Source organism: Procambarus clarkii, chromosome 30 (assembly GCF_040958095.1).
Source record: "Procambarus clarkii isolate CNS0578487 chromosome 30, FALCON_Pclarkii_2.0, whole genome shotgun sequence".
Taxonomy (NCBI): Eukaryota; Metazoa; Arthropoda; class Malacostraca; order Decapoda; family Cambaridae; genus Procambarus; species Procambarus clarkii.
Genome location: NC_091179.1, coordinates 30,055,528 through 30,127,616, shown reverse-complemented (window position 1 = coordinate 30,127,616; position 72,089 = coordinate 30,055,528). Strand labels below are relative to the sequence as shown.

The 72,089-nt window shown below is 44.4% G+C and overlaps 3 protein-coding genes across 3 annotated transcripts; 1 reads left to right on the top strand and 2 right to left on the bottom strand.

Moving 5' to 3' along the window:
* Positions 1-16,579: 16,579 nt before the first annotated feature.
* LOC138370010 (uncharacterized) lies at positions 16,580-17,164 on the bottom strand. Its single transcript, XM_069333778.1, has one exon. It carries the CDS (start codon positions 17,162-17,164, stop codon positions 16,580-16,582), a length of 585 nt encoding a protein of 194 aa, XP_069189879.1.
* Positions 17,165-17,194: 30 nt separating this feature from the next.
* Positions 17,195-18,307, top strand: LOC123750420 (EF-hand calcium-binding domain-containing protein 5-like). Its single transcript, XM_045732535.2, has one exon. It carries the CDS (start codon positions 17,195-17,197, stop codon positions 18,305-18,307), a length of 1,113 nt encoding a protein of 370 aa, XP_045588491.2.
* An 11,846-nt stretch (positions 18,308-30,153) lies between these two features.
* On the bottom strand, positions 30,154-60,118 carry LOC138370009 (uncharacterized). The gene is made up of 2 exons (XM_069333776.1): positions 58,556-60,118; positions 30,154-30,174 (listed from the first exon to the last, which is right to left on the bottom strand). Exons 1-2 carry the CDS (start codon positions 60,116-60,118, stop codon positions 30,154-30,156), a joined length of 1,584 nt encoding a protein of 527 aa, XP_069189877.1.
* Between the last annotated feature and the right edge of the window lie 11,971 nt (positions 60,119-72,089).

Genomic DNA, 72,089 nt, shown 5'->3' with positions numbered 1-72,089 from the left:
GAACGGCGACGGCGCGAAGGCTTCACGACACCTGAGGACCTGTGGAATGTCCTGGATCGTCAAGGATCGACCCAAGGAAGCGTGGGAACCTCACACCATCGAGGGACAGGCGTCGTGAGCCAGGAGTGTAAGGTAGATCATTTTCCCTCCCATTACCCCTTGTATGAGTAGGCTAGTTAGGCCACAATATTTACTTGTGTATGTGGCAGCAAGACTTTATTACTTTAATAGTAGAATAGGCTGCAAAGCAGCTTGTGTCCAGGACTGTCAGAGAGGACAGTGTGTATGGATGGCAGGACAGTGAAGAAGAGGTGCCGACGTGGTGAAGAGGCCCTCCTGTGAGAGTGTGAGACTCCTGTCTTCCTGCCCAGTTGAAGGAGTGTTGGAGGTCGTGGAAGAAGAGGGTGACGATCTCCAGACTCATTATCCATATTCCATATTCATGTATTACTTGTGATTGTGTGTGTGTGTTCATGTAATTTGCATCAGTAAATCCACACATTTTATTACTGTGTTTGAGTGTGCCTCCATTTATGATATTTCTCTATGAGCATACATTTCTGGCTACAAACAATATATAATACACCCACTGAACTGCATTGCTGGGGTGCAGATATAATAACCCAGCTGGCGACCTTGCTAAGAGGAAGATAGAGAAGACAGGCGGGAAAGGAGTTCCTGCAACCTTTTTTTGTCTGGCAGGCAAGGCTCAGGGAGGTTATGGTTATAAGGTAAGCCTGAGTCTTCCTTCACTCCCCCACGGGTCTAGGCCGGAACTGTTAACAGCAGTTTCCCCGTGTTTGACTGAAGGGCTTCCAGGGTGAATCGGTGGCACCCCCTTTTGTGGTGGAAGCAAAGACCTGCGGAGGTGGGCATTGTTGGTCCTATCTTGTGTGACCAAGGAGACTCCAGTGAATCCCGGGAGTCGGAGGGGCTGAGTATTTGGGCCTTTTGAGCCCCTAGCAGTCGAGTGTTAGCAGAGCCCCGGACCGCCCACCCCCACGTGACAAGAGAACTGGCGACCTCACCAGGATTCGAACCCCGGTAGCCAAGAACTGGGAACTTCGCCAGGAAGCGCGGATCAAGCTACAGTGTGGCCCAAATTTCAAGACAAGTGTTGCCAGGGTACTAATACAGTGTGGCCAGTGAATTCGGTGGTACTGTTACTCAACCAGCTAAGGGACTGAAACGGTGAAATTAGTGCCTACTAACTTGTCTGTGCTGTCGTGTATGCTTGATGATATAGAGATGGAGGAGGACAAAGTAAAGAAATTTATTGACACAAGGGACGAGAGAATTTTGGAAGAGTGTACCAAGGCCCAGCTCCAACAAGTGGCAAACCACTTTGGGATCAGGTTGAGGACGACTAAGGTAGCGGAGCGAAGGATAGAGATCATGGCACAGCTCACAGCTCGAGAGGAAGCGACGGGAGAGGAGCCATCTCAAGAGGAGCCGTCCCGAGGAGAGCCGTCGCAAGGTGAACCGTCCCGACTAGGGCTTCCCCAAGCGCCTACCAGTGTGGAGAGAATTCACAGTGAACATGGGAGCAGTGGAGGGTCCAGCTGTAGTAAGAGGAGCCTGCAACTGGAAATAATGAAGATGCAACTGGAAGCCCAGCTGCGACGAGAGGAGAGAGAAGCGCAAATGCAGCGAGAGGAACGTGCGGCTGAGCTGCAGCGAGAGGAACATGCGGCTGAGCTGCAGCGAGAGGAGCGAGAAGCTCGGCTGCAGCGGGAAGAAGGAGAGAGACAACTGCGACTGGAGGAGATAAGGGCAAAGAAAGAAGTCGAATTGCGTCGCGTTGAACGTGGTCTGCCCTCACTACCTGCACGGCGGGATGACCTCAAGGTAAGGGAACTTGACTTACCTACGTTCGAACCACAAGAAGCTGAGGCGTTCTTCGAACACTTTGAACGGATAGCAACTCTGAAGGAGTGGCCGGAAGATGATTGGGCTGCTCTGGTCCAGGGCAGGTTGACTGGTGAGGCCCGGGAAGCCTATAACATGCTGGACCTAGAGGAGTGTACTAGTTATGACGCGATTAAGAATGCGGTTCTCCACTCATTCCGGCTGGCTCCGGAGATGTACCAGAAGCGGTTCAGAGAGTGTACAAGAGCGTCGGGAAAGACTTACGCCGAGACCGCCCGGGATATGGAACGGAAATTCCTACGATGGTTGAAGGCGGAGGAAGCGGAGTCGGTGGATGATGTTAAACGACTGATAGTGATGGAGAAGTTCATGTCGGTGCTCCATCCTGAGTTGCGAGTAAGGGTGAGAGAAGCAGGTATTAAGGACCTGAAGGCTGCAGCGGACCGAGCCGACATGCTGGAGGAGGCACTACATATCAGGAGGGAGGGGCCGCCCAGACACTCGCCTTACCCCAGGTCGGGAGGGAACCTTAGGAGTTCAGGAGGAGCGAGGACGAGTGGGGACTCTCCCAAGAGTAGTGTGCCCGATGAAGTAACGTGGTTCAAGAGCTCAAGAGACGCGGGGAGGAAGCCCCAAGCTGTGAGCAGTGGACCTAACTCGGGAGCAAGTGCTGCAGTCCCGGACACGACGACAGGGAGTCCAAGGAGGACCCAGGGGACGTCTGCAAGTGGTACCGCCAGAGTGACTAGCGAGTGGCCGCCCAGGGGAGGTGGCCGATGCTACAACTGTGGTGTGAGAGGACATTATGCCCGCGAGTGTGAGGAGCACCAAAGGAATGAAGGATTAATGTTGGAAGAGGAGAGAGTGTTTGTTCACACCCCATATTATAGTGGACCCAACGTGAATGGTTGGGAAATGAAGTTGGGTGAACATCCCTTCGTTTTCGGGGCCAACGTGAAGTTTGGAAAGTCAGACCCAGTGGAGGTTGCCGTGCTTCGAGATACGGGTGCTGACATAAGTATGATGACCAGGAGTATTCTCCCCAAGGAATTTAATGATTCACCTGTGGGAGTGGTGAGGATACGCAGTGTGGGGGAGGAATACAGGTTGCCACTTCACGAAGTACAGCTGATTGCCGACTGCGGAGTCGAGAAAGCTATAGTAGCTGTAGCCCCTAAGTTACCCCTAGAGCATGTACAGATGGTGCTGGGTAATGACCTCGGAGGAGGCAGGATACAACCCGATTGGGCCAGGAGTGCTTATGTTGCAAGCAGCGGTACAACCCTGCCGGGTGAGGTATCGGTCGTTCTAGATGATAGAGAGGAAGTCGACTTCGCCAGGGGAAACGTCGCCAGAGACGACGACAACGAGGGCGAGAGTGCAGAGAGGTCGTCGGAGGTAGTGGAAAACCCCGACGAAGCCCTCCGACTAAGCCTGATGATGCGTGTGGAGGAGTGGCGAGGGGCAGCTGTACAAACGCCTGGGGCGGTGAAGAGGCTGCAGACCGCACTCCCTCCATACAGAAACGTAAATAAAGTAAGCTCAGTGGATGAGCGAACGGCAGTGAGGGGCAGAGTGGAGGAGCCACGACGCAGTGCACCCTATGCCGGCCAGATGAATAGTGGTAGGTGCAAGATGAACCACCGTAGTGAGGTGAGCCACAGGGAGGTGAATGAGCCCAACCACGAACCGAAGAATACGTCTGCAGGGAAGAGAATCTCATGGAGGAGTGAAGATGTTCGTCGGGAACGAAGGAGCAAGTGGTATAGGAAAGGCAATACGAAGAAAGCAGGGAATAGGTACACCCAGGGTAGGCGCCAGCCTGACCAGAGGGGCATCGGGCCATCGCAAAAGCCTAGTGTGGAAGAGAGGAAGCTGCTGGATGGAGTACAGGTTACAAGTGCCACTGTGAGGAGACAACGCACCTATGGGAGAAGAGGAACCGAGAAGAGAGAAGATTGGCGAAGAGGAGATCATGAGAGGAAACATGGAGTACCTGTAGGACGCAGTGGAAATGCCAGACTATCTCGGAGTGCACGACGCGGTGGAGGCGCTGCATGCACTGAGTATTACAGTGGTAACGAGCCGTGGGAGTACACTCGTAGCCACGGAGAGGGGATTTCTTGTAGGTGTTCAGGGAACACCCATCACACCCTGTACTATGCGAGGTGGAGATACAATGAGGCAAGTGACTGGCAAGGTGGAACGAGCCACATCGCCAACTGGAGGAGTGACACTTCAGGAACGGAGGGAGCAAGAGTATAGGTTGCCCTCTTGAGTGCTGCTCTTCCGATATGACTCTTATTTTAAGGGGAGGGGTATGTTACGGTGCCCTCTCCTATTTCTTTCGTTTGCCGGCTTAAAGAGTCATATCAGCTCTCCCTACTGATTCTCTGAGGTTCAGGGAGTCTAATGATATATGTGGCGACCAGACCGGCTGCCAGTTAAGGGAAGGAAGTTATATTATAAGTTGTAAATAAAGGAAAATTGGCGCCCTGTTATAAAATGAAGCAGTATCCCCTACGGCAGATATGACCTTTTGGAAGGGACATTAGTCGATCGCGGATTGGTCGACGTAGGTCGCGGGCGACAAATCAGGGCCCGCCATGACGTCACCGAGTGCCCCGGGCGGCGCCAACGTCAGAGTTGTTCTGACCTTGGAAGTGACAGGACGCGCCTCGGTCTGCTCTCAAGGATTGGAGGCTCTGCAAGCCTTGTTCAGTGGATTGAGCTGGCCATCGCAGCCCATCATAGTTATTGGAGACCCTGCGCTTCTGGGAAGCAAAAGAGGAACCAAGTTCAGTGAGCAGAGAAGTGCCAAACTTGGAAAATAGTCGGCGACGACGCTGGGCGCCGCCGCTGGCTGGACGTTGAGGTCTGGAAGGTGGGCGGGCAGGCCTAGCTGTGACTGGGGTCACATCCACTGTGAATCTTGGAAGGACGACACCGTGCCTAGGACAAGGAGCAGCGCCCTGTGGGAGAGGCGAGTGTGGGGAAAAATAGTGATTAGCTCAGCGCCCATCGATGAACCAGGATTGGGGCAGCTGAATCTCAGGGATTGGAACGGCGACAGCGCGAAGGCTTCACGACACCTGAGGACCTGTGGAATGTCCTGGATCGTCAAGGATCGACCCAAGGAAGAGTGGGAACCTCACACCATCGAGGGACAGGCGAGTGAGCCAGGAGTGTAAGGTAGATCATTTTCCCTCCCATTACCCCTTGTATGAGTAGGCTAGTTAGGCCACAATATTTACTTGTGTATGTGGCAGCAAGACTTTATTACTTTAATAGTAGAGTAGGCTGCAAGGCAGCTTGTGTCCAGAACTGTCAGAGAGGACAGTGTGTATGGATGGCAGGACAGTGAAGAAGAGGTGCCGACGTGGTGAAGAGGCCCTCCTGTGAGAGTGTGAGACTCCTGTCATCCTGCCCAGTTGAAGGAGTGTTGGAGGTCGTGGAAGAAGAGGCTGACGATCTCCAGACTCATTATCCATATTCCATATTCATGTATTACTTGTGATTGTGTGTGTGTGTTCATGTAATTTTCATCAGTAAATCCACACATTTTATTACTGTGTTTGAGTGTGCCTCCATTTATGATATTTCTCTATGAGCATACATTTCTGGCTACAAACAATATATAATACACCCACTGAACTGCATTGCTGGGGTGCAGATATAATAACCCAGCTGGCAACCTTGCTAAGAGGAAGATAGAGAAGACAGGCAGGAAAGGAGTTCCTGCAACTTTTTTTTGTCTGGCAGGCAAGGCTCAGGGAGGTTATGGTTATAAGGTAAGCCTGAGTCTTCCTTCACTCCCCCACGGGTCTAGGCCGGAACTGTTAACAGCAGTTTCCCCGTGTTTGACTGAAGGGCTTCCAGGGTGAATCAGTGGCACCCCCTTTTGTGGTGGAAGCAAAGACCTGCGGAGGTGGGCATTGTTGGTCCTATCTTGTGTGACCAAGGAGACTCCGGTGAATCCCGGGAGTCGGAGGGGCTGAGTATTTGGGCCTTTTGAGCCCCTAGCAGTCGAGTGTTAGCAGAGCCCCGGACCGCCCACCCCCACGTGACACAGGTTGGTAGGAGGTGGTATATCTGGGTGGAGGGAGGTGGTATATCTGGGTGGAGGGTGGTCGTATATCAGGGTGGAGCGTGGTGGTATATCTAGGTGAAGGGTGGTGGTATATCTGGGTGGAGGGTGGTGGTATATCAGGGTGGAGGGAGGTGGTGTATCAAAGTGGAGGGAGGTGGTATATCAGGGTGGAAGGTGGTGGTATATCAGGGTGGATGGAGGTGGTATATCAGGTTGGAAGGAGGTGGTATATCTGGGTGGAGGGAGTTGGTATATCTGGGTGGAGAGTGGTCGTATATCAGAGTGGAGCGTGGTGGTATATCTAGGTGGAGGGAGGTGGTATATCTGGGTGGAGGGAGGTGGTATATCTGGGTGGAGGGAGGAGGTATATCAGGGTGGAAGGAGGTGGTATATCTGGGTGGAGGGAGGTGGTATATCTGGGTGTAGGGAGGTGGTATATCTGGGTGTAGGGAGGGCGGTAGATGGGTGGAGGGGGGCGGGAGACGAAGGTGGCTGTAAGCAGAAATAAAACACAGTGAACCACTTTACTCCTGACTTATTACGCCCTTGTTCCAGGGACATATATTATGGCTTATACTTCCCCCTATGTGTGTGTGTGTGTGTGTGTGTGTGTGTGTGTGTGTGTGTGTGAGTGTGTGTGTGTGTGTGTGTGTGTGTGTGTGTGTGTGTGTGTGTGTGTGTGTGTGTGTGTGTGTGTGTGTGTGTGTGTGTGTGTGTGGGTATGTGTGTGTGTGTATGTGTGTGTGTGTGGGTATGTGTGTGTGTGTATGTGTGTGTGTGTGTGTGTGTGTGTGTGTGTGTGTGTGTGTGTGTGTGTGTGTGTGTGGGTGTGTGTGTGTGTGTGTGTGTGTGTGTGTGTGTGTGTGTGTGTGTGTGTGTGTGTGTGTGTGTGTGTGTGTGTGTGTGTGTGCTCACCTATTTGTACTCACCTATTTGTGCTTGCGGGGGTTGAGCTTTGGCTCTTTGGTCCCGCCTCTTAACTGTCAATCAACTGGTGTACAGATTCCTGAGCCTACTGGGCTCTATCGTATCTACATTTGAGACTGTGTATGGAGTCAGCCTCCATCACATCACTACCTAATGCATTCCATCCGTTAACTACTCTGACACTGAAAAAGTTCCTTCTAACGTCTCTGTGGCTCATGTGGGTACTCAGTTTCCACCTGTGTCCCCTTGTTCGCGTCCCACCAGTGTTGAATAGTTTATCCTTGTTTACCCGGTCGATTCCTCTGAGGATTTTGTAGGTTACCTGGTTGATACCTGGCTGATGGGGTTCTGGGAGTTCTTCTACTCCCCAAGCCCGGCCCGAGGCCAGGCTTGACTTGTGAGAGTTTGGTCCACCAGGCTGATGCTTGGAGCGGCCCGCAGGCCCACATACCCACCACAGCCCGGTTGGTCCGGCACTCATTGGAGGAATAAATCTAGTTTCCTCTTGAAAATGTCCACGGTTGTTCCGGCAATATTTCTTATGCTCGCTGGGAGGACGTTGAACAACCGCGGACCTCTGATGTTTATACAGTGTTCTCTGATTATGCCTATGGCACCTCTGCTCTTCACTGGTTCTATTGTACATTTTCTTCCATGTCGTTCACTCCAGTACGTTGTTATTTTACTGTGTAGATTTGGTACTTGGCCCTCCAGTATCTTCCAGGTGTATATTATTTGATATCTCTCTCGTCTTCTTTCTAGTGAGTACATTTGGAGGGCTTTGAGACGATCCCAATTATTTAGGTGCTTTATTGCGTCTATGCGTGCCGTATATGTTCTCTGTATTCCCTCTATTTCAGCAATCTCTCCTGCTCTGAAGGGGGAAGTGAGTACTGAGCAGTACTCAAGACGGGACAACATAAGTGACTTGAAGGGTACAACCATTGTGATGGGATCCCTGGATTTGAAAGTTCTCGTAATCCATCCTATCATTTTTCTGGCTGTCGCAATAGTTGCTTGGTTATGCTCCTTAAACGTTAGGTCGTCAGACATTATTATTCCCAAATCCTTTACATGCTGTTTTCCTACTATGGGTACATTTGATTGTGTTTTGTACTCTGTATTATGTTTAAGGTCCTCATTTTTACCGTACCTGAGTACCTGGAATTTATCACTGTTAAACATCATGTTATTTTCTGATGCCCAGTCGAAAACTTTATTAATATCAGCTTGAAGTTTTTCAATGTCCTCAGCCGAGGTAACTTTCATACTGATTTTTGTGTCATCTGCAAAGGATGATACGAAGCTGTGACTTGTATTTTTGTCTATATCTGATATGAGAATAAGGAAAAGCAGCGGTGCAAGGACTGTACCCTGAGGTACAGAGCTTTTCACTGCACTTGGACTAGATTTTATATGGTTGACAGTGACTCGCTGAGTCCTGTTTGACAGAAAACTGAGTATCCAGCGTCCTACTTTACCGGTTATTCCCATTGACTTCATTTTGTGTGCTATCACGCCATGGTCACATTTATCGAAAGCCTTTGCGAAGTCCGTGTATATCACATCAGCATTCCGTTTCTCTTCTAATGCCTCAGTGACTTTGTCGTAGTGCTCAAGTAACTGTGAGAAGCACGATCTTCCCGCTCGAAATCCATGTTGGCCTGGGTTGTGAAGGTCATTGGTCTCCATGAAATTGGTGACCTGACTCCTAATCACTCTCTCAAATACTTTTATGATGTGCGATGTTAGTGCAACTGGTCTATAATTTTTTGCCAATGCTTTGCTCCCTCCCTTGTGTAGAGGGGCTATGTCTGCTACTTTAAGTGCATCTGGTATCTCCCCCGTGTCCAAGCTCTTCCTCCACACTATACTGAGTGCCTGTGCTACCGGCACTTTGCATTTCTTTATAAATATTGAATTCCATGAGTCTGGACCTGGGGCCGAGTGCATGGGCATGTTTTCAATTTCTTTTTCAAAATTTAGTGCGCTCGTGTTTATATCAGTTATATTTACAGGGGTTTGAATATCCCGCATAAAGAAATTGTCTGGATCTTCCACCTTCATGTTGTTTATTGGAGTGCTAAACATGTCCTCATACTGCTTTTTTAGGATTTCACTAATTTCTTTGTCATCCTCCGTGTATGAACCTTCACTTGTACGAATAGGTCCAATACTGGCAGTGGTTTTTGCTTTTGATTTCGCATATGAGAAGAAACATTTTGGATTTTTCTTTATTTCCTGAATTGCTTTCTGTTCTAACTGCCTTTCTTCAGTTTCATATGAGTGTTTCAATTTCCGCTCGATTTCTTCAATCTCCCTATTTAAATTATTCCTTCTTTGACGGGAAATTCGTGTCTGCATAAGCAGTTCCGTTATTTTTTTCCTGCGTTTATAGTGTCGTCTGCGTTCTCTTTCTACGTTAGATCTCTTTCTGGCTTTCCTCAAAGGAACATGTTTCAGACAGACTTGATACGCTTCTGAAGTCAGTTTTTCTATTCCTTCTGTAGGACTTGTATTATTTAGAACAGTTCCCCATGGAATGTTTGTAAGTTCCCTGTTTATTATCTCCCAGTCTATCCTTTTATTATTAAAATTGAATTTGCTGAATAGCCCCTCTCGCTTTATCAACGTTTTAGGTCTATTCTGAGCATTGATGGTCGTTTGCACTTCAATGAGTTTGTGATCTGAGTATGTGGTATCTGATATCGTAATGTCTCTGATAATGTCTTCATTGTTCGTAAAGACCAGATCTAGAATATTTTAATTTCTCGTTGGCTCCGATATCTGCTGATTGAGTGAAAATTTGTCACAGAATCTAAGTAGTTCTCTAATCTGTGGTTGGTTAGGTCGTGATAGATTTCCTGGTATAATATTATTGTTTGCTATTTTCCACCTGAGACTAGGCAAGTTGAAGTCACCTAGGAAGATAATATCAGGTATCGGGTTCTCCAAATTATCAAGGCTATTCTCAATTTTGCTTATCTGTTCTGTGAATTCCTCAGCCGTTGCATCTGGCGGTTTGTATATTAGTATAATCACTAAATTTATTTTCACTATTTTTAATCCCAGTACCTCTACCTCCTCATTTGTAACGTTTAGGAGCTCCGAGCATACAAGGTCTTCCCTAATATACAGACCCACTCCTCCATGTGACCTAATTTTCCTATCACACCTGTATAGGTTATATCCTGGAATCCAGATCTCACTGTCCAACAATTCCCCTGCATGGGTTTCTGTGAAAGCTCCAAATACTGCATTTGACTCCGTGAGGAGGCCATTTATGAACTGTACTTTGTTGTTTGTTCTTGTTTTCAGTCCTTGTATGTTGGCAAAGATGAATGAGGTTACTCTATTAGTGATAGTTTGAATGGGAGACTTTTTCGGCAAGTCCATTATTCGTGGACATAATGAGTTTGTTCTGACCAGTACTGATTGTTGTAGGGCAGTTTTCTGTCGTAGTTGTAGTTCCCTTTCGGTGGGTAATTGTATCTGTAATTCTGGAATGCAAGTGGATCTGGCATCCAGTTCCATACACTCTCCATGCTGCTCCTTTTGAATTCTCTGCCGGTCTGGTATAAAAAATTTATAGAGGTTTCCTCCAAATTCATTATCCTGCTTGCCACTCATTATGTAGCGTTCCGTGCCTTTCACGTGAATTTATGATCACGGTTGTGATCATGTCTCCCCTTACTCTTCTGTCTTCCAGTGTCGTAAGGTGCATTTCCCGCAGCCTTTCCTCGTAACTCATGCCTCTTAGTTCTGGGACTAGTCTAGTGGCATACCTTTGGACTTTTTCCAGCTTCGTCTTGTGCTTGACAAGGTACGGGCTCCATGATGGGGCCGCATACTCCAGGATTGGTCTTACATGTGTGGTGTACAAGATTCTGAATGATTCCTTACACAGGTTCCTGAACGCTGTTCTGATGTTAGCCAGCCTCGCATATGCCGCAGACGTTATTCTTTTTATGTGGGCTTCAGGAGACAGGTTTGGTGTGATATCAACTCCTAGATCTTTCTCTCTGTTCGTTTCATTAAGTACTTCATCTCCTATTCTGTATCCTGTGTTTGGCCTCCTATTTCCACTGCCAAGTTTCATCCTAGTTGTGTGTGTGTGTGTGTGTGTGTGTGTGTGTGTGTGTGTGTGTGTGTGTGTGTGTGTGTGTGTGTGTTTGTGTGTGTACTCACCTATTTGTACTCACCTATTTGTGCTTGCGGGGGTTGAGCTTTGGCTCTTTGGTCCCGCCTCTTAACTGTCAATCAACTGGTGTACAGATTCCTGAGCCTACTGGGCTCTATCATATCTACATTTGAAACTGTATATGGAGTCAGCCTCCACCACATCACTGCCTAATGCATTCCATCCGTTAACTACTCTGACACTGAAAAAGTTCCTTCTAACGTCTCTGTGGCTCATGTGGGTACTCAGTTTCCACCTGTGTCCCCTTGTTCGCGTCCCACCAGTGTTGAATAGTTTATCCTTGTTTACCCGGTCGATTCCTCTGAGGATTTTGAAGGTTGTGATCATGTCTCCCCTTACTCTTCTGTCTTCCAGTGTCGTAAGGTGCATTTCCCGCAGCCTTTCCTCGTAACTCATGCCTCTTAGTTCTGGGACTAGTCTAGTGGCATAGCTTTGGATTTTTTCCAGCTTCGTCTTGTGCTTGACAAGGTACGGGCTCCATACTGAGGCCGCATACTCCAGGATTGGTCTTACATATGTGGTGTACAAGATTCTGAATGATTCCTTACACAGATTCCTGAACGCTGTTCTGATGTTAGCCAGCCTCGCATATGCCGCAGACGTTATTCTTTTTATGTGGGCTTCAGGAGACAGGTTTGGTGTGATATCAACTCCTAGATCTTTCTCTCTGTTCGTTTCATTAAGTACTTCATCTCCTATTCTGTATCCTGTGTTTGGCCTCCTATTTCCACTACCTAGTTTCATCCTAGTTTTGTGTGTGTTTGTGTGTGTGTGTGTGTGTGTGTGTGTGTGTGTGTGTGTGTGTGTGTGTGTGTGTGTGTGTGTGTATGCATGTATGTATGTAAATGTGTATGTATGCATGTATATATGTATGTATGTATGTTCGTATGTATGTATGTATGTATGTATGTATGTATGTATGTATGTATGTATGTTTTTTTAGTGTCTTGCATTCTATACATATGATCATATATTTATATCCTTGTGAATAGTAATTTTTTCTGACAAATAAAGTGAATACAAGGAATATATACATAACCTATTGTTTTAATAAAAAAGGTCCTAATATAAATATAATGTTACGGGGAGGGAAAGAGAACGAGGGTGGAAGTTAATCAGAGGGGAAGGGGGGGGGGAAGTCAACGACAAGTTGAAAGGAATTCAATCTGGCTGTCGGACTAGCGTTGTGAGTGGACGCTTCTCGTGTTCATAGTACACGTTGGAGACCACTTTATATCGCTCGTGTACTTTATAAAGCAAAGTAACATTATTCTTGACTCTTGTGTCTTTATTTTTGTTACTTCAGATGAGATATTCTAAAGAGCATTTACTACAAACCTCTACGATACAAGTGGTTTAAGCTTTACTGAACGTTATGATACTATACAGGTGGCTTAAGCTTTACTGAACGTTATGAAACTATACAGGTGGTTTAAGCTTTACTGAACGTTATGGAACTATACAGGTGGTTTAAGCTTTACTGAACGTTATGAAACTATACAGGTGGTTTAAGCTTTACTGAACGTTATGAAGCTATACAGGTGGTTTAAGCTTTACTGAACGTTATGGAACTATACAGGTGGTTTAAGATTTACTGAACGTTATGGAACTATACAGGTGGTTTAAGCTTTACTGAACGTTATGAAGCTATACAAGTGGTTTAAGCTTTACTGAACGTTATGGAACTATACAGGTGGTTTAAGCTTTACTGAACGTTATGAAGCTATACAGGTGGTTTAAGCTTTACTGAACGTTTACAAACTTTTCATTTTGCTTAAGCTTTGCCAAATGCTCTGAAGCTGAAGAATATAAATTAATCTTTGCCAAAGACTGAAATATAAGCCGTTGTGACTTCAATGTGCGATATATATATCACACATTAACTTAATTACCCAACCATCACTGCAAGGTGCTTCGAGCAGAGTCATATTTAGAGTCCTGTCGTGTAGGCTTACATTGCTCAGCCGGAGGAGGGAAGTTTGCCCATCAAGACATCAAACAAGGTCATCAGGAACGCCATTGTTAGTGAAATGTAGCTGACTTACTCTTTACTGGATCAACCCTGGGCGCCTTCATGTGTGTATTAATGCAATATATACACTGATGAAACTTCTTAATCTTCATAATCGTGTAGAGTGAGATTCCTGGATATACTGAGATGGATATAATTTTTTTTTTCAATTTTTGCCCCGAGGGGCGAGTTTATTGGGCAGCACCACTCATCCTGTGAGTGGACATACCGCCATGACAACACACAACACTCCCCAATAGGAAGACAATCCGTTGGGTTGTTCATCCTGTCACTGTACCCAGACGTAGCTGGGACTTGCTTAACTGTCTCAAGTGAACAGCTTCTCTAACAAGAAGATGAACATTCGTCAACCCTTAAAATCTTATGTTATCTTGCGGGTGCAAAATGGAGGAATCTTTTAAGAACATTATCTATATTTGACAAATAGTGTTTTCCCAACTCAAACAATGTGGGGTTTATTATTCTACACATATTTCTAATGTCTCTCAGATATTTACAGTCTCGTAGATAATGTTTAGGCGGTGTCCGTCACTCTCATCACAGATTCTGCAACTCCGCTCTTCAACTGTTGTTTCCATTCGAAATCTCCACGGATATTTGTATTCAAGAAGGAATCTCGCTATTACTGATTCTCTCCCACGGCCACCTCCTCTTAGGTTATAATGATTGGGATTGCCAGCTGCAACCATGTTGTACCATCGTACAGATTCACTGATTTTTTGCTTCTATCCTCCTTTCCTCAGTTACCTTGCCACGGTGATATTGCCTGATGATACATCTAATTTGTAGACGAGTCTTGGGTATGAAGTATTCAATATGGTCTCCTTCAGCGCCTTCAACAGCCAGCACATCTGCTCGTTCATTTCCACATATTCCAACATGAGAGGGAATCCACAGAAATTTGACGACTCTTCCCTGATTGGTTAATATTCTCACAACTTTCTTGATTTCAGTGACTATCGCAGGATTTTCTGCCCAATTTTTAGTGAGGCTTTGTTGCCCTGCTTTTGAATCAGTGCAGATCACTGTACCGTTAGTGTTTCGTTCAAGGAATCTTAACGCCATAACAATGGCGGATAACTCCGCTTGCGTTGAAGAGGCATAGTTCTCATTACGTGCTTTCCCTTCTTTTCCACGTTGAAAGACGTTATTCCCAATTAGAGTGTATGCTGCACCAGCCCTGCTACTGATATGGTTAGATGATCCATCAGTGTATATTTCATTTTACTCATTTCCTCTGTATAGATTTCCTCGAGATAATTGTGCCTCATTTCTTGTGGTATTATGTTGAACTTTTTTGTTGCCATTTCATTGACGATAATCTTGCATGAGTCATCCTCCCAGGGAGGTAACCTCTCTACAGGCAGGAGCTCACGGGCTTGCTCAGGCAGGTGAAGTTCTTCGAGGTAGCAGACTGATCTGTGATGCCATTTTTGCTTCTCCTGTTTCCCCCTGAAAGTAGCACAGAAATCAGTTTTTTCTTAGCAATATCATTGTATTGGGGATCTCTGGGGATCATAATTGCAAGCTTAGCATTCAGTTCCATAATTCTGCTTTTAACACTTGGGAGGGACAACTCTCGTTGATTAGATGTTTTGGCAATTCTTGGGACTCAAAGAAGGATTTTCATGGCTTCATTTTCTGTGTTTCAAGTTTTTTTTTTATCGCTTTGCGAATAAGTGCACAAAACTGGTGCGGCATAGTCTATGACGGAGCGCACATTGGCTGTGTACATCATTTTGAGCACGACAATAGAGACTCCATGCCCATTCCAGTTCATAGCTCTTAGTGCCCTGAGTCGACTTCTACATGTTCCTATGAGTTGATTGAGCTCCTCTATCTTCCCCTTGTTAGAGCCGACAGTGACGCCAAGGTACCGATAGTGGTCAACCCATTTAAGTGCTACACCATTAGTTTGTAGTTCTTCATTTTCTCCCCGCTTGTGATGAGTGTATGGCTTTAGTCTTGTTTGTGGAGAAAGTGAACCCGTGAAAGTGAAAGCTTAACACGTTTCCTTCCAAGGAGTTCAATGGACTGTTTAATTTTTCCCAAGGTGGGAACTTGTATTAGAAAATTATTTGCAAATCCAACTTCTTGTGTTTCTTCTAAAAATTCAATATTTGCAATGGCGTTCATAAGTATGTTAAATAGAGTGGGGCTTAAGACCGCTCCTTGGGGGGTCCCGAGTTCCATGCTAATTGTTCTCGAGACTGCTCCGTTGAAGCAGACCTTGGCTTTCCTCCCTGTGTGGTAGTCTTCAATCCATTTCACGAGTCTCCCCTTGATACCCGTGCATGCAAGCTCGTGCAAGCACGTCCAGGCAAGTTGTACATACACATTCACAATTTTCTTAATGTCTAATCAAAATAAAAGAGTTGGTATGGCGTTGTTCTTAAGGCCATCCAGCCAGTATACCAGCAAATATACTCTAACCCTGCTCATAGTACAGGATCTAAGTAAACTCTCAGTGGATATGCACCAAGAAGCGGGGTATATCTTTCAGTGAATATATCCCTTAAGTAGAAGACCTATCAGGACAAAGCGGCAAGCCATTACGACTAATGGCTTGGTCATAACCATTAACCAAGCCAATAATAGCAAAACTAGACACAGCGAATTCGGAAGTTCTCCTCTGTGCCTGAGATAGTGATAAACATGACGGGAATTGATGATTCGCTTTTATGAGCACGTTTTATGAAGACAGACTGAGCTGGGAGGAGCCTTGTGTAACTGTACGCTGCTGGCCAGAGTCTAGTCCTTCAGGAAATAGAGTTATTTCATCCTTTTCAAATGCACGGTTGGGAAACCTTTTTCCTGAGAGCTTGTCCAGGGAGGTCTGGTGGGACTCAGAGCCAAAGTCTTCCAGGAGAAAACTTACCAAGAAAAAATCAACACGAGAGCAGTCACCAGGAGAGCAGTCACCAAGAGAGCAGTCACCAGGAGAGCAGTCTCCATGAGAGCAGTCACCAAGAGAGCAGTCACCAATAGAGCAGTCACCAGGAGAGCAGTCACCAAAAGAGCAGTCACCAAGAGAGCAGTCACCAAGAGAGCAGTCACCAGGAGAGCAGTCACCAAGAGAGCAGTCACCAGGAGAGCAGTCTCCATGAGAGCAGTCACCATGAGAGCAGTCACCATGTGAGAAGTCACCATGACAGCAGTCACCATGAGAGCAGTCATCAAGGAGCAGTCACCAAGAGAGCAGTCACCAAGAGAGCAGTCACCAGGAGAGCAGTCTCCATGAGAGCAGTCACCAAGAGAGCAGTCACCAAGAGAGCAGTCACCAGGAGAGCAATCTCCATGAGAGCAGTCACCAAGAGAGCAGTCACCAAGAGAGCAGTCACCAGGAGAGCGGTCACCAAGAGAGCAGTCACCAGGAGAGCAGTCTCCATGAGAGCAGTCACCATGAGAGCAGTCACCATGTGAGAAGTCACCATGACAGCAGTCACCATGAGAGCAGTCATCAAGGAGCAGTCACCAAGAGAGCAGTCACCAAGAGAGCAGTCACCAGGAGAGCAGTCTCCATGAGAGCAGTCACCAAGAGAGCAGTCACCAAGAGAGCAGTCACCAGGAGAGCAGTCACCAAGAGAGCAGTCACCAGGAAAGCAGTCTCCATGAGAGCAGTCACCAAGAGAGCAGTCACCAAGAGAGCAATCACCAAGAGAGCAGTCACCAAGAGAGCAGTCACCAAGAGAGCAGTCACCAAGAGAGCAGTCAGCAAGAAAGCAGTCACCAAGAGAGCAGTCACCAAGAGAGCAGTCACCAAGAGAGCAGTCACCAAGAGAGCAGTCACCAAGAGAGCAGTCACCAAGAGAGCAGTCTCCATGAGAGCAGTCACCAAGAGAGCAGTCACCAAGAGAGCAGTCACCAAGAGAGCAGTCACCAAGAGAGCAGTCACCAAGAGAGCAGTCACCAAGAGAGCAGTCACCAAGAGAGCAGTCACCAAGAGAGCAGTCACCAAGAGAGCAGTCTCCATGAGAGCAGTCACCATGAGAGCAGTCACCATGTGAGAAGTCACCATGACAGCAGTCACCAAGAGAGCAGTCATCAAGGAGCAGTCACCAAGAGAGCAGTCACCATGAGAGCAGTCACCAAGAGAGCAGTCACCAAGAGAGCAGTCACCAAGAGATTAGCCACCAAGGATCAGTCACCAAGGATCAGTCCCCAAGGATCAGCCACCAAGGATCAGTCACCAAGGACCAGTCACCAAGGATCAGTCACCAAGGATCAGTCACCAAGGATCAATCACCAAGGATCAGTCACCAAAAGATCAGCCACCAAGAGATCAGCCACCAAGGATCAGTCACCAAGGATCAGTCCCCAAGGATCAGTCACCAAGGATCAGTCCCCAAGGATCAGTCACCAAGGATCAGTCACCAAGGATCAGTCACCAAGACATCAGTCAGCAAGGATCAGTCACCAAGGATCAGTCACCAAGGATCAGTCACCAAGACATCAGTCAGCAAGGATCAGTCAGCAAGGATCAGTCAGCAAGGATCAGTCAGCAAGGATCAGTCACCAAGAGATCAGTCACCAAGACATCAGTCAGCAAGGATCAGTCAGCAAGGATCAGTCACCAAGGATCAGTCACCAAGGATCAGTCACCAAGGATCAGTCACCAAGACATCAGTCAGCAAGGATCAGTCACCAAGGATCAGTCACCAAGGATCAGTCACCAAGACATCAGTCAGCAAGGATCAGTCACCAAGGATCAGTCACCAAGAGAGCAGCCACCATGGATCAGTCAGCAAGGATCAGTCACCAAGGATCAGTCACCAAGGATCAGTCACCAAGGATCAGTCACCAAGACATCAGTCAGCAAGGATCAGTCAGCAAGGATCAGTCACCAAGAGATCAGTCACCAAGGATCAGTCACCAAGAGAGCAGCCACCATGGATCAGTCACCAAGGATCAGTCACCAAGGATCAGTCACCAAGGATCAGTCACCAAGGAAGTCACCAAGAGATCAGTCACCAAGAATCAGTCACCAAGAAAGTCACTAAGAGATCAGTCACCAAGGATCAGCCACCAAGGATCAGCCACCAAGGATCAGTCACCAAGGATCAGCCACCAAGGATCGGTCACCAAAGATCAGTCACCAAGGAAGTCACTAAGAGATCAGCCACCAAGAGATCAGCCACTAAGGATCAGTCACCAAGGATCAGTCACCAAGGAACAGTCACCACGGTAGTAAGAGATCACGGAAGTCAGTAATCTTCCGTGAAGACATCATAGTAGACAGAAGACTATTAAGGTCATCATCTTACACTCACTGGAGACTGGTTCAGTAACTGGCTGAGCGTCAGACCCCTCGACCCAAGCATGAGACCAAGTGCTGGCATCTCTCGCTAGTATTAATAAGCTTCTGCCAATTAGTAACATTAACTGTTCTCCTGAGTTCAGATCAGTTGGTGAAACATGCGACTCGTCGTGGGTGATTGTCGATTCTTTACGTCAATGATATAGAAAAGCCTTTAAAACTGTTATGTAAACAACACCTTTGTTTTATCGTGGGAGTTATGTATTGGAGAGAGAAGGGTGCTGAGAATACTGTTGGCTGATGGTCACCAAACCATCATAACTACTCCGTTCCATCCACGTGGGCTCTAGGAGACTCGAACCCTGGACCCCAAGCGTGTGTGTGTGTGTGGCCCACGCTTACATCTATATAAATAAAATGTAAATGTTCGTTTGTGCATAACCGCTAATTTCCAAAAGTTCTTCACCGATGGCTTTGAAATTTTCACACAACGTTCCATTCGCATCCGAGCGAGTTTGTATATACATGTCATATATATGGCACGTCTGTGACGGGAAAAAACATGCTTTTTTTTAAATTCATTTTTCATGAGTTTTTCATGTGTGGGAAATCTTCGAAACCTCTTTACCGATTGCTTTGAAAGTTTTAGTCAACGTTGCATTCGAATATGCGCATCTTTTTATATACCTATATACAGCCCTCAGCTGTAACAGGAAAAAACATGTTGTTTTTTCTAAACAACGCCATCTCTTGGACGTAAGAGCAACACACTCTGTAATCTCCGAAAGTTCTTCACCGATTGCTTTGAAATTTTGGCAAAACATTCCATTCAAATTGACACGTGTTTTAAATACCTACTATATAGATGCCACACCTGTGACATGTAAAAACATTTTTTTTTTAAACAGCGCCATCTGTTGCACGTAATTTCAACACACATGCTATACTAAATATGTTACGATTCCATTTCAATGTTTCTGATTACATTGATAAATTTAATTTTCATAGATTTCGATTTATTTTCATTTTGATTTAATTATTTTGTGTGATATTGCGTTGAAATTGAACTGTGTTGTTTACCATACCGTTCATTTCATGAATATAAGTATAGATGCCACACCTTTGACAAGTAAAACTATGCTTTTCTTGAAAAACAGTGCCATCTGTTGCATGTAATAGCAGCACACACTATTCTAAATATGTTACAATTCCATTTCAATGTTTCCGATTGCATTGATTAATTGAATTTTCATAGATTTCGATTTATTTTCATTGTGATTTAATTATTTTGTGTGACATTGCGTTGGAATTGAGCTGTGTTGTTTACCACACCGTTCACTTGAGTATGGTTTATTTGCTTTTTTTTCATTTCTTTTCATTTCATTTTTTAACTGTTCTTATTTTTCAGTGATGGGAATCAGATCATTTGATGTTCCCAATTTTTTAAGGGAACATCAGATCATTTGGGAATGCATTGGACAAGGGAGTGGGGAATTGTGGGGAGGACGAGGTGGCGGGAATGGGGGATGGTGGGGAGTTCGAGGGGATGGGTGAGTGGGGAATGGTTGGGAGGACGAAGGGACAGGAGAGTTTGGAATGGTACCTAAACAATAGGAAGTCCCCTCGTCCCCCACAATCCCCATGTTCCCTGCTCCCTCGTCCTCACCACCATTACCCCCTCTCCGGTCCCTTTGTTCTCCCCATGATTCCCCACTCCCGTCCCCCCTCATCCTCCCCACCAATCCCCACTCCCTCGTCTGATGCATTCCCAAATGATCTGATGTTCCCATCACTGAAATATAAGAAAAAAAGTTAAGAAAACGAAATGAAAAACAAAACAATGAAAATAATAGAAAAATAAGCTATACACACGAAATGAACGGTATGGTAAACAACACAGCTCAATTCCAATGCAATGTCATTCAAAATTTAAATAAAAATGGAAATAAACTGAAATGTATGAAAACTCAAATTATCAGTGTAATCGGAAACATTGAAATGGAATCGTAACATATTTAGTATAGAGTTTGTTGCAATTGCATGCAACAGATGTTGCTGTTTTCAAAAAAGCAGGTTTTTACCTGTCATAGGTGTGACATCTATAAAGTACATATATAAAAACACATGCGTATTTGAATGGAACGTTATGTAAAAATTTCAAAGCAATCGGTGAATAACTTTCGGAGATTACAGCGTGTGTTTCTCTTATGTCCGCCTGTTTGTCCAATGGCGCTGTTTTTCAAAATAGCATGTTTTTCCCTGTCACAGGTGAGGCATGTATATAGTAGGTATATAAAAACACGCGCCTATTCGAATGCAACGTTGTGTCAAAAATTTCAAAGTAATCGGTAAAGAGGTTTCGAAGTTTTCCCTCATATGAAAAACACTTGATAAACACAGTTTAAAAAAAAAAAACATGTATTTCCAGTCACATACGTGACTTCTATATATTATGTATATAAAAACCTGCTCGGATATGAATAGAACGTTGTGTGAAAATTTTAAAACAATCAGTGAAGAGCTTTCGGAGATTAGCGATTTTGAACAAACATTTACATTTTTATTTATATATATATATATATATATATATATATATATATATATATATATATATATATATATATATATATATATATATATATATATATATATATATATATATATATATATTATTAAATATGACCGAAAAAGTAAGATTAATAATTCTAACACGAATTTTCTCAATCTTTCTTACATTTCTTTTCACTGTTGGAGGTAAATCAAAAATCAATTCTCCAAAATTCATTTTTATTTCTAGTCTGACGCGACACGAGCGCGTTTCGTAAAACTTATTACATTTTCAAAGACTTTAGTTCACAAATACACAACTGAATAGAACTTACGCATCTCCGATTTTATATCTACATTTGAGTGAGGTGAAAGGGGTGATGTGGCATTAACACAAGACAGAACAAGATGTGGCATTAATAGGGTATTAATTTCATCAACACAAGACAGAGCAAGAGTATTAATAGGGTATTAATTTCATCAACACAAGACAGAACACGAAACAATGGATATTGAATAGAGGTGTTTGTAGAAAGCCTATTGGTCCATATTTCTTGATGCTTCTATATTGGAGCGGAGTCTTGAGGTGGGTAGAATATAGTTGTGCAATAATTGGCTGTTGATTGCTGGTGTTGACTTCTTGATGTGTAGTGCCTCGGAAACCATTGGAGAAGCCGTTATTGACTAGGACCTGCCTTACCCTACAGAGTTCTTCGTCGACTTGCTTCCATTCTGAGCTGTGGCTGAGAGCACGGTCGACATATGCGGCTTCTCCAATGGTTTCGTCGAAGACATCATAAGAAGGAAAGTGAAAAGCCATGCAACCTCTGAAGAGACAACTAACACAACACCTATACCCCCTATTAGACTATTTTACAGGAACTTCTTTTCCACAGCTCATAAAACGGAGGAAAGGGTCCTGAAAGATATTGTTAATAGAAACGTTATCCCTACAGACAAAAATCAGAGGATACAACTGACGATTTACTATAAAACCAGAAAAACGGCCAGCCTACTCATGAGAAACTCTCCAGACACAAAACAGAACGCTTTAAAAGAGACTAACGTCGTCTATGCCTTCAAATGCCCTCTTGGGGACTGTAAGCTCCAAAAAACCCAGTATATAGGCAAGACAACAACATCTCTTTCTAGGCGTTTAACGATGCATAAGCAACAGGGCTCCATTAAGGAACATATAATCTCTTCCCACAACCAAACCATCGCCAGAGAAATCCTAGTAAACAACACAGAAATCATCGATAGATACAGCGATAGCAGGCGGCTTGACGTTTGCGAGGCACTACACATCAAGAAGTCAACACCAGCAATCAACAGCCAATTATTGCACAACTATATTCTACCCACCTCAAGACTCCGCTCCAATATAGAAGCATCAAGAAATATGGACCAATAGGCTTTCTACAAACACCTCTATTCAATATCCATTGTTTCGTGTTCTGTCTTGTGTTGATGAAATTAATACCCTATTAATACTCTTGTTCTGTCTTGTGTTGATGAAATTAATACCCTATTAATGCCACATCTTGTTCTGTCTTGTGTTAATGCCACATCACCCCTTTCACCTCACTCAAATGTAGATATAAAATCGGAGATGCGTAAGTTCTATTCAGTTGTGTATTTGTGAACTAAAGTCTTTGAAAACGTAATAAGTTTTACGAAACGCGCTCGTGTCGCGTCAGACTAGAAATAAAAATGAATTTTGGAGAATTGATTTTTGATTTACCTCCAACAGTGAAAAGAAATGTACGAAAGATTGAGAAAATTCGTGTTAGAATTATTAATCTTACTTTTTCGGTCATATTTAATAATATATGTCTACAGGAAAGACTGCTACCAAAATATACTAATATATATATATATATATATATATATATATATATATATATATATATATAAACATCAGTATATATAATTATCCAGTATGATTCGTCAAATAATTAATTGAAATAACAATTAACATTAGTTTATCATATTGAATATAATATATTGTTTGCATATTTGCATATATATCATACTTGTATTATTCAAGTACCTTGTTGTGTTTATTAGTATTATTTGGTTATTGGCTGATGCAATAATTTTAGAGCTAGGCTAGACTGTGAATATCTATGAATAAAATATAATAAATAAATATATAATTTTATATATTTGAATATAATATATAATTATATGTTATATAATTGAATAAAATACAAGCTGATGTGTAGAAATGCCTGCAGGTAGATTGTGGGTCTCCAATCAAGCACTCAGTTCCCCTTTAAGAAAGCTTCCTGCCCCGCTACAGTCCACTATCCTTCCTAGGAAAAGAGGAGTAGGATTTACAACCCTAGCTAAGGACTGAAAATTTAGTTTCTTTGTTTCCCATCCTCAACTTACCCCATCTTTAGCCTTCCTCATCCCCAGCTCACCCCATCCTTAGCCTACCCCATCCCCACCCCACCCCATCCTTAGCCAACCCCATCCCCACCCCACCCCATCCTTAGCCCACCGTATCCTCCAGTCAAAACTATCATATGCAGTTATTCACATATAAATAATCCACTGACTAATCCAGCAGACAGCCAATTAGCAGCAGGAATATTTCTCAGGGAGTAATGCCAGATATTTCTCAAATGTATAATAATATTATTATATTGCGGAGTCTTGTATATTTTGGTCTACGCGGTGACCTCAATATCCCCGAGTAACGTTCATTCAACCCTGATAACGTTTTTCAACGCTGATAACGTTCATTCAACGCTGATAACGTTCATTCAACGCTGATAACGTTCATTCAACGTTAATAACGTTTTTCAACAGTGATAACGTTCATTCAATGCTGATAATGTTCATTCAACGCTGATAACGGTCATTCAATGCTGCTAACGCTCATTTAACACTGATAGCGGTCATTCAACACAGATAACGGTCCTTCAGCGCTGATAATGTTCATTCAACGCTGATAATGGTCATTCAATGCTGATAATAGTCATTCAATGCTGATAAGGGGTCATTCAACACTGATAACGGTCCTTCAATGCTGATAATGTTCATTCAACGCTGATAATGGTCATTCAATGCTGATAATGGTCATTCAATGCTGATGACGGTCATTCAACACTGATAACGGTCCTTCAATGCTGATAATGTTCATTCAACGCTGATAATGGTCATTCAATGCTGATAATGTTCATTCAACGCTGATAATGGTCATTCAATGCTGATAATGGTCATTCAATGCTGATAACGGTCATTCAACGCTGAAAATGTTTATTCATTGCTGAAAACGTTCATTCAACGGTGATAACATTCAGTCAACGTTGATAACATTCAGCCCACGCTGATAACGTTCATCCATCGCTGAAAATGTTCATTCAACGCTGAAATCGTCCATTCAACGCTGATAACTTGATTTAGCGTTGTAACGTTACTCTTGCATATTGTGCCCACCGGGATAAGGTTAGGCAAGGTGATTATGTTGATTTACTTGTATACATTACAGGCTGGCTGTGTATACATTACAGGCTGGCTGTGTATACATTACAGGCTGGCTGTGTATACATTACAGACTGGCTGTGTACACATTACAGGCTGGCTGTGTATACATTAAAGGATGGATGTGTATACATTACAGGCTGGCTGTGTATACATTACAGGCTGGCTGTGTATACATTACAGGCTGGCTGTGTATACATTACAGACTGGCTGTGTACACATTACAGGCTGGCTGTGTATACATTAAAGGATGGATGTGTATACATTACAGGCTGGCTGTGTATACATTACAGGCTGGCTGTGTATACATTACAGGATGGCTGTGTATACATTACAGGCTGGCTGTGTATACATTACAGGATGGCTGTGTATACATTACAGGATGGCTGTGTATACATTACAGGCTGGCTGTGTATACATTACAGGATGGCTGTGTATACATTACAGGATGGCTGTGTATACATTACAGGCTGGCTGTATATATATTACAGGATGGCTGTGTATACATTACAGGCTGGCTGTGTACACATTACAGGATGGCTGTATATACATTACAGGCTGGCTGTATATACATTACAGGATGGCTGTGTATACATTACAGGATGGCTGTGTACACATTACAGGCTGGCTGTGTATACATTACAGGCTGCTGTATATACATTACAGGCTGCTGTGTATACATTACAGGCTGGCTGTGTATACATTACAGGCTGGCTGTGTATACATTACAGGCTGGCTGTGTATACATTACAGGCTGGCTGTGTATACATTACAGGCTGGCTGTGTATACATTACAGGCTGGCTGTGTATACATTACAGGCTGGCTGTGTATACATTACAGGCTGCTGTATATACATTACAGGATGGCTGTGTATACATTACAGGCTGGCTGTGTATACATTACAGGCTGGCTGTGTATACATTACAGGCTGGCTGTGTATACATTACAGGCTGCTGTATATACATTACAGGATGGCTGTGTATACATTACAGGCTGGCTGTGTATACATTACAGGCTGGCTGTGTATACATTACAGGCTGCTGTGTATACATTAAAGGCTGGCTGTGTATACATTACAGGATGGCTGTGTATACATTACAGGATGGCTGTGTATACATTACAGGCTGGCTGTGTATACATTACAGGATGGCTGTGTATACATTACAGGCTGGCTGTGTATACATTACAGGCTGGGAGTAACAAGGCAGTAGCGGCGGCCAGTACCTGCAGACGTGTGCAGGGACTAGGCCTGGCACATGCTAATTTATGCAGATTTAATTATTCGATAATTGATGGTGAGAAGTCGACGGTCTTTTGTTTCAACGGGCTCCTTGGGGCTATGCTGACCTGACCTGACTTGACCTGACCTGACCTGACCTGACCTATCTCCAAAGCAGCCCGACCTCCTAAGGATTCCCAACATCAAGGGGAGAATTATCAAGGGAAAAGCGCATATGCCATTGCGATTATATAGAACTTGGAAGGGGATCAGGATAACAAGGATTTGGGATGGGACGGCGGGGAAAAGGAATGGTCCCCAACCACTTGGAAGGTCGGGGGATTACACGCGGACCTGCAGTAAGCGTGACCGTCGCTCTACCATCCAGCCCAAGTGGTTTCCTAGTCAAGAAAACGGTCAGTTTAACGTTTCCTCTCCTAACCTTCCAGAGGACCCAAAACAGAAAACGGCGACAGTACGTCACTTTCGCGAGTCGTTTCCACTTTCTAGTACGACAATTTTTAGCCTCATGTAACGCATACGTTCAAAATGCGACGTTCTTTGTAAGAGGACAGGTTATAGTCCCCAAAGTTGCTGATCTCCGACCCAACGACACATTCTTCCATATCAACATGGTTTGCAGCCCAAAAACAAATTTTTTGTCTATGAATTTAAATAGATAGTATTTTTATATTTAAATATATATTTTTTTAAATATATATCTAAAGAAATATACTATTTAAATAGATATTTTATAGTTTTGAGTAAAGGGACTGATGGAGCAAACAAGGGGGAAGAGTGGTCGAAAGAAAGGACATGTGTACATGGGGAAGATGTACATGGGTACATCCTGGTACCCAGTCCGTATATATAAATATAAATGTCTGTTCGAGGTTTAAGAGGAAAGGGAGATGGGGTGATGGGGAAGGGGGGAAAAAGGGGGAAGATGGTAAGGAGGGAAGAGGTAGGTGAGAGGGGGGAAGAGCCGTGAAATAGGTGAAAAGAGTAAGAAATGGAGAGAAGGAAGAGAGAGGAAGAGAGGTGAAGCATGAGGAAGAGAGAGGGAGGAGGGAGATACTGTCCCGGCCAACCGCCGGAATAGTCTGCCACAGACAGCTAAACTATTTCTTTGTTATCTGTCTGTGGTCAATGTTGGTGAAGATGAAAGGTAAAGGGGCGGCCTGGGCGGTGTGCTGGAACGCTCACCAACTCATCCCGCGTGGAACCTTTTGAAGGAGAAACCTAACAAGCAACTGAACTGCCTCGTTGACAGTGGAGGCAGAAATGAAAGCGACTTTGGTGACCAATAAAACCTATAACATGTGTATATATATATATCACCGCATGCGACCACGTGCGGTGTGGGACGCTGAGGGACCTCATGCGACCACGTGCGGTGTGGGACGCTGAGGGACCTCATGCGACCACTTGTGGTGTGGGACGATGCGACCACGTTCGGTGTGGGACGTTGAGGGACGCATGCAACCACGTGCAATGTGGGACGCTAAGGGACGCATGCGACCATGTGCAATGTGGGACGCTGAGGGACCTCATGCGACCACGTGCGGTGTGGGACGCATGCGACCACGTGCGTTGTGGGACGCCGAGGAACGCATGCGACCACGTGCGTTGTAGGACGCTGAGGGACACGTGCGTTGTGGGACGCATGCGACCACGTGCGTTGAGGGACGCATGCGACCACGTGCGTTGTGGGACGCTGAGAGACGCATGCGACCACGTGGGTTGTGGAATGTTGAGGGACGCATGCGACCACGTGCGTTGTGAGATGTTGATAGACGCATGCGAGCCCGTGCATTGTGGGATGTTGAGGGACGCATGCGACCCCATGCGTTGTGGGATGTTGAGGGACGCATGCGACCCCGTGCGTTGTGGGATGTTGAGGGACGCATGTGACCCCGTGCGTTGAGGGACGCATGCGACCCCGTGCGTTGTGGGATGTTGAGGGACGCATGCGACCCCGTGCGTTGTGGGATGTTGAGGGACGCATGTGACCCCGTGCGTTGTGGGATGTTGAGGGACGCATGCGACCCCGTGCGGTGTGGGATGTTGTGGGACGCATGCGACCACGCGCGGTGTGGGGACGCATGTGAAACCGTGTGTTATGGGATTTTGAGGGACGCATATGACCCCGTGCGGTGTAGGAGGCTGAGGGACGCATGCGACCCCGTGCAGTGTGGGACGCTGAGGGACGCATGCGACCCCGTGCGGTGTGGGACGCTGAGGGACGCATGCGACCACGTGCGTTGTGGGACGCATGTGACCCCGTGTGGTGTGGAACGCTAAGGGACGCATGCGACCAAGTGCGGTGTGAGACGCTGAGGGACGCATGCGACCCCATGCTTTGTGGGACGCATGCGGCCACGTGTGGTGTGGGACACATGCGGTGTGGGACGCATACGACCACGTGCGGTGTGGGACGCATGCGACCACATGCGGTGTAGAACATGCGGTGTGGGACGCATGTGACCACGTGTGGTGTGGGACGCATGTGACCACGTGCGGTGTGGGACGCATGCGACCACGTGTGGTGTGGGACGCATGCGACCACGTGCAGTGTTGGGACGCATGCGACAACGTTCGGTGGTGGACGCATGCGACCACGTGCGGTGTGATACGCATGCACGTGTGTGGTGTTGGGACGCTGAGGACGCATGCGACCACATGCGGTGCGGGACGTTGAAAACGCATGCGACCACGTGCGGTGGTGAACGCATGCGACCACCTGCGGTGTGAGACGCATGCGACCACCTGCGGTGTGAGACGCATGCAACTACGTGTGGTGTTGGGACGCATGCGACCACGTGCGGTGTGAGACGCATGCGACTCCGTGCAGTGTGAGACGCATGCGACCACGTGCGGTGTGAAACGCATGCGACCACGTGCGGTGTGGGACGCATGCGGCCACGTACGGTGTGGGACGCTGTGGACGCATGCGACCACGTGCGGTGTGGGACGCTGTGGACGCATGCAACCACGTGCGGTCTGGGACGCTGAGGACGCATGCGACCACGTGCGGTGTGGGACGCTTAGGACGCATGCGATCACGTGCGGTGTGGGACGCATGCGACCACGTGCGGTGTGGGACGCATGCGACCACGTGCGGTGTGGGACACTGAGGATGCATGCGACCACGTGCGGTGTGGGACGCATGCGACCACGTGCGGTGTGGGATGCTGAGGACGCATGCGACCACGTACGGCGTGGGACGCTGAGGAACGCATGCGACCACGTGCGGTGTGGGACGCTGAGGACGCATGCGACCACGTGCGGTGTGGGACGCTGAGGACGCATGCGACCACGTGCGGTTGGGACGCTGAGGACGCATGCGACCACGTGCGGTTGGGACGCTGAGGACGCATGCGACCATGTGTGGTGTGGGACGCTGAGGGACGCATGCGACCACTTGCGGTGTGGGACGCTGAGGGACGCATGCGACCACTTGCGGTGTGGGACGCTGAGGGACGCATGCGACCACTTGCGGTGTGGGACGCTGAGGGACGCATGCGACCACTTGCGGTGTGGGACGCTGAGGGACGCATGCGACCACTTGCGGTGTGGGACGCTGAGGGACGCATGCGACCACTTGCGGTGTGGGACGCATGCGACCAAGTAAACACAACATAATCAAACACAAGTAAAACACAAAAGGAATCATAAAACAAAACACAACACAACTTAAGCAACTCAGTGCAACACTTGACAACACAACTTCTTTAAGTGTCAGGACAACACCATACGGCAACACTCAATATAGCACTACTAGGCAACACCATACAAGTAAATACAACACTACATTGCAACATTCAACACTACATAGTAACGCTGAACACAACACTACATTCCAACATTCGACACAACACAACCTTGCAATACTCAGCACAATACTACATTGTTACATTCAGTGCAACACTGTATAGCAAATATTCAACACAACACTGTAACATTCAACACAATATTGCAACATTCATCACAACACTTCACATCAACACTACACGACAACATTCAACAGAGCACTCTACGGCAACACTCAACTCATCACAACAAGGTCAACTGTTGCCACCAGCCCAGCATGGCAACACTGAACATGGCACACTGCATTCATGAGTTAACACACCTTAGCACGTTTGCAATAGCTGCCACGAACGACAAAACCGTTTTAACATGGTTGGTGGGAGTGACAGACAGACAGACAGACAGACAGACAGACAGACAGACAGACAGACAGACAGACAGACAGACAGACAGGTTTGGGTACGGGGTGTGTGAGAGAGAGGCACGAGTCTCTCGGGTAATTTCAAACAGTGTTCGAACTCGCTACCCGAAATTTTTCTCACAGCATTGCTAAAATATTTCGAAAATATTTGCTTGACAATTCCATATCCTTCAACGAATAATATTCATTATATTTCTCGGCTGCATCCCAGCTTATAAATTCAGAGTAAAAACTTGCAAAATTACTATAATCTGCTTTTTCATATTATATATCTAAGTTATCTAAAGAAATTTTAATAATTCCTAAAAACACATATTTAATTTATTAGGAAACATTTAACTAAAAATATTAACAAATAACTTTGTTTCATTCACACATATTACAGATTATTTCTCTTTAATAATAATGAAAAAAATATTCCCAAACTATCATTGTACAAGATTATTCCCACGATATTCAATACATTAAATTCATAACACATTGAGAATATTGTAAGTAAGGTTGTCTGAAGCTCACTAATATTATTTCCATGGTAACATATATGGCAATAATACCCATGTCAACTGAGGATACAACATCCTAAACATTGGTAAAGTTCCAACATAAAATTTCATCCAACACACCAGTGAACATTCCTCACACTATTGAAACCTTTAGTGAATTTTCACCTAATAGCTTCCATTCTCTATGAATTTCGTTGAATCTACTCACAACAATCGTGAATCCCCCCCCCCCCGGGTCCTCTCCCAGAACACCATTGCAGTACTCGCACAATACCAAACCATCACATTACACTGTAATACTGTCAAAATATTTTCCATCTCCAGTCAATTCCCAGTCGATCAAGATAGGACCATTGTGTTTGATCGAGATAAAAATTGTCATTCTTAAAGCTACTGAATGCTCTATACAGCCGCTGAACGCTCTATACAGCCGCTGAATGCTCTATACCGCCGCTGAACGCTCTATACAGCCGTTGAACACTCTATACAGCCGCTGAACACTCTATACCGCCGCTGAACACTCTATACAGCCGCTGAATGCTCTATACCGCCGCTGAACGCTCTATACCGCCGCTGAACACTCTAAACAGCCGCTGAACACACTATACAGCCGCTGAACGCTCTATACCGCCGCTGAACACTCTATACCGCCGCTGAACACTCTATACAGCCGCTGAACACTCTATACCGCCGCTGAACGCTCTATACAGCCGCTGAACACACTATACCGCCGCTGAACGCTCTATACCGCTGCTGAACACTCTATACAGCCGCTGAACACACTATACAGCCGCTGAACGCTCTATACCGCCGCTGAACGCTCTATACAGCCGCTGAACACTCTATACAGCCGCTGAACACTCTATACTGCCGCTGAACACTCTATACAGCCGCTGAACACTCTATACAGCCGCTGAACGCTCTATACCGCCGCTGAACGCTCTATACCGCCGCTGAACACTCTATACAGCCGCTGAACACACTATACAGCCGCTGAACGCTCTATACCGCCGCTGAACACTCTATACCGCCGCTGAACACTCTATACCGCCGCTGAACACTCTATACAGCCGCTGAACGCTCTATACAGCCGCTGAACACTCTATACAGCCGCTGAAGGATCTATACAGCCGCTGAACACTCTATACAGCCGCTGAACACTCTATACAGCCGCTGAAGGATCTATACAGCCGCTGAACACTCTATACAGCCGCTGAAGGATCTATACAGCCGCTGAACACTCTATACAGCCGCTGAACACTCTATATAACCGCTGAACACTCTATACAGCCGCTGAACACTCTATACAGCCGCTGAACACTCTATACAGCCGCTGAACACTCTATACCGCCGCTGAACACTCTATACAGCCGCTGAAAACTCTATACAGCCGCTGAACACCTCTATACAGCCGCTGAACACTCTATACAGCCGATGAACACTCTATACAGCCGCTGAACACTCTATACAGCCGCTGAAGGACTCTATACAGCCGCTGAACACTCTATACAGCCGCTGAAGGACTCTATACAGCGCGTGAACACTCTATACAGCCGCTGAACACCTCTATATAACCGACTGAACACTCTATACAGCCGCTGAACACTCTATACAGCCGCTGAACACTCCTTACCGCCGCTGAACACTCTATACAGCCACTGAACCCCTCTATACAGCCGCTGAACACTCTATACAGCCGCCTGAACACTCTATACAGCCGCTGAACACTCTATACAGCCGCTGAACACTCTATACAGCCGCTGAACACTCTATACAGCCCGCCTGAACACTCTATACAGCCGCGCTGAACATTCTATACAGCCGCTGAACACTCTATACCGCCGTCTGAACACTCTATACAGCCGCTGAACACTCTATACAGCGCTGAACACTCTATACAGCCGCTGAACACTCTATTCAGCCGCTGAACACTCTATACAGCCGCTGAACACTCTATACAGCCGCTGAAAACACTCTATACAGCCCGCTGAACATCTATACAGCGCTGAACACTCTATACAGCCGCTGAACACTCTATACAGCCGCTGAACACTCTATACAGGCCGCTGAACACTCTATACAGCCGCTGAACACTCTATACAGCCGCTGAACACTCTTATACAGCCGCTGAACACTCTAATACAGCCGCTGAACACTCTATACAAGCCGCTGACACTCTATACAGCCGTTGAACACTCTATACAGCCGCTGAACACTCTATACAGCCGCTGAACACTCTATACAGCCGCTGAACACTCTATACAGCCGCTGAACACTCTATACAGCCGCTGAACACTCTATACAGCCGCTGAACACTCTATACAGCCGCTGAACACTCTATACAGCCGCTGAACACTCTATACAGCCGCTGAAACACTCTATACAGCCGCTGAACTACTCTATACCGCCGCTGAACACTCTATACAGCCGCTGAACACTCTATACAGCCGCTGAACACTCTATACAGCCGCTGAACACTCTATACAGCCGCTGAACACTCTATACAGCCGCTGAACACTCTATACAGCCGCTGAACACTCTATACAGCCGCTGAACACTCTATACAGCCGCTGAACACTCTATACAGCCGCTGAACACTCTATACAGCCGCTGAACACTCTATACAGCCGCTGAACACTCTATACAGCCGCTGAACACTCTATACAGCCGCTGAACACTCTATACAGCCGTGAACGCTCTATACAGCCGCTGAACACTCTATACAGCCGCTGAACACTCTATACAGCCGCTGAACACTCTATACAGCCGCTGAACACTCTATACAGCCGCTGAACACTCTATACAGCCGCTGAACACTCTATACAGCCGCTGAACACTCTATACAGCCGCTGAACACTCTATACAGCCGCTGAACACTCTATACCGCCGCTGAACACTCTATACAGCCGCTGAACACTCTATACAGCCGCTGAACACTCTATACAGCCGCTGAACTCTCTATACAGCCGCTGAACACTCTATACAGCCGCTGAACACTCTATACAGCCGCTGAACACTCTATACAGCCGCTGAACACTCTATACAGCCGCTGAACACTCTATACAGCCGCTGAACACTCTATACAGCCGCTGAACACTCTATACAGCCGCTGAACACTCTATACAGCCGCTGAACACTCTATACAGCCGCTGAACACTCTATACAGCCGCTGAACACTCTATACAGCCGCTGAACACTCTATACAGCCGCTGAACACTCTATACAGCCGCTGAACACTCTATACAGCCGCTGAACACTCTATACAGCCGCTGAACACTCTATACAGCCGCTGAACACTCTATACAGCCGCTGAACACTCTATACAGCCGCTGAACACTCTATACAGCCGCTGAACACTCTATACAGCCGCTGAACACTCTATACAGCCGCTGAACACTCTATACAGCCGCTGAACACTCTATACAGCCGCTGAACACTCTATACAGCCGCTGAACACTCTATACAGCCGCTGAACGACTCTATACAGCCGCTGAACACTCTATACAGCCGCTGAACACTCTATACAGCCGCTGAACACTCTATACAGCCGCTGAACACTCTATACAGCCGCTGAACACTCTATACAGCCGCTGAACACTCTATACAGCCGCTGAACACTCTATACAGCCGCTGAACACTCTATACAGCCGCTGAACACTCTATACAGCCGCTGAACACTCTATACAGCCGCTGAACACTCTATACAGCCGCTGAACACTCTATACAGCCGCTGAACACTCTATACAGCCGCTGAACACTCTATACAGCCGCTGAAGGATCTATACAGCCGCTGAACACTCTATACAGCCGCTGAACACTCTATACAGCCGCTGAACACTCTATACAGCCGCTGAACACTCTATACAGCCGCTGAACACTCTATACAGCCGCTGAACACTCTATACAGCCGCTGAACACTCTATACAGCCGCTGAACACTCTATACAGCCGCTGAACACTCTATACAGCCGCTGAACACTCTATACAGCCGCTGAACACTCTATACAGCCGCTGAACACTCTATACAGCCGCTGAACACTCTATACAGCCGCTGAACACTCTATACAGCCGCTGAACACTCTATACAGCCGCTGAACACTCTATACAGCCGCTGAACACTCTATACAGCCGCTGAACACTCTATACAGCCGCTGAACACTCTATACCGCCGCTGAACACTCTATACAGCCGCTGAACACTCTATACAGCCGCTGAACACTCTATACAGCCGCTGAACACTCTATACAGCCGCTGAACACTCTATACAGCCGCTGAACACTCTATACCGCCGCTGAACACTCTATACAGCCGCTGAACACTCTATACAGCCGCTGAACACTCTATACAGCCGCTGAACACTCTATACAGCCGCTGAACACTCTATACAGCCGCTGAACACTCTATACAGCCGCTGAACACTCTATACAGCCGCTGAACACTCTATACAGCCGCTGAACACTCTATACAGCCGCTGAACACTCTATACAGCCGCTGAACACTCTATACAGCCGCTGAACACTCTATACAGCCGCTGAACACTCTATACAGCCGCTGAACACTCTATACAGCCGCTGAACACTCTATACAGCCGCTGAACACTCTATACAGCCGCTGAACACTCTATACAGCCGCTGAACACTCTATACAGCCGCTGAACACTCTATACAGCCGCTGAACACTCTATACAGCCGCTGAACACTCTATACAGCCGCTGAACACTCTATACAGCCGCTGAACACTCTATACAGCCGCTGAACACTCTATACAGCCGCTGAACACTCTATACAGCCGCTGAACACTCTATACAGCCGCTGAACACTCTATACAGCCGCTGAACACTCTATACAGCCGCTGAACACTCTATACAGCCGCTGAACACTCTATACAGCCGCTGAACACTCTATACAGCCGCTGAACACTCTATACAGCCGCTGAACACTCTATACAGCCGCTGAACACTCTATACAGCCGCTGAACACTCTATACAGCCGCTGAACACTCTATACAGCCGCTGAACACTCTATACAGCCGCTGAACACTCTATACAGCCGCTGAACACTCTATACAGCCGCTGAACACTCTATACAGCCGCTGAACACTCTATACAGCCGCTGAACACTCTATACAGCCGCTGAACACTCTATACAGCCGCTGAACACTCTATACAGCCGCTGAACACTCTATACAGCCGCTGAACACTCTATACAGCCGCTGAACACTCTATACAGCCGCTGAACACTCTATACAGCCGCTGAACACTCTATACAGCCGCTGAACACTCTATACAGCCGCTGAACACTCTATACAGCCGCTGAACACTCTATACAGCCGCTGAACACTCTATACAGCCGCTGAACACTCTATACAGCCGCTGAACACTCTATACAGCCGCTGAACACTCTATACAGCCGCTGAACACTCTATACAGCCGCTGAACACTCTATACAGCCGCTGAACACTCTATACAGCCGCTGAACACTCTATACAGCCGCTGAAGGACTCTATACAGCCGCTGAACACTCTATACAGCCGCTGAACACTCTATACAGCCGCTGAACACTCTATACAGCCGCTGAACACTCTATACAGCCGCTGAACACTCTATACAGCCGCTGAACACTCTATACAGCCGCTGAACACTCTATACAGCCGCTGAACACTCTATACAGCCGCTGAACACTCTATACAGCCGCTGAACACTCTATACAGCCGCTGAACACTCTATACAGCCGCTGAACACTCTATACAGCCGCTGAACACTCTATACAGCCGCTGAACACTCTATACAGCCGCTGAACACTCTATACAGCCGCTGAACACTCTATACAGCCGCTGAACACTCTATACAGCCGCTGAAACACTCTATACAGCCGCTGAACACTCTATACAGCCGCTGAACACTCTATACAGCCGCTGAACACTCTATACAGCCGCTGAACACTCTATACAGCCGCTGAACACTCTATACAGCCGCTGAACACTCTATACAGCCGCTGAACACTCTATACAGCCGCTGAACACTCTATACAGCCGCTGAACACTCTATACAGCCGCTGAACACTCTATACAGCCGCTGAACACTCTATACAGCCGCTGAACACTCTATACAGCCGCTGAACACTCTATACAGCCGCTGAACACTCTATACAGCCGCTGAACACTCTATACAGCCGCTGAACACTCTATACAGCCGCTGAACACTCTATACAGCCGCTGAACACTCTATACAGCCGCTGAACACTCTATACAGCCGCTGAACACTCTATACAGCCGCTGAACACTCTATACAGCCGCTGAACACTCTATACAGCCGTTGAACTCTCTATACCGCCGCTGAACACTCTATACAGCCGCTGAACACTCTATACAGCGGCTGAACACTCTATACAGCCGCTGAACACTCTATACAGCCGCTGAACACTCTATACAGCCGCTGAACACTCTATACAGCCGCTGAACACTCTATACAGCCGCTGAACTCTCTATACCGCCGCTGAACACTCTATACAGCCGCTGAACACTCTATACAGCCGCTGAACACTCTATACAGCCGCTGAACACTCTATACAGCCGCTGAACACTCTATACAGCCGCTGAACACTCTATACAGCCGCTGAACACTCTATACAGCCGCTGAACACTCTATACAGCCGCTGAACACTCTATACAGCCGCTGAACACTCTATACAGCCGCTGAACACTCTATACAGCCGCTGAACACTCTATACAGCCGCTGAACACTCTATACAGCCGCTGAACACTCTATACAGCCGCTGAACACTCTATACAGCCGCTGAACACTCTATACAGCCGCTGAACACTCTATACAGCCGCTGAACACTCTATACAGCCGCTGAACACTCTATACAGCCGCTGAACACTCTATACAGCCGCTGAACACTCTATACAGCCGCTGAACACTCTATACAGCCGCTGAACACTCTATACAGCCGCTGAACACTCTATACAGCCGCTGAACACTCTATACAGCCGCTGAACACTCTATACAGCCGCTGAACACTCTATACAGCCGCTGAACACTCTATACAGCCGCTGAACACTCTATACAGCCGCTGAACACTCTATACAGCCGCTGAACACTCTATACAGCCGCTGAACACTCTATACAGCCGCTGAACACTCTATACAGCCGCTGAACACTCTATACAGCCGCTGAACACTCTATACAGCCGCTGAACACTCTATACAGCCGCTGAACACTCTAACAGCCGCTGAACACTCTATACAGCCGCTGACACTCTATACAGCCGCTGAACACTCTATACAGCCGCTGAGACACTCTATACAGCCGCTGAACACTCTATACAGGCCGCTGAACACTCGTATACAGCCGCTGAACACTCTATACAGCCGCTGAACACTCTATACAGCCGCTGACACTCGTATACAGCCCTGCAACACTCTATACAGCCGCTGAACACTCTATACAGCCGCTGAACACTCTATACAGCCGCTGAACACTCTATACAGCCGCTGAACACTCTATACAGCCGCTGAACACTCTATACCGCCGCTGAACACTCTATACAGCCGCTGAACTACTCTATACACGCCGCTGAAACACTCTATACAGCCGCTGAACACTCTATACAGCCGCTGAACACTCTATACAGCCGCTGAACACTCTATACAGCCGCTGAACACTCTATACAGCCGCTGAACACTCTATACAGCCGCTGAACACTCTATACAGCCGCTGAACACTCTATACAGCCGCTGAACACTCTATACAGCCGCTGAACGCTCTATACAGCCGCTGAACGCTCTATACAGCCGCTGAACACTCTATACAGCCGCTGAACGCTCTATACAGCCGCTGAACACTCTATACAGCCGCTGAACACTCTATACAGCCGCTGAACACTCTATACAGCCGCTGAAGGATCTATACAGCCGCTGAACACTCTATACAGCCGCTGAAGGATCTATACAGCCGCTGAACACTCTATACAGCCGCTGAACACTCTATATAACCGCTGAACACTCTATACAGCCGCTGAACACTCTATACAGCCGCTGAACACTCTATACAGCCGCTGAACACTCTATACAGCCGCTGAACACTCTATACCGCCGCTGAACACTCTATACAGCCGCTGAACACTCTATACAGCCGCTGAACACTCTATACAGCCGCTGAACACTCTATACAGCCGCTGAACACTCTATACAGCCGCTGAACACTCTATACAGCCGCTGAACACTCTATACAGCCGCTGAACACTCTATACAGCCGCTGAACACTCTATACCGCCGCTGAACACTCTATACAGCCGCTGAACACTCTATACAGCCGCTGAACACTCTATACAGCCGCTGAACACTCTATACAGCCGCTGAACACTCTATACAGCCGCTGAACACTCTATACAGCCGCTGAAGGATCTATACAGCCGCTGAACACTCTATACAGCCGCTGAACACTCTATATAACCGCTGAACACTCTATACAGCCGCTGAACACTCTATACAGCCGCTGAACACTCTATACAGCCGCTGAACACTCTTTACCGCCGCTGAACACTCTATACAGCCGCTGAACACTCTTTACCGCCGCTGAACACTCTATACAGCCGCTGAACACTCTATACAGCCGCTGAACACTCTATACAGCCGCTGAACACTCTATACAGCCGCTGAACACTCTATACAGCCGCTGAACACTCTATACAGCCGCTGAACACTCTATACAGCCGCTGAACACTCTATACAGCCGCTGAACACTCTATACAGCCGCTGAACACTCTATACAGCCGCTGAACACTCTATACAATCGCTGAACACTCTATACAGCCGCTGAACACTCTTTACAGCCGCTGAACACTCTATACAGCCGCTGAACACTCTATACAGCCGCTGAACACTCTATACAGCCGCTGAACACTCTATACAGCCGCTGAACACTCTATACAGCCGCTGAACACTCTATACAGCCGCTGAACACTCTATACAGCCGCTGAACACTCTATACAGCCGCTGAACACTCTATACAGCCGCTGAACACTCTATACAGCCGCTGAACACTCTATACAGCCGCTGAACACTCTATACAGCCGCTGAACACTCTATACAGCCGCTGAACACTCTATACATCCGCTGAACACTCTATACAGCCGCTGAACACTCTATACAGCCGCTGAACACTCTATACAGCCGCTGAACACTCTATACAGCCACTGAACACTCTATACAGCCGCTGAACACTCTATACAGCCGCTGAACACTCTATACAGCCGCTGAACACTCTATACAGCCGCTGAACACTCTATACAGCCGCTGAACACTCTATACAGCCGCTGAACACTCTATACAGCCGCTGAACACTCTATACAGCCGCTGAACACTCTATACAGCCGCTGAACACTCTATACAACCGCTGAACACTCTATACAGGAAATACTATAACCCGATTGTAACGAAATGTTATTTCCATTGTATTTGTGCTTTTTGTTAAACTGCATTCCTTACGAAACGAGTATTTACTTTGTTTCATTGTCCTATAAACTTTTGCATGGTGGTTTAATCAGTTATACTTGTTGGGGATGAACTTCAGCTCTTGGGCCCCTCTTCGTAACCATCAGTTAACTGATGTACAGGTTTATCAAGGTTCCGTCGTATTTGCCACCATCATATCACTTCTTAACGCATTCCATTCTTTTTTGCCACTGACATTAACAAATTTATGTCTGATATCTCCATGCTAAAGCGATTGCTCCTGACTACTCTCTCTCTCTATTCCCTAGAAACCTTGACTCTTTCTCTCTTCCAGTAATTTAAGGTATAATTCCTTTAGGTTTCCCCGTGTAACACATGTCTCTGAGGCGATGAGTCACAATAACGTGGCTAAAGTATGTTGACCAGACCACACACTAGAAGGTGAAGGGACGACGACTTTTCGGTCCGTCCTGGACCATTCTTAAGTCGATTGTGTCGACTTGAGATTGGTCCAGGGCGGACCGAAACGTCGTCGTCCCTTCACCTTCTAGTGTGTGGTCTTGTTAACATGTCTCTCAGCTCTAGAATTAGTCTCAAGGACTGCCTCCGAACATTTTCCTCCTCCTTGGGTTTGTGTTTATTAATGTGACTAGGATTAAATCTACCGCAGCATATTCATGAAATGGTCTGACATACGTGATGCACCAACCTATCCTCAGGATAGGCTCGTCTAGGTGGTGGCCGACCCCAAAGTCCCAGTCATCAATTTTAAACTACTTCCTGTTCAAAACTTGTATTGTCTCAAATATGAGGTAATATTATTTCATGCTAGAATGGGTTGAATAGCCAGGCCTAACTTAGGCTAGGTTAAGTAGCTAGGTTCTGTTGGCAATTGTTGGTAATTACCAAGAGAACCTAACTGTACATGGATGCAGCATTTAGAGAGGACGTGAATGAAGCACAGCTCGAGAAACATACATACGTCAGTTGTGAGTTGTGTGAAAAGTGTTTGTCAGGCATATATAAGGGGATTGGTGGACTGGATTAACGAGCATTTGGCCTTTGTTGATGAGGACGGGTTGGATATACAGGGTCCTCAGTGACTCCTTATTCACATCTCTAAGTGAATCCACATCTAGAGTTCTATATGCTTTATTTTTCCAGATTTATTAATGCATTCCAGATATTGACCAATGTTGCATGTGCAGCAAATGATATTCATCAAAAGTGGGCTTCGGAAGACTTGTTGGGTGTGAAGTCAACTGCCAAGTCTTTTTTCCTTATCTGACTCCAGTAAGATTTTCTTTTTTAACTGGAACATTGTATTTGGTATGAAGGTCCCAGCAGCAGTTTCATCACTTTGCAATTTGCACATAAGTTGTTATACTTCAGTAGTCACGTATTGAATCATATGTTCTGGTCGTCCCTCCTGCAGGTCCTTGCTTTTTCCCCATACTTATCCGCATTATTTTTGCTTCATCAATTATCAAGAGATTGGCTTCTATTCCATCTTGTAGGTAATTGCCACGATATTGCATTGTAATGTAAGACTATTCGGCTTTGTGTGTGTATACTCACCTAGTTGTACTCACTTAGTTGTGCTTGCGGGGGTTGAGCTTTAGCTCTTTGATCCCGCCTCTCAACCGTCAATCAACAGGTGTACATATTCCTGAGCCTATTCGGCTCTATCATATCAACACTTGAAACTGTGTATGGAGTCAGCCTCCACCACATCACTTCCTAATGCATTCCATTTGTCAACCACTCTGACACTAAAAATGTTCTTTCTAATATCTCTGTGGCTCATTTGGGCACTCAGTTTCCACCTGTGTCCCCTTGTGCGTGTGCCCCTTGTGTTAAATAGCGTGTCTTTATCTACCCTATCAATTCCCTTCAGAATCTTGAATGTGGTGATCATATCCCCCCTAACTCTTCTGTCTTCCAGCGAAGTGAGGTTTAATTCCCGTAGTCTCTCCTCGTAGCTCATACCTCTCCGCTCGGGTACTAGTCTGGTGGCAAACCTTTGAACCGTTTCCAGTTTAGTCTTATCCTTGACTAGATATGGACTCCATGCTGGGGCTGCATAATCTAGGATTGGCCTGACATATGTGGTATACAAATTTCTGAATGATTCTTTACACAAGTTTCTGAATGCCGTTCGTATGTTGGCCAGCTTGGAATATGCCGCTGATGTTATCCTCTTGATATGTGCTGCAGGAGACAGGTCCGGCGTGATATCAACCCCCAAGTCTTTTACTTTCTCTGACTCCTGAAGAATTTCCTCTCCCAGATGATACCTTGTCTCTGGCCTCTTGCTCCCTACACCTATCTTCATTACATTACATTTGGTTGGGTTAAACTCTAACAACCATTTGTTTGACCATTCCTTCAGCTTGTCTAGGTCTTCTTGAAGCCTCAAACAGTCCTCTTCTGTCTTAATCCTTCTCATAATTTTGGCATCGTACGCAAACATTGAGAGAAATGAATCGATACCCTCCGGGAGATCATTTACATATATCAGAAACAAGATAGGACCGAGTACAGAGCCCTGTGGGACTCCACTGGTGACTTCACGCCAATCGGAGGTCTCACCCCTCACCGTAACTCTCTGCTTCCTATTGCTTAGGTACTCCCTTATCCACTGGAGCACCTTACCAGCTACACCTGCTTGTCTCTCCAGCTTATGTACCAGCCTCTTATGCGGTACTGTGTCAAAGGCTTTCCGACAATCCAAGAAAATGCAGTCCGCCCAGCCCTCTCTTTCTTGCTTAATCTTTGTCACCTGGTCATAGAATTCTATTAAGCCAGTCAGGCAAGATTTACCCTCCCTGAACCCATGTTGGCGATTTGTCACGAAGTCCCTTCTCTCAAGATGTGTTACTAGGTTTTTTCTCACGATCTTCTCCATCACCTTGCATGGTATACAAGTCAAGGACACTGGCCTGTAGGTCAGTGCCTCTTGCCTGTCGCCCTTTTTGTATATTGGGACCACATTCGCCGTCTTCCATATTTCTGGTAGGTCTCCCGTCTCCAGTGACTTACTATGCACTATGGAGAGTGGCAAGCAAAGTGCCTCTGCACACTCTTTCAGTACCCATGGCGAGATCCCGTCTGGACCAACGGCCTTTCTAACATCCAGATCCAGCAGGTGTCTCTTGACCTCCTCTCTCGTAATTTCGAACTTTTCCAAGGCCGCTTGGTTTACCTCCCTTTCTCCTAGCACAGTGACCTCACCTTGTTCTATTGGGAAGACCTCCTGAAACCTCATGTTGAGTTCTTCACACACCTCTTTGTCATTCTCTGTATACCTTTCCTCGCCTGTTCTAAGTTTCATTACCTGTTCTTACACTGTTGTGTTCCTTCTGATGTGACTGTGGAGTAGCTTTGGTTCGCTCCTGGCTTTGTTTGCTATATAATTTTCAAAACTTTTCTCTGCTTTTCTTCTCACCCTGACGTACTCATTCCTGGTTCTCTGGTATCTCTCTCTGCTTTCTGGTGTTCTGTTATTCCGAAAGTTCCTCCACGCCCTTTTGTTCAGTTTCTTCGCTTCCATACATGCCCTATTATACCATGGATTCTTCTGTTGCTTCTCGGAGTTTTCCCTTTGGGTTGGGATGAACCTATTTACTGCCTCCTGACACTTTTGGGCAACATAGTCCATCATACCTTGTACAGACTTATCACTGAGGTCTGTGTCCCAAGGTATTTCGCTTAGGAAACTTCTCATCTGTTCATAATTCCCCTTTCGGTATGCCAGCCTTTTGATTCCTAGTTCTTTTTTTGGGGGGAGATAATTCCTAGCTCTACCAGGTACTCAAAGTTCAATACACTGTGATCACTCATTCCCAAGGGCGCTTCCATCTTAACTTCCCTTATATCCGACTCATTTAGGGTAAATATCAAATCAAGCATTGCTGGTTCATCTTCTCCTCTCATTCTTGTTGGTTCCTTGATGTGCTGGCTTAGAATGTTTCTTGTTGCCACGTCCAGTAGCTTAGCTCTCCATGTTTCTGTTCCTCCATGCGGGTCTCTGTTCTCCCAATCTATCTTCCTATGGTTGAAGTCTCTCATAATTAGTAGTCCAGATCCATTCCTGCTAGCAACAGAAGCTGCTCTTTCTATTATGTTAATGGTGGCCATGTTGTTTCTATCATATTCCTGTCTAGGTCTTCTGTCATTTGGTGGTGGATTATATATGACTACGACTATAATTTTTTTCCGTCCATTTGTTATGGTACCTGCTATGTAGTCACTGAAACCTTCACAGCCCTGAATAACCATCTCCTCAAAATCCCAGCCTTTTCTTACCAGCAGAGCTACACCACCCCCACCTCTTCCTTCCCTCTCTTTCCTCATAACATAATAGTCCTGTGGGAACATTGTATTTGTTATCGTCTTCATTAGCTTTGTTTCTGTGAGGGCTATTATGTCTGGGTTTTCCTCTAGTACCCGTTCTCTAGGCTCATTTACTTTATTTGTAATTCCATCGATGTTAGTGTACATTGCTTTGAGGCTCACTTTCTTCTGTCCCTTCTCAAATCGCCTCCGTGGTGAGTGTTCTGCTGGTGGGGGAGGCTGTTCCATGGGTGTGAGGACCTATAAGGTGGATAACAGGGTCTCAGAGGATACTGGGAAGAGGGGTGGGGGATCCAGTGAAGGGGAAGGGTATTGGGTGAAAGGGGAGGGAGGACAGGAAGGAAAGGGAGGGAGTGGGGACTCGGCGGGAGGAGGGGAGGGGTAGAAGGGTGGGGATTGGGTGTGGGGGGAGGGAGATTTGGCTGAACATTTGAGTAGGGGCAGGAAGGGTTTGGGGTAGGGGGGTTTTCTATGCATAGTAGGGTGGCAGGGTTGTCCTCCGTTGGGGTTGTGTGTGTGTGTGTGGGGGGGGGGGCTAAACCAGGAGCTGACATGAGCTTGCAAATGAATACTTTATTTTGCTATGATGTCTTGACCTTAGTAGTGAGAATGATATTAGTTTATATCAGTATTATAATACATTTTCCTCTTGGAATACAACCCGGCACTGCATAGAACTGTGATGTTGCTTCCGTTGTCACCACCTCTCCGACCGTTGTCACCACCTCTCCGACCGTTGTCACCACCTCTCCGACCGTTGTCACCACCTCTCCGACCGTTGTCACCACCTCTCCGACCGTTGTCTCCACCTCTCCGTCCGTTGTCACCACCTCTCCGACCGTTGTCACCACCTCTCCGACCGTTGTCACCACCTCTCCGTCCGTTGTCACCACCTCTCCGACCGTTGTCACCACCTCTCCGACCGTTGTCACCACCTCTCCGTCCGTTGTCACCACCTCTCCGTCCGTTGTCACCACCTCTCCGTCCGTTGTCACCACCTCTCCGTCCGTTGTCACCAGTAGTAGGGATGACATGCCACAGAACATTTTTTTTTTCAGGTCAAATATCGTCTGTGCGGGCCATGGTTTTCAGGTTCCAAAGGGAAAATATCGTCTGTGCGGGCCAGGGTTTTCAGATTCCAATATCGTCGGTGTGAGCCAGGGTTTTGAGGTTCCAATATCTCGCGTGTGAGCCAGGGTTTTCAGGTAAATTTTGTGTCACAGATTTTAGAAGTATGGAATTCTTATGAGAAAAATAATTTCCAAGACATAGAAGTTTGTTAAGGCCTTATGGGACAAATTCAAGTATCGTATATAGCTCTTTAGGGTTTCCATGAGAACTCTACGGACATGTTTTACATGTTTTCAACTTAGAAAAATCGTCTATGTAATCCTTAGTTATTCATATAAATTTAGAAAATCACCTGTGTAAGTCATGGTTTTCAAGTCTCATACCTCACACCCCCCTCCCTCCCTCCCCCTTACCTCGCAATCTGTCGCGTCACCTTTATTTACTTTACGCCCGGACAGCCAGACCTCTTATCTTATCTTCTCCATAATAATATCTGGACCGTCCCTCCTCTCTCTCTCTCTCCTTTCATTCAGTTCAGTTCAACTATTTTCCAACATCGTATGTTTGCTCCTTTTCATTAAGCAAGTCAGTTTTACACAAATAAATCATGTTAGTAAGCAAGTTCTAGCTCACGTTCCCCCACCTTAGTCCCCTGTCATATAATGAATACTATCATTCCAATCCCTCTAAAATTTAAAAATAATCATATTTCAAATGTAGTTCAATACAGTAATTTAGTTACCAAGCTCCAGCGCTTGTCCTCCGCCTTAGCTCTCTCTCGTATCTTCGTTAGTAACAGTCCAATTTCCCTGAAATTTTTACCCTCTGTATTTCAGGCTCCGTAAATAAGATCAAAACAGTTATCGAGCTCCAGCGCTTGTCCCCCACCTTAGTTCGTTTATACAAGATCGTTAGTAACAGTCCAATTTCCCTGAAATTTTTACCCTCTGTATTTCAGACACCGTAAATAAAATCAAGTCAGTTATCGAGCTCCAGCTCTCGTCCCCGCCTTAGTTCTCCTTCGTATCTTTGTAAATAACCCATCAATTTCCCTAAAATTTAAAGCAGACATACTTCAAAGTTAGTAAATAAAATCAAGTCAGTTATCGAGCTCCAGCTCTCGTCCCCGCCTTAGTTCTCTTTCATATCTTTGTAAATAAACCATCAATTTCCCTGAAATTTTTACCCGCTGTATTTCAGACATAGTAAATATGAAGTAAACAATTATAAAACTCTAGCTCTTGTCCTCCGTCCAAGTTCACTCCTGTAAATTCATTACTCTCAGTCCAAATCCCCCTGAGATTTAAACACCCAACTACATTTTCAGACATAGTAAATAAAAACCAGTTCAGTTATCAAGTTTCAACTCTTGTGCCCCAGCTTAGTTCATTTGTACAAGTTCTTTATTTTCCAACTAAATCACCATGATATTTAAGATCACCTTATTTCTAACCTAGTAAAATTAATCGGGGCATTAACCAAGCTACATTTCCTCAGCCTTAGATCATCAAACATAATTATATCCGACCAAGTTCCTCTCCTGCCTATCTGTTTATCAGAATAATTACATTACCCTCCCCTCCCCAACGTATCCAAACCTTCAATAATCGTACTGTATTTGCATATTTTCTCTATATTCAGCTATGTTCTTCACTTTTTGTCCATGTTTTCTGTGTTCACTCCATGTTCTTCAAATATTCACAGTCCCATTCAGTTCATATTTTCACAAGTATCTCCATTTTTTCTGTAATCTTTCTCTTAGTCTCATTACTTTCTCTACAAATTCTAGTCATATTTTCTATGTTTTCATGTTCATCACATGTTCTCTTTACAACTTTTATACTCAATATTCATGCTAACTTCCATATTTTTGTGTTCTTTGTCAATATTCATGTTCCTCTACAAGTTCATGTTCCTCACAAGATCACTTCGTTTTTCACCTTCACTTACATGTTTTCTACTTTCTTTGTCATATTCTCCATGTTCTTCACATGTCCATTGTTCATTCTTTGTATTCCCTATTCTCCTTATCATGTTTTCATGTTCTCTGTAAGTTCATATTCCCAGCATGTTCACTGTATTCATCAACTTTTCTTACATGTGTTCTTTGCCATGTTCCCCATATGTTCTCTGGGTTTTTCCCCTTACATGTTATTTAACGTTCCTTAACTAAAAAAATCTTTCGCCAATCAACTAAAAACATAGTCACTTTCGTCATTTCTCAACTAAACTTATTATCCAGTCAACTAAAAATAGTCAGAAATAGCCTCGTCCAACACTGTTCTTAACTAAAACAACCTTTCTCTTAGCTAAAAATTGTCAAAGGAAACTTCTTTCAGCACTTTCTTAACAGCCGCTATGTTTCATCAAGAAAAATTGTCAAAGGAAACTTTCCAAAACTGTTCATAACTAGCTTTTATCCATCGTCAATCAACTAAAAATAATAACTTTCATCATTTCTTAACTAAACTTATTCCCCAGTCATCAGAAAATAACCATGTTCTTCATGTTTCATTGTCATTTCATAACTAAAATTATCCATCAATCAACAGAAAAAGCCATGTTCATCATGTTTTGTCTTTTTGCTTAACTAAAATTATGTTTTGTCAAGTAAGAAAAATAACCAAAGATATCTTTCATCGCTGTTCTTAACTGACATTATACTTTGGGGGAGCACAAAAAATAGTCTCCCTCGTCATGTTTTCTCTTTTTCCATAACTAAAAGTATTCATCAGTCAACTAAAAAATAGTCACTTCATCATGTTTCCTTGTCATTTCTTAACTGAAATATCACTTCTCTCATCAGAAAATAGTCATGTGTAGCCTCTTTCCAACACTGTTCTTAACTAAAGTAGCCTTTCACTTCGCTAAAATAGTCATATTCATCATTGTTCCTAACTAAAATTATATGTCGTTAAGTAAGAAATATAGTCAAAGACTCTCTTCGAGACATCAAGGACTTACTCAAAGACATCAAAGTTGCACTCAAAGACATCCTTTGAGACATCAAAGACATCCTTTAAGACTTCAATGGGACTCTTCGAGATATCAAAAGACACTCTCAAACACTCAAAATTTACTTGCATCCTCAAAGTTAATCTCAGAGGCATAAAAGTTATTCTCGGAGCTATCAAAATTAATCTCTAAAACAACAAAAGTTAATCTCTGTCATCAAAGTTGATCTGCAAGATATCTTCGAGACATCAAAGTTACTTTTCATTACATCAAAGACGCATTCAAATACTACCCATGTTCTCAGAAGTCATTCTCAAAGTCATCAAAGTTATTCAAAGAGCTAACAAAAGTTATTCTCAGAGTCACTTTCGTTCTTCAGAGAAACTTTCCAAAACATCTTTGTTCATCAAAGTTATTCTCAGAGTTAACAAAGGTAATCTCTAACTCACTCTCGTTCATCAAAGTTGTTTCAAAGACATCAAAGTTAATCTCAGAGTTATCCAAAGATATTCTCATGTCCACAAAAGTTAATCCAAGAGACGTCAAAGTTAATCTCAGACATCTTCGTTCATAAAAGTTATTCTCAGAGACATCTAAAGTTATTCTTTAAGACAACAAAGTCTTTCTCAGAGTCATCAAAGTTATTCTCAGAGTCACCTTTGTTATTCAAAGAAGCCTTCTGAGACATCCTCGTTCAACAAAAACTATCCTCAGAGCCATCAAAAAGTTAAATACAGTCGTCAAAGTTATTCTCTAAGTATCTTTTCGTTCATCAGAGAAGCTTTCTAAGACATCTTTGTTCATCCAAGTTGTTCTCTAAGACATCAATCTTGTTCTCTAAGACATCAAACTTGTTTTCAAAGTCATCAAAAGTTAATCTAAGACATCTTTTTTCATCAAAGTTATTTTCAGAGACATCTAAAGTTATTATGTAAGACATAAATGTTATTCTCGAAGTCATCAAAGATATTTTCAGAGACATCTAAAGTTAAATTCTATGTTATAAAAGTTATTCTCAGAGCCATCTAAAGTTAATCTTGGTCATCAAAGTTGTTCTCTAAACATCAATGTTGTTCTCCAAGACATCAAAGATGTTCTCAAAATCATAAAAGTTATTCTCAGAGTCACTTTCGTTCTTCAGAGAAACTTTCCAAAACATCTTTGTTAATCAAAGTTATTCTCAGAGGCATAAAAGTCATTCTCAGAGCTATCAAACTTGTTCTCAAAGTCATCAAACTTATTCACAGAGTCATCAAAGTTAATCTAAGACATCATTTTTCATCAAAGATATTCTCTCTAAACCATCAATGTTCTTCTCTAAGACATAAAAGTTATTCTCAGAGTTACTATGTTACCTTACTTTACCTATCTTACCTAACCTAACCTAACTTTACCTATGTTACCTTACCTTACCTACCTTTTCCTAACTTATCCTGCTTAACCTATCTTACCTAACTTTACCTATGTTACCTTACCTTACCTACCTTTCCTAACTTAACCTGCTTAACCTATCTTACCTAACTTTACCTATCTTACCTATCTTACCTAACTTTACCTATGTTACCTTACCTTACCTACCTTTCCTAACTTAACCTGCTTAACCTATCTTACCTATCTTACATAACTTTACCTATCTTACCTAACTTAACTTTCATAACCTAACTTTACATATCCTAACATAACTTACCTTACCTTCCCTATCTTACCTAACTTTACCTATCCTAACATAACTTACCTTACCTTCCCTAACTTAACCTAACTTTACCTATCCTAACTTAACTTACCTTTCATAACCTAACTTTACCTATCCTAACATAACTTACCTTACCTTCCCTAACTTAACCTAACTTTACCTATCCTAACTTAACTTACCTTTCATAACCTAACTTTACCTATCCTAACATAACTTACCTTACCTTCCCTAACTTAACCTAACTTTACCTATCCTAACTTAACTTACCTAACTTATTCTGCTTAACATAACTTACCTAACTTTACCTATCTTACCTAACTTAACCTGCATAACCTATCTTACCTAACTTTACCTATGTTACCTTACCTTACCTACCTTTCCTAACTTAACCTGCTTAACCTATCTTACCTAACTTTACCTATCTTACCTATCTTACCTAACTTTACCTATGTTACCTTACCTTACCTATCTTTCCTAACTTAACCTGCTTAACCTATCTTACCTAACTTTACCTATCCTAACTTAACTTACCTTTTCATAACCTAACTTTACCTATCCTAACATAACTTACCTTACCTTCCCTATCTTACCTAACTTTACCTATCTTACCTAACTTAACCTGCATAACCTATCTTACCTAACTTTACCTATGTTACCTTACCTTACCTACCTTTCCTAACTTAACCTGCTTAACCTATCTTACCTAACTTTACCTATCTTACCTATCTTACCTAACTTTACCTATGTTACCTTACCTTCCCTACCTTTCCTAACTTAACCTGCTTAACCTATCTTACCTAACTTTACCTATCCTAACTTAACTTACCTTTCATAACCTAACTTTACCTATCCTAACATAACTTACCTTACCTATCATACCTAACTTAACATAACTTACCTTACCTTCCCTATCGTACCTAACTTTACCTATCCTATCCTATCCTAACCTAACTTGCTTTACCTAACTTAATCTTACATTCCCAAACTGATGTATCCTAACTTATCTAGTCAAACCAGACATGATCTAACTTAAGTATTCCTTCTTGTCTTTGTGTTTCGTCAATCATTGTCTCATATTCATTTATTAATTTCATTAGTTAATTTCTCAAATGGTCACTTAAGCATTTCAAGTGCTATTTTGTTAGAGATTGGATATTTAAGCATTTCAAAGAATTATAATTTCTCAAATGGACGTTTTTGCATTTCAAGTGCTATTTGTTAGAGATTGGATATTTAACCATTTCAAAGGATTTTTGTTATATATGGGAACTCACTCGTTTCAAGGGCTAATTTCTCAAATGGTAATTTTTGCAGATCAAGGGTTATTTGTTAAAGTTCATCAAGTTGCCCATAAGTTGTATTTATTATGTTTGTTATCATATGTTCTTATTCCCCAACCCCTTAACCTAACCTCTTGTAATCTTAGTGTATTAGTAGGTTCTATCTTATGTTCTTATTCCCCAACCCCTTAACCTAACCTCTTGTAATCTTAGTGTATTAGTAGGTTCTATCTTATGTTCTTATTCCCCAACCCTTTAACCTAACCTTTCAGATGTAGTTTGTTGAATATATTATCCTTTAACCTAACCTTTCAGATGTAGTTTGTTGAATATATTATCCTTTTCCTAACCTTTCAGATGTAGTTTGTTGAATATATTATCCTTTTCCTAACCTTTCAGATGTAGTTTGTTGAATATATTATCCTTTTCCTAACCTTTCACAAGTAGTTTTGTTTCTCCTTTTTGTATATTTTTACCCAAACCTTCCTTCCTTCTTTACTTTGTTTTCACATATAAGTTCATTCTTTATCATAGTAATAATAAAATTACAATAGTAAAGAATCAGATCTACTAAGACTTGAAATTGAGAAACAAGAGCTCAAGGGAGTGAGAGCATGAAAGAAGAGCAAGGAGTAAGAGAGAGGGGGCGGAAGAAAATGGGACCAAAGAAGAGAGAATGAGAGAGAGTGTGGGCATGGGAGCACTAAGACTTGAATTGAGAAAAAGAAAAACTAAGTGAATGAGAATGAGGGTGTGAGAATGGGAGCAATAAGACTTGAATTTGAGAAACAAGAGAGCATTTGAGCAAATGAGGGAGAGAGAGGGGGAGGAAGAGAGAGAATAAGGGAGAGAGATAGAAAAGAAGGGTTAGAAGGAGTAGGAGAATCAAAGTAAAGAAGGAAGGAAGGTTTGGGTAAAAATATACAAAAAGGAGAAACAAAACTACTTCTGAAAGGTTAGGAAAAGGATAATATATTCAACAAACTACATCTGAAAGGTTAGGAAAAGGATAATATATTCAACAAACTACATCTGAAAGGTTAGGAAAAGGATAATATATTCAACAAACTACATCTGAAAGGTTAGGTTAAAGGATAATATATTCAACAAACTACATCTGAAAGGTTAGGTTAAAGGGTTGGGGAATAAGAACATAAGATAGAACCTACTAATACACTAAGATTACAAGAGGTTAGGTTAAGGGGTTGGGGAATAAGAACATAAGATAGAACCTACTAATACACTAAGATTACAAGAGGTTAGGTTAAGGGGTTGGGGAATAAGAACATATGATAACAAACATAATAAATACAACTTATGGGCAACTTGATGAACTTTAACAAATAACCCTTGATCTGCAAAAATTACCATTTGAGAAATTAGCCCTTGAAACGAGTGAGTTCCCATATATAACAAAAATCCTTTGAAATGGTTAAATATCCAATCTCTAACAAATAGCACTTGAAATGCAAAAACGTCCATTTGAGAAATTATAATTCTTTGAAATGCTTAAATATCCAATCTCTAACAAAATAGCACTTGAAATGCTTAAGTGACCATTTGAGAAATTAACTAATGAAATTAATAAATGAATATGAGACAATGATTGACGAAACACAAAGACAAGAAGGAATACTTAAGTTAGATCATGTCTGGTTTGACTAGATAAGTTAGGATACATCAGTTTGGGAATGTAAGATTAAGTTAGGTAAAGCAAGTTAGGTTAGGATAGGATAGGATAGGTAAAGTTAGGTACGATAGGGAAGGTAAGGTAAGTTATGTTAAGTTAGGTATGATAGGTAAGGTAAGTTATGTTAGGATAGGTAAAGTTAGGTTATGAAAGGTAAGTTAAGTTAGGATAGGTAAAGTTAGGTAAGATAGGTTAAGCAGGTTAAGTTAGGAAAGGTAGGGAAGGTAAGGTAACATAGGTAAAGTTAGGTAAGATAGGTAAGATAGGTAAAGTTAGGTAAGATAGGTTAAGCAGGTTAAGTTAGGAAAGGTAGGTAAGGTAAGGTAACATAGGTAAAGTTAGGTAAGATAGGTTATGCAGGTTAAGTTAGGTAAGATAGGTAAAGTTAGGTAAGATAGGGAAGGTAAGGTAAGTTATGTTAGGATAGGTAAAGTTAGGTTATGAAAAGGTAAGTTAAGTTAGGATAGGTAAAGTTAGGTAAGATAGGTTAAGCAGGTTAAGTTAGGAAAGATAGGTAAGGTAAGGTAACATAGGTAAAGTTAGGTAAGATAGGTAAGATAGGTAAAGTTAGGTAAGATAGGTTAAGCAGGTTAAGTTAGGAAAGGTAGGTAAGGTAAGGTAACATAGGTAAAGTTAGGTAAGATAGGTTATGCAGGTTAAGTTAGGTAAGATAGGTAAAGTTAGGTAAGTTATGTTAAGCAGAATAAGTTAGGTAAGTTAAGTTAGGATAGGTAAAGTTAGGTTAAGTTAGGGAAGGTAAGGTAAGTTATGTTAGGATAGGTAAAGTTAGGTTATGAAAGGTAAGTTAAGTTAGGATAGGTAAAGTTAGGTTAAGTTAGGGAAGGTAAGGTAAGTTATGTTAGGATAGGTAAAGTTAGGTTATGAAAGGTAAGTTAAGTTAGGATAGGTAAAGTTAGGTTAAGTTAGGGAAGGTAAGGTAAGTTATGTTAGGATAGGTAAAGTTAGGTAAGATAGGGAAGGTAAGGTAAGTTATGTTAGGATATGTAAAGTTAGGTTATGAAAGTTAAGTTAGGTAAGATAGGTAAAGTTATGTAAGATAGGTAAGATAGGTTAAGCAGGTTAAGTTAGGAAAGGTAGGTAAGGTAAGGTAACATAGGTAAAGTTAGGTAAGATAGGTAAGATAGGTAAAGTTAGGTAAGATAGGTTAAGCAGGTTAAGTTAGGAAAGGTAGGTAAGGTAAGGTAACATAGGTAAAGTTAGGTAAGATAGGTTAAGCAGGATAAGTTAGGAAAAGGTAGGTAAGGTAAGGTAACATAGGTAAAGTTAGGTTAGGTTAGGTAAGATAGGTAAAGTAAGGTAACATAGTAACTCTGAGAATAACTTTTATGTCTTAGAGAAGAACATTGATGGTTTAGAGAGAATATCTTTGATGAAAAATGATGTCTTAGATTAACTTTGATGACTCTGTGAATAAGTTTGATGACTTTGAGAACAAGTTTGATAGCTCTGAGAATGACTTTTATGCCTCTGAGAATAACTTTGATTAACAAAGATGTTTTGGAAAGTTTCTCTGAAGAACGAAAGTGACTCTGAGAATAACTTTTATGATTTTGAGAACATCTTTGATGTCTTGGAGAACAACATTGATGTTTAGAGAACAACTTTGATGACCAAGATTAACTTTAGATGGCTCTGAGAATAACTTTTATAACATAGAATTTAACTTTAGATGTCTCTGAAAATATCTTTGATGACTTCGAGAATAACATTTATGTCTTACATAATAACTTTAGATGTCTCTGAAAATAACTTTGATGAAAAAAGATGTCTTAGATTAACTTTTGATGACTTTGAAAACAAGTTTGATGTCTTAGAGAACAAGATTGATGTCTTAGAGAACAACTTGGATGAACAAAGATGTCTTAGAAAGCTTCTCTGATGAACGAAAAGATACTTAGAGAATAACTTTGACGACTGTATTTAACTTTTTGATGGCTCTGAGGATAGTTTTTGTTGAACGAGGATGTCTCAGAAGGCTTCTTTGAATAACAAAGGTGACTCTGAGAATAACTTTGATGACTCTGAGAAAGACTTTGTTGTCTTAAAGAATAACTTTAGATGTCTCTGAGAATAACTTTTATGAACGAAGATGTCTGAGATTAACTTTGACGTCTCTTGGATTAACTTTTGTGGACATGAGAATATCTTTGGATAACTCTGAGATTAACTTTGATGTCTTTGAAACAACTTTGATGAACGAGAGTGAGTTAGAGATTACCTTTGTTAACTCTGAGAATAACTTTGATGAACAAAGATGTTTTGGAAAGTTTCTCTGAAGAACGAAAGTGACTCTGAGAATAACTTTTGTTAGCTCTTTGAATAACTTTGATGACTTTGAGAATGACTTCTGAGAACATGGGTAGTATTTGAATGCGTCTTTGATGTAATGAAAAGTAACTTTGATGTCTCGAAGATATCTTGCAGATCAACTTTGATGACAGAGATTAACTTTTGTTGTTTTAGAGATTAATTTTGATAGCTCCGAGAATAACTTTTATGCCTCTGAGATTAACTTTGAGGATGCAAGTAAATTTTGAGTGTTTGAGAGTGTCTTTTGATATCTCGAAGAGTCCCATTGAAGTCTTAAAGGATGTCTTTGATGTCTCAAAGGATGTCTTTGAGTGCAACTTTGATGTCTTTGAGTAAGTCCTTGATGTCTCGAAGAGAGTCTTTGACTATATTTCTTACTTAACGACATATAATTTTAGTTAGGAACAATGATGAATATGACTATTTTAGCGAAGTGAAAGGCTACTTTAGTTAAGAACAGTGTTGGAAAGAGGCTACACATGACTATTTTCTGATGAGAGAAGTGATATTTCAGTTAAGAAATGACAAGGAAACATGATGAAGTGACTATTTTTTAGTTGACTGATGAATACTTTTAGTTATGGAAAAAGAGAAAACATGACGAGGGAGACTATTTTTTGTGCTCCCCCAAAGTATAATGTCAGTTAAGAACAGCGATGAAAGATATCTTTGGTTATTTTTCTTACTTGACAAAACATAATTTTAGTTAAGCAAAAAGACAAAACATGATGAACATGGCTTTTTCTGTTGATTGATGGATAATTTTAGTTATGAAATGACAATGAAACATGAAGAACATGGTTATTTTCTGATGACTGGGGAATAAGTTTAGTTAAGAAATGATGAAAGTTATTATTTTTAGTTGATTGACGATGGATAAAAGCTAGTTATGAACAGTTTTGGAAAGTTTCCTTTGACAATTTTTCTTGATGAAACATAGCGGCTGTTAAGAAAGTGCTGAAAGAAGTTTCCTTTGACAATTTTTAGCTAAGAGAAAGGTTGTTTTAGTTAAGAACAGTGTTGAACGAGGCTATTTCTGACTATTTTTAGTTGACTGGATAATAAGTTTAGTTGAGAAATGACGAAAGTGACTATGTTTTTAGTTGATTGGCGAAAGATTTTTTTAGTTAAGGAACGTTAAATAACATGTAAGGGGAAAAACCCAGAGAACATATGGGGAACATGGCAAAGAACACATGTAAGAAAAGTTGATGAATACAGTGAACATGCTGGGAATATGAACTTACAGAGAACATGAAAACATGATAAGGAGAATAGGGAATACAAAGAATGAACAATGGACATGTGAAGAACATGGAGAATATGACAAAGAAAGTAGAAAACATGTAAGTGAAGGTGAAAAACGAAGTGATCTTGTGAGGAACATGAACTTGTAGAGGAACATGAATATTGACAAAGAACACAAAAATATGGAAGTTAGCATGAATATTGAGTATAAAAGTTGTAAAGAGAACATGTGATGAACATGAAAACATAGAAAATATGACTAGAATTTGTAGAGAAAGTAATGAGACTAAGAGAAAGATTACAGAAAAAATGGAGATACTTGTGAAAATATGAACTGAATGGGACTGTGAATATTTGAAGAACATGGAGTGAACACAGAAAACATGGACAAAAAGTGAAGAACATAGCTGAATATAGAGAAAATATGCAAATACAGTACGATTATTGAAGGTTTGGATACGTTGGGGAGGGGAGGGTAATGTAATTATTCTGATAAACAGATAGGCAGGAGAGGAACTTGGTCGGATATAATTATGTTTGATGATCTAAGGCTGAGGAAATGTAGCTTGGTTAATGCCCCGATTAATTTTACTACGTTAGAAATAAGGTGATCTTAAATATCATGGTGATTTAGTTGGAAAATAAAGAACTTGTACAAATGAACTAAGCTGGGGCACAAGAGTTGAAACTTGATAACTGAACTGGTTTTTATTTACTATGTCTGAAAATGTAGTTGGGTGTTTAAATCTCAGGGGGATTTGGACTGAGAGTAATGAATTTACAGGAGTGAACTTGGACGGAGGACAAGAGCTAGAGTTTTATAATTGTTTACTTCATATTTACTATGTCTGAAATACAGCGGGTAAAAATTTCAGGGAAATTGATGGTTTATTTACAAAGATATGAAAGAGAACTAAGGCGGGGACGAGAGCTGGAGCTCGATAACTGACTTGATTTTATTTACTAACTTTGAAGTATGTCTGCTTTAAATTTTAGGGAAATTGATGGGTTATTTACAAAGATACGAAGGAGAACTAAGGCGGGGACGAGAGCTGGAGCTCGATAACTGACTTGATTTTATTTACGGTGTCTGAAATACAGAGGGTAAAAATTTCAGGGAAATTGGACTGTTACTAACGATCTTGTATAAACGAACTAAGGTGGGGGACAAGCGCTGGAGCTCGATAACTGTTTTGATCTTATTTACGGAGCCTGAAATACAGAGGGTAAAAATTTCAGGGAAATTGGACTGTTACTAACGAAGATACGAGAGAGAGCTAAGGCGGAGGACAAGCGCTGGAGCTTGGTAACTAAATTACTGTATTGAACTACATTTGAAATATGATTATTTTTAAATTTTAGAGGGATTGGAATGATAGTATTCATTATATGACAGGGGACTAAGGTGGGGGAACGTGAGCTAGAACTTGCTTACTAACATGATTTATTTGTGTAAAACTGACTTGCTTAATGAAAAGGAGCAAACATACGATGTTGGAAAATAGTTGAACTGAACTGAATGAAAGGAGAGAGAGAGAGAGGAGGGACGGTCCAGATATTATTATGGAGAAGATAAGATAAGAGGTCTGGCTGTCCGGGCGTAAAGTAAATAAAGGTGACGCGACAGATTGCGAGGTAAGGGGGAGGGAGGGAGGGGGGTGTGAGGTATGAGACTTGAAAACCATGACTTACACAGGTGATTTTCTAAATTTATATGAATAACTAAGGATTACATAGACGATTTTTCTAAGTTGAAAACATGTAAAACATGTCCGTAGAGTTCTCATGGAAACCCTAAAGAGCTATATACGATACTTGAATTTGTCCCATAAGGCCTTAACAAACTTCTATGTCTTGGAAATTATTTTTCTCATAAGAATTCCATACTTCTAAAATCTGTGACACAAAATTTACCTGAAAACCCTGGCTCACACGCGAGATATTGGAACCTCAAAACCCTGGCTCACACCGACGATATTGGAATCTGAAAACCCTGGCCCGCACAGACGATATTTTCCCTTTGGAACCTGAAAACCATGGCCCGCACAGACGATATTTGACCTGAAAAAAAAAATGTTCTGTGGCATGTCATCCCTACTACTGTCACCACCTCTCCGTCCGTTGTCACCACCTCTCCGACCGTTGTCACCACCTCTCCGACCGTTGTCACCACCTCTCCGACCGTTGTCACCACCTCTCCGACCGTTGTCACCACCTCTCCGACCGTTGTCACCACCTCTCCGTCCGTTGTCACCACCTCTTCGACCGTTGTCACCACCTCTCCGACCGTTGTCACCACCTCTCCGACCGTTGTCACCACCTCTCCGACCGTTGTCACCACCTCTCCGTCCGTTGTCACCACCTCTCCGACCGTTGTCACCACCTCTCCGACCGTTGTCACCACCTCTCCGTCCGTTGTCACCACCTCTCCGACCGTTGTCACCACCTCTCCGACCGTTGTCACCACCTCTCCGTCCGTTGTCACCACCTCTCCGACCGTTGTCACCACCTCTCCGACCGTTGTCACCACCTCTCCGACCGTTGTCACCACCTCTCCGACCGTTGTCACCACCTCTCCGACCGTTGTCACCACCTCTCCGTCCGTTGTCACCACCTCTCCGTCCGTTGTCACCATCTCTCCGTCCGTTGTCACCACCTCTCCGACCGTTGTCACCACCTCTCCGTCCGTTGTCACCACCTCTCCGTCCGTTGTCACCACCTCTCCGTCCGTTGTCACCACCTCTCCGACCGTTGTCACCACCTCTCCGTCCGTTGTCACCACCTCTCCGTCCGTTGTCACCACCTCTCCGTCCGTTGTCACCACCTCTCCGTCCGTTGTCACCACCTCTCCGTCCGTTGTCACCACCTCTCCGTCCGTTGTCACCACCTCTCCGTCCGTTGTCACCACCTCTCCGTCCGTTGTCACCACCTCACCGACCGTTGTCACCACCTCTCCGACCGTTGTCACCACCTCTCCGACCGTTGTCACCACCTCTCCGTCCGTTGTCACCACCTCTCCGTCCGTTGTCACCACCTCTCCGTCCGTTGTCACCACCTCTCCGTCCGTTGCCACCACCTCTCCGTCCGTTGTCACCACCTCTCCGACCGTTGTCACCACCTCACCGACCGTTGTCACCACCTCTCCGACCGTTGTCACCACCTCTCCGTCCGTTGTCACCACCTCTCCGTCCGTTGTCACCATCTCTCCGACCGTTGTCACCACCTCTCCGACCGTTGTCACCACCTCTCCGTCCGTTGTCACCACCTCTCCGTCCGTTGTCACCACCTCTCCGACCGTTGTCACCACCTCTCCGACCGTTGTCACCACCTCTCCGTCCGTTGTCACCACCTCTCCGACCGTTGTCACCACCTCTCCGTCCGTTGTCACCACCTCTCCGTCCGTTGTCACCATCTCTCCGACCGTTGTCACCACCTCTCCGACCGTTGTCACCACCTCTCCGTCCGTTGTCACCACCTCTCCGACCGTTGTCACCACCTCTCCGTCCGTTGTCACCACCTCTCCGTCCGTTGTCACCATCTCTCCGACCGTTGTCACCACCTCTCCGACCGTTGTCACCACCTCTCCGTCCGTTGTCACCACCTCTCCGACCGTTGTCACCACCTCTCCGTCCGTTGTCACCACCTCTCCGTCCGTTGTCACCATCTCTCCGACCGTTGTCACCACCTCTCCGACCGTTGTCACCACCTCTCCGTCCGTTGTCACCACCTCTCCGACCGTTGTCACCACCTCTCCGTGTGTCCTAGTGACCTAATCAGAGGTGACCTGAGACGTCACGAGGCGGCCGACTGGGCCAAGGACCCTCACTGTGTTCTGGTGTCAGTAAGTGTGTCTGCTGGCCCCCTGGTGCTTGGTAATGCTGTTTACTGCTGGTGAGTTACTGGTGGTATCCCTCGAGGTCTTGTTGTGTCTAGCTTGTGATTGGTCTGACTGAGGAGCCCAAATGAGCGATATAGAACGAAACTTGCTGGAAAACTAGATGGAGTTTGCATGGAGAGTTGCGGTGACCCAGCAGCTGTCAACCTGAGGGCTGCCCAGCAAGGACTGATACACTGGGATGGTGAGCAAGGCGAGGACCCTAACATTGAGGTTAGTGATATAATCTTGGTGTTGTTATCGGTAATGGTAATTTTGTTCGTCACGGTTTGGTTAACAGTACATCGTAGAAAATGTTGCAGTGAACGGTAATTACGTGGTTAAATTGCCCAATTGTCCCTAGAAATTACAGTGTGGTAAGTGTATAGAATCAAGTATTAGAAGCGAGGAGCATCACTAACTAGCGAACGTAGCAACGTCGAGGTAACGTAAGCATGACAGTAAGGGTTGGTGCGCATCCACATGGACGGTGGGGGATTGAACGCCGACCTGCATGAAGCGAGACCGTCGCTCTACCGTCCAGCCCAAATTGTTAGTTGAAGCTCAGTATCGCGCAAGATGAGCACCGGATGTTGCAACGTGTCGGGAGTTACGGTGAATTTTAAGCGACAAGATTGATGTATAAGTCACTAAGTTGACAGTTGATGACGAAGGTGATGAGTGACTGCTGTGTGAGGTATGTATACCCCCGTGAAGGTGATGGAGGTGAAGGTGAGGTATGTATACCCCCGTGAAGGTGATGGAGGTGAAGGTGAGGTATGTATACCCCCGTGAAGGTGAGGTATGTATACCCCCGTGAAGGTGAGGTATGTATACCCCCGTGAAGGTGAGGTATGTATACCCCCGTGAAGGTGAGGTATGTATACCCCCGTGAAGGTGAGGTATGTATACCCCCGTGAAGGTGATGGAGGTGAAGGTGAGGTATGTATACCCCCGTGAAGGTGAGGTATGTATACCCCCGTGAAGGTGAGGTATGTATACCCCCGTGAAGGTGATATAGGTGATGGTGAGGTATCAAAATTACTCCGTGGCAAATTACCAGCCTTTTTGAACATATGATCAGACTGTCGTGTGAGAGAGGAAGACTGTCTGTCAGTGGTAACCATCGTTTGTTGTGGACAAATATCGTGATGACAACCGTCTTCTGACAGAAGGTAGACTTATCAGACCGAGCGTCTACTATTGCCATTGCAGGAAATACCTCAACAGTGCATGTAATCAACAGCCTTAGGTGCAGTTCAAGTTATCAAGAATGTGTGGGTTGAATTGTGTGTTTAGTCTCGTGACTGTGACATTGCCTGCACTATAGGTACCGTGGCTCTAGTCGGCGTGTTTGGGGTGTGGGAGGAGAGCACAGCCTTCTGTACTGAGAGTACTTAATTTGGACAAATATAATATTGAAATGTAATTAAATAATAAAATAAATAATAAAAATAAATACAATAATTTAATATTGAATTTGGACAAACCAGGTAAAAGTATTGTCCTCGTGTTGCTAATAAAACCTAACCTAACCCACCCTAGGCCTAATACAAGCTATCTGAGGCCTAATAAAGTACATATATGTACTATACTAAGCCTAAGAATATTTAAGTTTGTTTTTTAGCTATATTTTTACCCGAAGTTTATGAATAGTACTAATTTTTGCAAATTGTCCATTACGTCAATATATGTACGAAGGTCCACATAATTGTGGGAGCCGGTCGGCCGAGCGGACAGCACGCTGGACTTTTGATCCTGTGGTCCCGGGTTCAATCCCGGGCGCCGGCGAGAAACAATGGGTAGAGTTCCTTTCACCCTATGCCCCTGTTACCTAGCAGTAAAATAGGTACCTGGGTGTTAGTCAGCTGTCACGGGCTGCTTCCTAGGGGTGGAGGCCTGGTCGAGGACCGGGCCGCGGGGACATTAAAGCCCCCAAATCATCTCAAGATAACCCCAAGAAGATAGTTACAAAGAGTGCTATCTAAACAGGAGGAGTGGTTGGGGGGAGGAAGAAGGTGGTCCACCCAAGTGGTCACAACGTCACTAAAATGATGTACTAAATTGCCCGAACCTAACCTTCCCGAGGACCGGTAGCATTATGTATGATGTCTGTACTTTTTGAAGGATGCTTGTGGGTTAATTGTGTACGTGCTGGATAGGATACCCGGGGGCGCCCGGGTCTCTCTCCGTCTCTACCTCACTCACACTCTCTCTCTAACTTCCGCCTAGTCTCTCTCACTCCCTCCCAACCGTTCTCTCACTCTTTTCCTACTTGTTCTCTCTCACTATCACATTTTCTATCCTTCCCACCTTCTAATGTTCTCCTTCCCTTCTTCCTTTCCCACCCTCCCACCTTCCATCCCTCCCTCCTTCCCTCCTTCCCTCCTTCCTTCCCTCCTTCCCTACCTCCTTCCCTCCCTCCCACCTTCCATCCCTCCCTCCTTCCCTCCTTCCCTACCTCCTTCCCTCCCTCCCACCTTCCATCCCTCCCTCCTTCCCTCCTTCCCTCCTTCCTTCCCTCCTTCCCTACCTCCTTCCCTCCCTCCCTCCTTCCTTCCCTCCCTCCTTCCTTCCCTCCCTCGTCCCTCTTCCCACCAAGTGACCAAAATATCCAAGTGTAATGCTGATTCACAGTTCTGAATATGTTCAAGGCTGAATATGTTCAGCTGAACAATAGGCTCAAGAGGGTTGAACAATGTGTTCATGCTCACTGTGGACAACCAAACGCACATTTCAGACTACATAGGAGTCCCTGGGTGACGCAATAGAAGACAATCCTACTTGAGAAGGGGCATGGGGTCGACCCTCACTTTGACACACTCCATTCAACCACAATTCACCATGTAGAGTTGAGCGATGGTAGCCGCCGCCGCCGCCACCTGGCCTTCAACTGCGGGCTGATAGACGGACAAACACACAAGCTGTTTTGTTTCTAGATTAGTCGACACTCCACGCTCTGCATTGGTAGGGCGTGGAGGCTCTTCCATAGCTAGCACACATTCTATATTCCAAACAGCCTCGTTTGCATCCAGTGGCTTGTTTCTAATTGAGTTTCTTTGTTATCCTTTGCTCCTTACTGGACTCTTTGCACTCTGGCTCTTGCAGTGGAATTCGTGCATTCTGGCTCATCCAGGGATAATCCATGCATTCTGGCTCATCCAGGGGAATCCATGCATTCTGGCTCATCCAGGGGAATCTATGCATTTTGGCTCATCCAGGGGAATCTATGCATTCTGGCTCATCCAGGGGAATCTATGCATTTTGGCTCATCCAGGGGAATCTATGCATTCTGGCTCATCCAGGGGAATCTATGCATTCTGGCTCATCCAGGGGAATCTATGCATTCTGGCTCATCCAGGGGAATCTATGCATTCTGGCTCATCCAGGGGGAATCTATGCATTCTGGCTCATCCAGGGGAATCCATGCGTTCTGGCTCATCCAGGGGAATCCATGCGTTCTGGCTCATCCAGGGGGAATTCATTCGTTCTGGCTCATCAAGATGTGCCCTGAGCACTGGCTCATCGAACACTGAAGTCTGCACTCTGGATGAGTGACTGACCTCTTCCATCGGAGCTCAACCCCTGGCCTCTCTACACAGTATAGAGTGACTGTACTCATCAGTAAAGGTACAGTCAGTTGTATATACTACATGCTTGCTGTATCTCACACTCCTTTGTTGCACTCTAACACACTCTGATTTCTGCACTCTGATTTAGTCACTATTTTGCTTCACCTTCTGAGAGACATTGACGTCCACCACTCTGACTTATTAACTGATTACGTTCACTCTGGAGCAACAATCTGACTCTGAGTGCAGCCAATGATTAGCGGCACTCAGTCAGGAGGTCAGATTCACGAAGCAGTTACGCAAGCACTTACGAACCTGTACATCTTTTCTCAATCTTTGACGACTTTGTTTACAATAATGAAACAGTTAATGAGCTCCGAAGCACCAGGAGGCTGTTAATAACAATAACAACAGTTGGTTGGCAAGTTTTCATGCTTGTAAACTGTCTAATAAATGTAACAAAAGCCGTCAAAGATTGAGGAAAGATGTACACGTTCGTAAGTACTTGCGTGAATCTGGCCCCCGGTTAGTAATCTTCCCTAGTAGGCTACAGCCCCAACCTGTCCTCACACTTGATGCACAGTAATTGTGAAGCCATTAACCACAGCGTCAAAAGTGCGAATATTTAGCGACATTAAAAGCACTCTCGGAACACTGTCATTAATTTACCAGCTAAACTGTCAGTGATGGAACGCCCTAATTACTCTGAGTTACAGCTTGTTATAATGATGGACGATGTCGGTCTAAATAAAGGTAGGGAGGGGGGAGGTGGAGTGAGGGGAGGAAGCTAATTTTAACAATTTAATGTGGAATTTAATATATCTGAACCGTCAACAGCAAATATAAAAATGCTTTGATGATGAGAGCCGCCCTCCACGGGGTGCTGTAATGGGCAGCCTTTCATCCGGGGTTGAAGGAGTCTCCTCTATGGCCCACCTCCAGATAATTTCCTCTAAATTGGATCATCGTGGTGAGCATTAAAGGGGGCGGCGGCTTGGCTCATCTGCACGCCATGCACAGTAGGGGTGGTGTGGGTCCTATACCAGGGGTAGTGTGGGTCCTATACCAGGGGTAGTGTGGGTCCTATACCAGGGGTAGTGTGGGTCCTATACCAGGGGTAGTGTGGGTCCTATACCAGGGGTAGTGTGGGTCCTATACCAGGGGTAGTGTGGGTCCTATACCAGGGGTAGTGTGGGTCCTATACCAGGGGTAGTGTGGGTCCTATACCAGGGGTAGTGTGGGTCCTACACCAGGGGTAGTGTGGGTCCTATACCAGGGGTAGTGTGGGTCCTATACCAGGGGTAGTGTGGGTCCTATACCAGGGGTTGGGGGCACAGCACAGTGGGATGGCAGTAGGGGTGGTGTGGGTCCTATACCAGGGGTTGGGGGTTCAGCACAGTGGGATGGCAGCAGGGGTGGTGTACTCACCTAATTGTGCTTGCGGGGGTTGAGCTTTGTCTCTTTGGTCCCGCCTCTCAACTGTCAATCAACTGGTGTACAGATTCCCGAGCCTACTGGGCTCGGGAATATCTACACTTGAAACTGTGTACACTTTCATATCTACACTTGAAACTGTGTATGGAGTCAGCCTCCACCACATCACTTCCTAATGCATTCCATTTATTAACTACTCTGACACTGAAAAAATTCTTTCTAACGTCTCTGTGGCTCATCTGGGTACTAGGTTTCCACCTGTGTCCCCTTGTTCGTGTCCCACCCGTGCTGAAGAGTTTGTCTTTGTCCACCCTGTCAATTCCCCTGAGAATTTTGTAGGTGGTTATCATGTCTCCCCTTACTCTTCTGTTTTCCAGAGATGTGAGGTTTAGCTCCTTTAACCTTTCCTCGTAACTCAATCCTCTCAGTTCCGGGACGAGCCTGGTGGCATACCGCTGAATCTTCTCTAACTTTGTCTTGTGTTTAACTAGGTATGGACTCCAGGCTGGAGCTGCATACTCCAGGATTGGTCTTACATAAGTGGTATACAGGGTTCTGAAAGATTCCTTACACAAGTTTCTAAAGGCAGTTCTTATGTTGGCCAGTCTAGCATATGCCGCTGATGATATTCTTTTGATGTGGGCCTCTGGGGACAGGTTCGGTGTGATATCAACCCCCAGGTCTTTCTCTCTATTTGACTCTTGCAGGATTTCCCCTCCCAGATGATACCTTGTGTTCAGCCTCCTGCTCCCTTCGCCTAATTTCATCACCTTACACTTTCCCGAGTTGAACTTTAGCAGCCATTTTCTAGACCATTCCTCCAGTTTATCCAGGTCATCCTGTAGTCTCTGTCTATCTTCATCCGTCTTGATTCTTCTCATAATTTTTGCATCATCAGCAAACATTGAGAGGAATGAGTCTATACCCTCCGGAAGATCGTTCACATATATTAGAAACAGGATGGGTCCAAGAACTGAGCCCTGTGGGACTCCGCTGGTGACATCTCGCCACTCTGATGTCTCCCCCCTCACCGTTACTCGCTGTTTCCTGTTGCTTAAGTACTCCCTTATCCACTGGAGCACCTTCCCTTTTACTCCTGCCTGTTGCTCCAACTTTTTTAACAGCCTTTTATGGGGTACTGTGTCAAAGGCTTTTTCACAATCCAGGAAAATGCAGTCGGCCCACCCTTCTCTTTCCTGCCTAATTTTTATTGCCTGGTCATAAAATTCTATTAAACCTGTGAGGAACGATTTACCATCCCTGAACCCATGTTCGTGGTGCGTTACAAAGTTATTTCCCTCCAGATGCTATACGAGCCTTTTTCTCACGATCTTCTCCATCACCTTGCATGGTATACAAGTTAAGGAAACTGGCCTGTAATTCAGTGCCTCTTGCCTGTCACCCTTTTTGTATATTGGGACCACGTTAGCTGTCTTCCAACTTTCTGGTAAGTCTCCTGATTCCAGTGACCTGTTATTCACCATAGAGAGTGGCACACTTAGTGCTTCTGCACCTTCCTTTAGTATCCATGGTGAGATTCTGTCTGGCCCAACAGCCTTTGTCACATCCAGCTCCAGCAGACACCTTTTGACCTCATCACTGGTGAGGTCAAATTCCTCCAAGGTTGCTTGGTTTGCCGCCTCCTCATTTAGTGCAGGGGCTTCTCCTTGTTCTATTGTGAAGACCTCCTGGAATCTCTTGTTGAGTTCTTCACACACCTTGTCATTCTCTGTGTATCTGTTCTCCCCTTTCCGCAGCTTCATCACTTGTTCCTTCACTGCTGTTTTCCTCCTGATGTGGCTGTGGAGCAGCTTTGGTTGGGTCTTGGCTTTACTCGCTATGTCATTTTCAAACTGTCTCTCTGCTTCCTTCCTCACTCTGAGGTACTCATTTCTGGTCCTCTGGTATCTCTCCCTGCTCTCTGGTGTTCTGTTATTTCTGTAGTTTCTCCATGTTCTTTTACTCAGTTGCTTCGCAACCTTGCATTCCTGGTTGAACCATGGGTTTTTCTGTTGTTTTTCGTTTTTCTCCTTTTGGACGGGGATAAACCTGTCTGCAGCTTCCTGGCACTTCTGGGTGACAAAATCCATCATGACCTGCACGTGCATCTCTAAGTTATGTTTCCCATGGTATTCCCCTGAGGAAGCTCCTCATCTCGTCATATTTTCCTCTTCGGTAATTCAGTCTTTTTCCCTCTACTCCCATCCTTGGATAGGTTATCCCTACCTCCACCAAGTACTCAAAGGTCAGTACACTGTGGTCACTCATTCCTATGGGGGCTTCAACTTTGACTTCCCTTATTTCTGACTCATTCAGGGTGAATATCAAGTCGAGTCTAGCTGGTTCATCATTGCCTCTCATTCTTATGGGTTCCTTGACATGCTGGCTCAGAAAATTCCTTGTTGCCATTTCCAAGAGTTTAGCTCGCCACGTATCTGCACCACCATGTGGGTCCCCATTCTCCCAGTCTATCTTTCCATGGTTGAAATCGCTCATGATTAAGAGTCTGGAGCCATTCCTGCAGGCAACTGAAGCTGCTCTCTCTATTATATTAATGGTTGCCATGTTGTTCCTATCAAACTCCTGTCTAGGTCTTCTGTCATTTAGGGGAGGGTTGTAAATGACTGTCACTATTATCTTAGGTCCACCCATTGTTATAGTTCCTGTTATGTAATCTCTGAATCCGTCACAGCCCGGAATTTCCATCTCATCAAAACTCCAGTTCTTCCTTATCAGCAGGGCCACTCCTCCACCTCCTCTCCCTTCCCTCTCTTTCCTTACTATATAGTAGTCCTTTGGAAACACAGCATCTGTTATGACTCCTGACAATTTTGTTTCCGTTAGTCCTATTACATCAGGGTTTTCTTCTTGCACCCTTTCTGCCAGCTCACTTGCTTTATTGGTAATCCCATCAATGTTTGAGTACATTACCTTGAAGCTCACTTTCTTATATCCAATTTCACCCTCACTCCCCACAAGTGTAGGAAGTTATTCTATGGTCATTGCTACTTGGGTAGGCTCCTCCTCCTGTTAGGTAGTTTCCAGGGGTTCAGGGGGAGGTGGAGTGGGGGATGGAGGGCTTAGGTCTTCCTCAGGCCTGCTTGGGTCAGGAAGAAGTCCTCGGGGTGAGGGAGCAGGGATTGCTTGGGGAAAGGGCACGCCCTCCTGCAGTGTAGTTGACAGGGGTTTGGAGGGAGATGGAGTGGGGGATAGAGGGCTCTGGTCTTGCTCAGGCCTGCTTGGGGCAGGGAGAAGACCAGGGGCTGGGAAAGCAGGGGCTACTTGGGGTAAGGGGAGGGGGAGGATTTGGGTTTCCTGATGGGCATTGTTCAGGGGCAAGGAAGGGTTTGCGCTGGGGGGTAGGGAGGGCCCAATTGGGTTGTGGGCTGGGGTGTTGCATTCCCCCCCTGGGGTTCCTGGGTTGCTGGATTGGGGCTCCCCACTCCCCTCTGGGATTGCTGGGTTGGAGGCTAGTCCTATACCAGGGGTTGGGGGCTCAGCACAGCCGGATGGCAGTACGGGTGGTGTGGGTCCTATACCAGGGGTTGGGGGCACAGCACAGTGGGATGACAGTAGGGGTGGTGTGGGTCCTATACCAGGGGTTGGGGACTCAGCACAGTGGGATGACAGCAGGGGTGGTGTGGGTCCTATACCAGGTGACAGGTTAGTGATCCAGGACTTACTAAGGCCTTGAGCCTTGATCCTCTTTAAGGGACGCTGGCCCCTGGAGAAATCAATGGATATGACATGTTATAATCTTGAAGAACAATAACAAACATTACAAGGGTCCTGAAAATCGTTGGCCATAACTTAACTGATTTGTTAATAACTCCACCTCCTCCAGTAACCATTAATCCAGACAACGTTCACACTTTATCACCTTCATAAATTTGCTTAGCTGCAGGAATAATATCAAGTTGTTCTCGTTATATGGATAACAAGTACTTGTTCTAAAATGCCACATATTTCTTGTCATTGTCGTTAACCTGTCATGTTTCAGTCTCAACGATTCAGTCTTCTTTTTGGTATATCTAGAAAAAAATATTTTGGATTTGTCGGCACTACAATACATACTTCATAATATATTTTAACTTCTCTTATATAAATTTTAACTGTTATTGTTATTTGGAGAAATTGATGTTAATGACCGCCATTCCTTACTCGCTTATATTGAATTTTTTATGTCAATTAGGTGCTTTAGACCCGTCGTTATCCATCTGAGAGTAACTGTTATTCACTCGCAATGAATGTCTTATATGAGTTATTATTTGAATATATATCATATATTTCATGTTAGCCTCCGCTGGGTAAGCATCACGTTCGTAGGACAGTCCACCTCACATGTTCACAACAGTCCACCTCACGTGTTCACAACAGTCCACCTCACGTGTTCACAACAGTCCACCTCACGTGTTCACAACAGTCCACCTCACGTGTTCACAACAGTCCACCTCACGTGTTCACAACAGTTCACCTCACATGTTCACAACAGTCCACCTCACGTGTTCACAACAGTCCACCTCACGTGTTCACAACAGTCCACCTCACGTGTTCACAACAGTCCACCTCACGTGTTCACAACAGTTCACCTCACATGTTCACAACAGTCCACCTCACGTGTTCACAACAGTCCACCTCACGTGTTCACAACAGTCCACCTCACGTGTTCACAACAGTCTACCTCACATGTTCACAACAGTCTACCTCACATGTTCACAACAGTCTACCTCACATGTTCACAACAGTCTACCTCACATGTTCACAACAGTCTACCTCACATGTTCACAACAGTCTACCTCACATGTTCACAACAGTCTACCTCACATGTTCAAAACAGTCCACCATAATAAATTATGATAAATCATATTTTCTTGTGATTGCTGTTCCAAATTTATTCCAAATTTCCAAGCTATTTATTTGTTGTTCCATATTTGCTAACACAGTGCCTGAAACACTGTCTTCTCGTGTTGGTTCCACAATAAGTTGCTTAGAAAAGCTGTGATAAACTAATTTTAGTTTTAAATTTTCTTCATCAGCATTCCCCGTTATAGTCAAGTTCAAACTTCTAAACAAACCACTAAACTTCAGAACACAAGCATTGTTAGCCCTAGACGCCCTGGATATTTTTAACATATATGGGTTTTTATTTGACTGATTTTAATATATTATTAATTGGTTATCTTTATTTTTATTGAATCATATACAAATAGTTTCTGCGCATGGCTCCGTGTTGATTTTGGCATCGAATGGTATCTTGATGAGGACATGTCTTAGTGTTGACATGCATTGGTGAATACATGCCTTAGTGTAGACATGTCTTAGTGTAGACATGCCTTAGTGAAGACATTCCTTAGTGAAGACATGCCTTAGTGAAGACATGTCCTAGTGAAGGCATGCCTTAGTGAAGGCATGCCTTAGTGAAGACATGCCTTAGTGAAGACATGTCCTAGTGAAGACATGCCTTAGTGAAGACATGCCTTAGTGAAGACATGCCTTAGTGAAGACATGTCCTAGTGAAGACATGCCTTAGTGAAGACATGCCTTAGTGAAGACATGTCCTAGTGAAGACATGCCTTAGTGAAGACATGCCTTAGTGAAGACATGTCCTAGTGAAGACATGCCTTAGTGCAACCCGTTCTCACACAAGACAGCACATATATGACTTAATGCTTAAAGTCAATATGTTGAATATGAATTAGTAAATATGTGATATATTCCCAGTTACTTTTTTTACCAAGGCCCAAACTCTTCCTCACGTACCAATTTACGTGTCACAGTACCCGTCCGTCAACATAGATAGCAGAATATTCGTGATTGGTTCAATTATAAGGAAAATTGTAGTTTTCAGGTCCCACATGGGTTGTGAAATTTACCTACTGTTGTCCATGCTCTTATAATATTACAGATCAGCTATATCCTATTGAAGGCTCGTAGTTTTGTTTTGAGAAATATTAGTTGTTCTTAGTAAATTATAATAAGCACTATAAATTACAATACAATACAATTACAATACAATTATTACATAGAATAACAGTGCTTCACCAATCAATATTATATACCATAGTTTGGCTTTAAAAATCTTTAAAGAATGTTTTGTAGGAACGCTAACAGAAAACGATGTTACATTTGAATGTCTATGGGGTAAACTACTGCAAACAGGACGGTATTGTGTCTGTCACCTACCGCCTGTTAGGTGGGAAAGGGGTCCAATACCACCCACAGGATGGGTATGAGGGTCACATCCACCCACAGGATGAGTATGGGGATCACATCCACCCACTGGAAGGGTATGGGGTCCAATACCACCCACAGGATGAGTATGGCGTCCACTACAACCCCCAGGATGGGTATGGGGCTCCAACCACCCATAGAATGGGTATGGGGCTCCAACCACAAATAAAATGGGTATAGGGTCCAATAACACCCACTGGATGTGTATTGCGTCCATTGCCGCGCGTCGAGCTCGAAAACCGCAGCATTCATCTCAGAACCATGCCTATTTCACACAGATTCCTTAATAAACGTAAGAGTTTTATATGTCACAAGAAAGATAGAAATATAAGCTTCATTCTAAATACCTTACCATGGGCATATTTAAAGCGAAGATACGTGTACTTTTATAATAGCCGAGCTTTAACCCCGGACAGATTGATCGACCGAGCAACTCTCTCTCAGAACAATGTTTATTTCACGTGAATTCGTTAATAAACATATATGTTTTATATGTCTCAAGAAAGGCAGACATATAAGCTTCA

What these genes read in the sequence shown, in the direction of transcription:
- LOC138370010 (XM_069333778.1), bottom strand. Translation starts at nt 17,164, where the DNA reads ATGACTGCTCTCTTGGTGACTGCTGTCATGGTGACTTCTCACATGGTG.
- LOC123750420 (XM_045732535.2), top strand. Translation starts at nt 17,195, where the DNA reads ATGAGAGCAGTCACCAAGAGAGCAGTCACCAAGAGAGCAGTCACCAAG.
- LOC138370009 (XM_069333776.1), bottom strand. Translation starts at nt 60,118, where the DNA reads ATGGTGACAACGGACGGAGAGGTGGTGACAACGGACGGAGAGGTGGTG. An exon ending in CGGACGGAGAGGTGGTGACA is followed by an intron (nt 30,175 to 58,555) that starts GTAGTAGGGATG and finishes ATGTGTTTTTAG; the next exon opens with GAATTATTAAAATTTCTTTA.